General features: G+C 42.1%; 4 protein-coding genes and 2 long non-coding RNA genes across 9 annotated transcripts; 4 read left to right on the top strand and 2 right to left on the bottom strand.

Moving 5' to 3' along the window:
- The first annotated feature begins 2,336 nt into the window (after positions 1-2,336).
- LOC139835347 (uncharacterized) lies at positions 2,337-3,097 on the top strand. The gene has a single exon (XM_071825203.1). The coding sequence runs from the start codon at positions 2,536-2,538 to the stop codon at positions 2,806-2,808; it is 273 nt and encodes a 90-aa protein (XP_071681304.1). The 5' UTR covers positions 2,337-2,535; the 3' UTR covers positions 2,809-3,097.
- Positions 3,098-11,724: 8,627 nt separating this feature from the next.
- LOC127337017 (uncharacterized) lies at positions 11,725-12,430 on the top strand. The gene has a single exon (XM_051363880.2). The coding sequence runs from the start codon at positions 11,855-11,857 to the stop codon at positions 12,125-12,127; it is 273 nt and encodes a 90-aa protein (XP_051219840.1). The 5' UTR covers positions 11,725-11,854; the 3' UTR covers positions 12,128-12,430.
- An 11,521-nt stretch (positions 12,431-23,951) lies between these two features.
- LOC127337025 (uncharacterized) lies at positions 23,952-27,710 on the bottom strand. Of its 2 annotated transcripts, none has more exons than XR_007873608.2 (5): positions 26,209-27,710; positions 25,932-26,024; positions 25,384-25,565; positions 25,211-25,305; positions 23,952-24,545 (listed from the first exon to the last, which is right to left on the bottom strand). It is a non-coding gene; the product is annotated as an uncharacterized lncRNA (long non-coding RNA). The 2 variants fall into 2 exon arrangements; XR_007873606.2 differs by having other exon boundaries at positions 25,211-25,285.
- An 8,325-nt stretch (positions 27,711-36,035) lies between these two features.
- Positions 36,036-36,589, top strand: LOC127337021 (uncharacterized). Its single transcript, XM_051363884.2, has one exon. It carries the CDS (start codon positions 36,184-36,186, stop codon positions 36,454-36,456), a length of 273 nt encoding a protein of 90 aa, XP_051219844.1. The 5' UTR covers positions 36,036-36,183; the 3' UTR covers positions 36,457-36,589.
- Positions 36,590-40,786: 4,197 nt separating this feature from the next.
- Positions 40,787-44,090, bottom strand: LOC127337024 (uncharacterized). 3 transcript variants are annotated; one of them, XR_007873605.1, is made up of 5 exons: positions 43,683-44,090; positions 42,822-43,001; positions 41,494-41,605; positions 41,227-41,312; positions 40,787-41,154 (listed from the first exon to the last, which is right to left on the bottom strand). It is a non-coding gene; the product is annotated as an uncharacterized lncRNA (long non-coding RNA). The 3 variants fall into 3 exon arrangements; XR_007873604.1 differs by having other exon boundaries at positions 43,689-44,090; XR_007873603.1 differs by having other exon boundaries at positions 42,822-44,090.
- Positions 44,091-46,964: 2,874 nt separating this feature from the next.
- Positions 46,965-47,501, top strand: LOC139835346 (uncharacterized). The gene has a single exon (XM_071825202.1). The coding sequence runs from the start codon at positions 47,082-47,084 to the stop codon at positions 47,352-47,354; it is 273 nt and encodes a 90-aa protein (XP_071681303.1). The 5' UTR covers positions 46,965-47,081; the 3' UTR covers positions 47,355-47,501.
- The last annotated feature ends 24,588 nt before the right edge of the window (positions 47,502-72,089 follow it).

The following is a 72,089-nucleotide window of genomic DNA, read 5'->3' as shown; positions in this document are numbered from 1 at the left end:
ATTACCACCGGCGAGGTGATCGCCGGCGAATACGAAAGTGCCGGCGGTAAGCCTTTTCAATGTGCCCCTTTTCCTAGTAGTGTACGGTATTTCAGTAAATAGAAAATCTTTTTTTCTAAACATTTTTAATCACTAAATGAAAAACATTTTTATATCAAAATGTATCTACAAGAAATTTTACATCCGATTTCAACAGTCTACGACCGTTTAGCAAATTTTTAGAATCCTCAAAATCGAAAAGGAAAACAGGATTTTTTTAGGTTTTAGATTTTGTTGAAAAAAATCAAAACATTACCGTCGGCGCACCATCATATTTGGTGCGCCGGCGGTAACCTTTGCTATGTATGCATAACCAGCCCGTCGGCCTCTTCTTCTTTCTCAGTTTCTCCCCCCCTCCTCCTCTTCACCTTATCCCTCCTCGTCCTATTTCCTTTTTTCCTTCCTCCTCCTCATCCTCAAGCCGGGAAACACCTCCTCAACCTGGCGGGCAAGTCCGCAACCTGATGACCAACCTCCGACGAGTACCTCCACAAGCCGGCGACGTCCCTCCGATGCCCACCTCCTTAATCTTGCAGGGGCCTTCCTCTGGCGACCCTCCGGCGACCACCTCCTCAAACTCAACGGCAGCCACCTCCACAAGCTCGCCGGTGACCTCCAGTCCGGTGACCCACCTCCTCAACCCTCGGTGGCCACTGTGAAGAACATGAACAATACATCACGACGAGATCTAGATCTAGATTCATCTTTTTTTCAATTTTGAAAAATATACCACCGACGCACCAGGCTAGTGCGTCGATAATAAATCGAGTTACTGCCAGCGCACCAGGAGGTGCGCCAGCGATAACGCGTTACCACTGGCATATTCCCACCGGCACGCGCTGGGGCGCCGGCAGTAGCCTATTTCCTAGTAGTGCACGCGGACTCCTCGACCTTCGCCGTCCCAAGGAGGAAGCCGTCCACCTATCGCCGTCGCCGCCACCGGTATAACAGTGGTGGGAGATGGAGCTCGTGGCGCAAGCGGCTTACCGTGGCCTCGACAACCCTGAGGACGCGCCGGGGCAGCACCAGCAGGTGGCCTACAATGCGCGGGAGGCAAAGCGGTGGCCCGCAAGGATTCCGGCAACTTCCTCGACCTGGCCGCCACTCCTTCTCCACCGCCGACGCCAAAAGAGGAGGAGGAGGATGGAGACTTCTCCGACGATGGTGACATCGGCGACGGCGCAGAAGCGGCGACTACAACGCCTTCAACCGCTGCTAGTTTACTTATTGTATCCGCCTTATTTTTTTAGAAACGTGTCGTCTTTTGTAGAAATCGAATGAAATTAACCGTCTTTTGTGTTTTCAAAATTTTCACTTTTATTGGGCCACCGGTGTGGGAAACCCTTCCCCAAATGGCGGAAGGCGTGCCGGCGTCCCCCATACGCGAGTACCAGCTGCCGGCGCCTATTTGGGGGCCGCCGGTGGAGATGCTTATAATTGGTTGTGCCTAGTAATTGTCTTGTTAAAGGGCATTGTTTTGATAGGGTATACTTGCTTTAGGATGAAAAGATAAGGTCAAAGCTTAATTGGTTGTGCCTCGTAATAACCTTGTTGAAGATATTATTTTTAGAGCGTTGATTTCGGGTGGTGTTTTTAGGGAACTTTAGGTGGTGTTTTGATAGTGGTTTGTGTTGCACCTACAAGGTTTTGATCGCCGTAGCCGGTCCTCTTCTCCTTCTCCCTCTCCCTCCTTCTCCTCCTCCTCCTCCTCCTCCTTTTCTTCTTTTAGTAGGATTGCGTGCATATGTAATGTCTTTAGGACATTTCATTATTACATAGACCGGGTGTAATTGATATATATATATATTTGTGATATTAATCTATTATTTTTTTATTGAAAAAATAAAAATTTAGGTGTATCAAAGCATGTATAAAAACCCCGTTGAGTTAAAATCCTACTACCGTCCCAATCCATAAGAAGTGTCGCTGATTTAGTACAACTTTATGCTAAATCATCATTACTTACTAAATCACCGATATTTAATATAGATTGGAGTACTTTTTCACGCTTAGAACAAAATAAGTTATGAATGGGTTTAGAGTTGTATAACCATCATGGCATCATATTTTTTCGCAAAACATAATTTAGTTACTATGATGATTGAATCTTGGAACGCGTTCTCTACACGTCACTCCCATCTTATCGCTGCCGGCATGGTCTGGCCGCAACGGACAAAACCGCCCCTCCCGCTACAAATAAACAAGGCGAGACGAGGTAGGCGCCACCCACTGCACCGGGACGATAGCCAAGGAGCGGCATAAACAAGCAAAGTGCCTCCGAAAGCATCCTGTTTCCTGGGAAACCAGTGCCTGCGGCCACCGGTTTCGCTCACTCCACCGCTTTATAACCCAACCTACTCCAACCCCTCATTCCAACATCACAAGCATCGACTCAGTTCTTTCACTACACTCCAAGTCCAACACTACACAGATACCAAGCGACCACAAATCAGTTTCCATTCCCGAACAACTCAGCAAGAAGAAGAAGGAGAAGAGATGGCCGGTGCAGCGAAGGCATCGTGGATGGTGGCGATGAGCGTGGGCGCCGTGGAGGCGCTCAAGGACCAGGCCGGCCTCTGCCGTTGGAACTACGCGCTCAGGTCCATCCACCGGGCCGCCAAGGCCAAGTCCAGCGCCCGCGGCGCCGCCTCGCAGGGCAAGAAGCAGCTTCCCGTCTCGGTGGCGGCGGTGGCAGAGAAGCGGCGAGCGGAGAAGGCGGAAGAAGGGTTGAGGACCGTCATGTACCTCAGCTGCTGCGGACCCAATTAGTAGTTGCTACGACTGCTAGGTAGTAGGTACCGGTGTTTTGCTGCAGCAATGGCCTGCCTTGACTTGACAGGTTTTGCCCCCCATTGTAATATACCACCACCATGATGATGATGATAGCTGGGGCAAAGCTTTTGCCTCCATTTCAAAAGAAAAAAAAAAGATGATGATAGCTGAGTTTGCCATTCCCTTCCTTGTCCATTTGCTTTGAACTGGTTCCAAGTGCGTCGTTAGCGTGTCTCGATCTGCCCGACAGGTTGTTGGTGATTAATTTCTGAAAACTGCATTTCCTTACCCTGTACTTTTGCAGCAAAATCTTTTTGTTTGCAATCATTCACACTATGAACTCTTACAGCATTGCTAAAGGGGTCATTGGTCCATTTTCAGTCATGTCCGGGGATCAAGCCTCCTTTGTTAGACCACTTTAATTACTCATCTAACCCTATTTAACCTGTCTCCATGTTCTTTGATGAGAGCAAAGTTTGTTTTCCCCCTATTTTTCAGTTTCCTTTCCTATTTTTTAGTTTCATCTAAGCCACGAGCTGAATCGCAACTTAATTTGGCCTAAGATCGTGGAAGCAAAAACAAAGCAGTATTTATCCGAACTGAAAAATCTGAGTTCGGTCTCCTGAATTGTTCAGTTTAGAAGTTTTTAATCACCGCGCAAAATAGAAACCGAAAACGCGAATTGAAAAACGGAAATCAAACGTCGCAGTAAAATTTGCTGCGATGATCTTGCGAAATGAAACCAAATCTTGATCCGATCGAGCTACATTCGAAGATAATTTGCAAATACTACCCAAAACACTTCACTAACCTTACTCCGATCCTTAATTTGACTAGTTAAACTACGAAATTAGCCCTGGAATTGTCACCGGGGCTGTTCTAGCGGCGGAGGAGGGTTTTTCCGCGCCGGCGACACCTATGCGACCACGAGCGCGGCCACCTCGAACGGCGCCGCCTCCGCCGAGATCCCGCATGTGAGAGGCGGCCCATCTGTGTCGTCGTTGTCGTTGCCGTCGCGGTGCGGCGGAAGCATCGACAGCGGCGGGCTGCACGAGCCGGTGGGGGGTGCCTCGGCTTCCCCTTCGCGCGCCGGCCGGCACGCGAACCTACGCGGGCACTTGCGTGCCGCCCGCTTCCAAGCTCCGTCGCAGCGCGCCCGCCTCGCACGGTCCGCCTCCGACCGCACACACGGCGGACGCGGTGGCAACTTCCCACCGCCGATTTTGCCCCCTCCCCTACCGGCCCGTCTTGCGCGCGCCATTGCGGGGGGAGGGGTGGTGGCGGCGGACCGAAAGAGCCCAAGATGGCGACGAAATTGCTCGCCGGAGGTGGAGCGAAGATGCGGCGGAGCGGCGGCATCGGCGGAGGGGGAGTAGGGTTTTGGAACCCAACTTGCCCCGGTGCCCTGTATAAATACGGGGCGGCCGTCGATTTTCTTGGGCCCCCGAACTCTGTTTACAGGCTGGACCGCGAGTTCGGGCTCTCTTCCGGGTCTATTTCGGCCTTCGGCCTGAAACCATAAACTCACCGGAATTTTTTGGTTCCGATCACTTTTTAAGTTTTTTTTTTTGACATCATCATCCCTTTATAAACTTACATGGCATAGTTTACAGGGATGTTTAAATCAGCCGGTGGCTGAACGAACCAAACATACCTACCAGCTGGCGTGGTCGAAGCAAACCTCGCCAGTCGATGGGCTTCTCCATTCGATTCCCTTCGTTCGTGGACGAAGGTAGTACCAGACCGCTGTTGGGCTCGGTCCCTCGTCTCCATGAGAATGCAACCGAACCTGTAATTGGGGGGTGTAAGAGCCAAGCCCAAATCTGTTTTGGTCCATTTAAGTTGGGCCGCGATCATAAAAACAAGCAAATCTAAGTGTTTGTCTGTTTGAATCAGGCTACTCTAGCGAACGGGGGCAAGTATTATTTCTAAAAGCAAAATTTATTAATAAAAAACTTAATTTACAAAGGGGTTAATCTGTGAAAACTGAATTTCCTTACCATGAACTTTGTTGGCTGCTGCATTGGCATGATAAAATCTTTTATGTCTAAATCGTTGACACTATAAATTCTGACATCGTAACTATATAAAGGGATCATCGGTCGATTTAGTTTCTTTCTTGCCGGGGATCAATCGTTCAATTCCTTTGATAGACCACTTTGATAAGTCAACTAACCCTAATAATCCATCTCGAAGTTCTTTGATGAGAGTGACCGGATGAGCCACATGACAGTTTCCTTCTCTATTTTTAAGTTTTCTATAAACCACTGAATCACAACTTAATTTAGCCGAAGATCGTGGAAGCAAAAAAAAGGTAAAAAGGTACTTCCTCAGATCCATAGTAGGTGTTAGAGATTTGGTATTAAGTTAGTGGTTAGTACAACTTTTATACTCCCTTGGATCCATATATTATTTAATGTTAAAATGGACGTATCTACAACTAAAATATGTCTAGATACATTTATATTAGCATCAAGTAATATGAATCGAAGGAAGTACTAAATTTATGAGATTTAATCAACTTAATGCTAAATCTCGAACACTTATTATCGTTTGGAGTGTAATTTAGGTGTTTACAAACTCAAGGACAACAATCACAAACATATTATCGGTGGGACAAGCTCCAACCAGAAATTATTTTGACCTGATCTCCTAGCTAAAGCTGCCCGCTTTGTTATACACACACACACTCGAAAATGCACTTTTGGACCCACCGCAAAAACAATTCAAAATGTTAAAAGGGTTCTGAAAAAAAATTGCGCGCACATATTGGCATTCTATCTGTACACGCAAAACTGTTTCGCGAGCAGTCGATTTTTTTTATCATGTTCAAAAAAGTTAACGAAATGTCTCATGAAGAGCGTTTTTAGCAACAAATTTTATCTTTTTAGTATGACACAAAAAAATATAGGGTTTTTGAGAAACTACTTTGCTAGCACATAGAATGCTGATATGTTCATGCTATATTTTTGTTGAATTTTTTAATATTTAAATATGTCAAAAATACATTTTGAAAATCAGAAGCATATGCACCTGATTGCAAAACCGCCTTGTCCCATACGCACACGCACACTCTCTCTCTTTTCCATTTTAAGATATCTTTAAAATGAAATTATGGGTTAAGAATTTTAATTGAGATTACGCTGAACTCTGTGTTGGATATAAGAATCGTGAAGATTACATATAGTATGAGTTATGTGAATATTTTGGTTATGTTGGTGTTTTATATACCAACTCAAAATAGTCCTCTACATGTTTAAAAGTGGCTCCAATGACTATTCCTTTTCTAAATTTGATGTACATCCCAAATGATTTAAAATAGACTCGAATATGTATGGTAACCAGATCCAAACATCTCTCGTACAAGCCGATCTACCTCAATATTCCAAGTTGGTCCAACAGTGTAACTTTTCATATAAATATAAGTACTCTTATTTTTTCTGCTATAATATAGAGGCTATGCGAAAATCTCATGGTGGTCCATGGACCACCTTGGCCACCATTTGGATCTGTCAATGCGTACAATGGCCTTTTGGGAATATGTTCCCCTTCTAGCAGATGACATAACCGTTTCGGCTCCATTGAGTGAGACTTTGTAGTTGTACATTTATGACAGATATTGCACATTTAGTAAATCATTTACCAAAATATTCCATTTAGGAGTCTTTAAACATGGTTTAGCCCCCAACTTAGCATTTTACTTGTTATTGTTACATATGATAGTTATGATACATTGATGTGGAGCAACAAAATATGTAAATATCGGAGGGACTCTTTGACGATTATGTTCAACCTTCGTTAATCCATATGTATCATTCCACACTATCGTCTTGATAGTTTTAGACCTTGATCATGACCTAGCACGGTTGAAACCTTTTAAAATGGTAATCTCCACGAATTTTAACTTGGCGGGGTAATTACTATCACAAATGCATAACTAGAGGGTATAAAGTGGAATTCACTCTTTTATTGTTTGTAATAACTATTTTTGTACTAGTAAAAGCTATGTTGTAGCGGCGGCGGTAGAGAAGCAGCGAGCTAATAAAGCCTAGAAAGGGATTATGACATTTTATTAATAGCTAAAGATTCTTTAATACTCACAACATGCCATGCGAGTTAGCTGCTGCAAGTTGCCTTCTAATTATAAATATGTCTAGATACATCCATATTAGCATCAAGTAATATGGATGGAATGAAGTACTAAATTTCTGAGATTTAATCAACTTAATGCTAAATCTGGAACACTTATTATCGATTGGAGTGTAATTTAGGTGTTTACAAACTCAAGGACAACAATCACAAACATATTGAAGATTGCCGAGGTCACTCCTCTACAATAACGCTGCTGGTCCACTCCATCCTCGGTAGCTTTGGGTGTTTGGAGGTGTAGTGGACCACATAGGGTTTTCATTCTTTGTCAACATTGTTTTTCAGTGTGTTTTTCATAATGGTGAACGACCGCTACATCCTGAAATCAGAATAAGGTCTTCCCCTCTCTAGCTTCGATTTGTATATGTGTGCGCCACAGAGGGCGCATGGGACATGTGCGCGGCGGATCTCGTGAGATCCGGTTGGTTTACGTGTTTGTCGGTGTGGTTTTAAGTTAGCCTCTTCTGATCTACGGTTGTCATCATTCGCTGTCGTTGTTGCTCTGTTGGGCTGGACCTTTGGGGCTTAGCATGACGACTTCAACCACATGGGGAAGGAGCTAGCCAAGTGGATACCAAGCCAAGTAGTAGAGACCGATCGACCAAGCGGAAACCAGATCCTAGAAACCAAAGCGAGATAAGTTCAATTTCCTACTCTCCTGCACTTGGAGATAACGAGGCAGCGATAGACTATTTCTTTTTTTTCACCGTTCATAGCTTATTCTTATCCATCAGGGAAGAACAAGCACTAGTCGGCTTCCCATCGGAACCCGACACCCCCTCACAACACACCATCACCTCACACACATTAACTCCATTGACTCCATCATGAAGTAGGGATGTTACCGGCGATCTATTCCCGGGACTTGAACATGCATATTCATTGTGTTCCCGAGGTTGTTACGTGGTCATAAATTCCCCACCTACATATAACTTTTTTACTAGGAATCAAAACCTAGACATTAACCTTGTCATTTCTACATCATTTTTTCATGAACTTGATGAAACTATGGGTTAAGAAGTTACATAAATTTCTTGTGGTTGATGTAGGAATCCTGGAGTTTACATATAGTTTGAATGATGTGAATATTTTGGTTATGTAGGTATTTTCTAGATAATATAGTAGAAGCGGGACTTGGCGTGACAATTCCGAAATTCGTCCCTGACAGGAATCGAACTCCGGTCGTTGGGGTGCGCCACTGCAACCCCAACCACTGGGCTAAGCCCACGTCGTCGATAATTTAGAATTTGCATGTACATGTTTTTTAAATATTAGAAATGGCCCTAATAACCAAGTCCTTGATAAATTTGTATGCAACCAAAATGATCTAGTAAACCTAGTCATTTGGGTACGGTATCCACGTTTAAATATCTTTCGGAGACGGTGTGCCTCCCTCTCCTCGTCCCTACCGGTAGATCCTTGAAGATGACAAAAGCATTGGAATGCTTTTTTAGTTCTATGGTTTGGAATGGTTGTTTTTGTACTAGTATGGGATACCTCTTCTGTGGGGGCGGCAATCAAGTATACGTAGTAATCAACCCGAGAAAAGGATGAGGATATTCATGAAACTCTAATGAGGTCCTAGCCAAGTTGTTAGAAATAGGTAATCCTAATACTAACACCATGGCATGTGACTTAGTGATGGAAGTTACCTCCTAATTATAAATACTAGCGAGGACCTGCTAACATCTCAAGCACCCTAGAAATGTCACATTTCTTATAACTAAGTTAAAAATGATACTCCAGAAATCTCTGATAAATATTTGTTAAGACTCGCGTGTTCAATAATGCACCGACATGTTTATAGATACTAAAATAGACACACACACAAAAAAGCATTTGATTCTCCATTTTATTAGTGCTAAAAACAATGTAGCTCATTGATATATCTAGTAGAAAACTAGAAAACATAACTATTATGACAAAAGGGAGTTACTTTGCCACCATTACATATTAATAATCAGAAATCAAATAGTATTGTATAACCATGAACTTTAATTTTACACACATGCGGTTAATAATTTTTAGATGTAGTAAAAACTAGTTAAAATTATCTATTATCCATGGAAAATCATTTTATAACTATTGAAGAATAATCTATAAATAAGTCAAAATGTCCAGCATAAATGTACAACGACCACTAGTATTTGCTCTCCATGAGACCACAAGCAGACACAACTTCATTGTTGCCCGAGCGTTTGCACTCAGGCTTGGCTACCGTACAATTACTGCATGAGAACGATTCAACTACGAAAATCCTAATACGCGAGAGACAAATCCATTCCTCTTCTTTTTTGAGAATCTGAAAATTGGTTCGGCTGTGCACAAGCTGGTGTTGTGGTGAACTACTCCTCTTCTTAGGGCCCATTTCATTTGCATGGTCGGAAAACATAGGAGCAGACAAATCAATAGTAATAGGGAAAGTTTGGGGTTGTGGTTCGGAGGAATACAAAACGAAGGAATGGCTAGAGACATGGACATACGATTGTACCTCCATATACAGATTAAATTTTTTATTGTGTTGAAATTTGTACTCCTCACAAACTGATGTTATAAATTCAACAACTACTCTAGATTAGTTATTATGTATAAATTGCACTCATGAGTACAAGGAATTGTTTTATTTTAAAAAAAGACAATAAACCCTTATCAATGCATCTAATTATTATTAATTAATTTCGAAAATTATAGCAAGACCATAAGATGCGCGGAGACGATCTGGGACCAAATCACGCCTTGGCCTGACGCCCCGAACTCATGGGAGTCGCTAGGATCCCGCCACCACCTTCATCTCTGCGGCCACCACCTTCACTTTTATTGGGGCCGCCGTATTGGGGTCACCGGTGTGGGAAACCCTTTCCCAAATGGAGGAAGGCGTGCCGGAGTCCCCCATACGCGAGTACCGGCGCACCTGTTGGCGCCTATTTGGGGCTGCCGATGGAGATGCTTATAATTGGTTGTGCCTAGTAATGGTCTTGTTAAAGGGCATCGTTTGGAGAGGGTATACTTGCTTTAGGATGAAAAGCTAAGGTCAAAATAGTCTTGTTGAAGACGGACGGAGATTTGGTGCACATGAGCACCAGTGATCTCACTTTAAAAAATAAATTAAAAATCATATTTCTAAACTTCATAAAAATCTGAAATAAATCATGATGTAGCCGGTATTGTATCCCACAATCGTGTAAATTTTCAACTGAAAATAATGTGTATTTTAGGCTGTACAAAAATAACAAATGCATAGATCTGAGTATAGTGATTCAAATCTACAAAAAGAAAATAGATTTTTCATTTTTGTATAGGTCAGAAAACAAAACATTTAAAATTGAGATTTTGTAGGTTAGTGGGGTACATCATTAGGTACTTTTAGAATTTTGTTACACAATTTTTTAAAACATATAAATATAATTTTCGAATTTTTTAATCTGGCAAGAGCACTGATGCCCAGGATCCAATATGAATTTTCATGTTGAAGACATTGTTTTTAGAGCCTTGACTTCGGGTTGTGTTTTTTTAGGGAACTTTGGGTGGTGTTTTGATACTGGTTTGTGTTGCACCTACAAGGTTTTAATCGCAGTAGCGGGTTCTCTTCTCCTTCTCCCTCTCCCTCCTCCTCCTCCTCCTCCTCCTCCTCCTCCTCCTCCTCCTCTTCTTCTTTTAGTAGGATTGCATGCATCTGTAATGTCTTTAGGACATTTTGTTATTGCACAGACTGCGTGTAATTGGTATATATATTCGCAATAAGAAGTCTTGCTGATTTAGTACAACTTTATGCTAAATCATCGATACTTACTAAATCATTGATATTTATTATAAATTGGAGTACCTTTTTCACGCTCAGAACAAAATAAGTTATGAATGGATTTAGAGTTGTATAACCATCATACTTTTTCGAAAAACAGAATTTAGTTACTATGTTTATTGAATCTTGGAAGGCGTTCTCTACACGTCACTCCCATCTTATCGCTGCCGGCATGCTGTGGCCGCAACGGACAAAACCGTCCCTCCCGCTACAAATAAACAAGGCGAGACGAGGTAGGTGCCACCTACTGCACCGAGACGATAGCGAGAGGTGCGGCGTAAACAAGCAAAGTGCCTCCGAAAGCACCCTGTTTCCTGGGAAACCAGTGCCTGCGGCCACCTGTTTTGCTCACTCCACCGTTATATAAGGGTGTGTTCGGTTCTGGAATGGCGTGGGATGGAATGGAATGGTTCCGTTTCAGAGGAATGGAATGGTTCCATCCCCGTGTTCGGTTTGGACAAAAAAGAGGAACGGAATGATACCGTTTTTTGTTCGGTTGGAGGAATTGGAGAGCAGAACGAAATGTGGTTAAATTAAACTTTTGTCTCAAAATCGTAATTAACAATGGCAAATAGTAATTTAAATCTCAAAATTGTAATTAACAATGCCTAATGACCTTTTTAATCTCAAAATCATAATTAATATTTTTTTTTCGGTTGGGGGAATTTGGAGAGTAGAACTAAATGAGGTTAAAGTTTAATCTTTTATCTCAAAATGGTAATTAATAGTGGTAAATGGCCTTGTTAATCTCAAAATCGTAATTAACAATGGCTAATTATTTTTCGGCCGGATTTGGTGGAATGGGTGCATTCCGCATATGGAGAGAATATTCCCTTTCGAGGAACCACTCGGTTCCGTTCCATTCCACAACCGAACACAAGAATTGGCTTTAGGTGCGGAATGGTTCCGTTCCATTCCACTCGGTTCTAGAACCGAACACACCCTAACCCAACCTACTCCAACCCCTCATTCCAACATCACAAGCATCGACTCAGTTCTTTCACTACACTCCAAGTCCAACACTACACAGATACCAAGCGACCACAAATCAGTTTCCATTCCCGAACAACTCAGCAAGAAGAAGAAGGAGAAGAGATGGCCGGTGCAGCGAAGGCATCGTGGATGGTGGCGATGAGCGTGGGCGCCGTGGAGGCGCTCAAGGACCAGGCCGGCCTCTGCCGCTGGAACTACGCGCTCAGGTCCATCCACCGGGCCGCCAAGGCCAAGGCCAGCGCCCGCGGCGCCGTCTCCCAGGGCAAGAAGCAGCTTCCCATCTCGGCGGCGGCGGTGGCAGAGAAGCGGCGAGCGGAGAAGGCCGAAGAAGGGCTGAGGACGGTGATGTACCTCAGCTGCTGGGGACTCAATTAGTAGTAGCTACGACTGCTAGGTAGTAGGTACCGGTGTTTTGCTCCAGCAATGGCCTGGCCTGTGACTTGCCTGGTTGTTCCCATTGTAATATACCACCACGACGATGATGATGAAACTTTCAGTCACTTAGCTGAGTTTGCCAATTCCTTATCTATTTGCTTTGAACTGGTTCCAAGTTCGTAGTTCGCGTGTCTCAATCTGCGCGACAGGTTGTTGGTGATTAATTTCTGAAAACTGCATTTCTTTACCCTGTACTTTTGCTTCATTGGCATGATAAAATCTTTTGTTGTTTGCAATCATTCACACTATGAATTCTTACAGCATTGCTAAAGGGATCATTGGTCCATTGAGTTTCAGTCATGTCCGGGGATCAAGCCTCCTTTGTTAGACCACTTTAATTACTCATCTAAGCCCTAATTAACCCGTCTCCCTGTTCTTTGATGAGAGCAAAGTTTGTTCCCCTATTTTTCAGTTTCCTTTCCTATTTTTCAGTTTCCTCTAAGCCACGAGCTGAATCGCAACTTAATTTGGCCTAAGATCGTGGAAGCACTGGTAGAAAAACAGGCTTCCGGTGAGCCCCATAAGTCGCGAAGCTGTAGGAACCGCGACTAATGGGACCTTTAGTCACGGTTCGGGAGGCGAACCGCGACCAAAGGCCTGGGCCCACGGCGCTCGGTGGCCAGCCGCTGCACGTGGGGGGCTTTAGTCGCGGTTGGCCTGGCCAACCGCGACTAAAGGTGCCCGAAGGCCTTTAGTCGCGGTTGGCCAGGCCAACCGGGACTAAAGCCCCTCCCCTATATATACCCATCCAGCAGCCAACACTTAGCCATTTGGAGCCATTCTCTTCACAAACTTCACAAGTGGGTGTTAGGTTTGCTTTTGGTTCCTCTTATGCACATAAGGTGTTTGATGAAATGCCCCAAGAGCATGAAACAAACATGATATGAAGTGTTGGAGCCACACTTGAGCTTTCTCATTTATTTTTTCCTCCTCGATCGCGGTTAGCAACTTGAACCTTTGGTGTGTCGTTGATAAAATATGCATGTGTGTGTAGTTCATTGTTTAATTTATATTGTTTGTAGCTAGTTAGTTTAATAAATGCATGATGGTTAATTATATATTTTATATTATAATAATGCAGATGAATCGACAATGGATGTACGGTAACCGACTCTCCGGCGAGTTCAGTACGGGTTTGAAAGATTTCCTCGTAGTGGCTAATGCGAACAAGCTGGGGGGTTTTGTTATCTCTGTCCATGTGTTAACCGTAAGAATCGAAGGGTTACTCTTCCTCAAGAGATGTTCACATGCACCTGCTTCGGCACGGTTTCATGCCAAGCTATAATTGTTGGACCAAGCATGGAGAAAGAGGGGTTATAATGGAAGAAGATGAAGAAGGGGATGATTTCATCGATGAAAGCTATCTTGCTCATTTCGGTGATACTTTCATGGAGGATGCTGAAGGTGAAGGGGAAGGTGAAGGGGAAGGTGAAGAAGAGGCACGTGATGATCCCGTTGATGATCTTGGTCGGACCATTGCTGATGCACGGAGACGCTACGAAACTGAAAAAGAGAGGGAGAATTTGGATCGCATGTTAGAGGATCACAGGAAGGCGCTGTACCCCGGATGCGATGATGGTCTGAAAAAGCTGGGCTGCACACTGGATTTGCTGAAATGGAAGGCACAGGCAGGTGTAGCTGACTCGGCATTTGAAAACTTGCTGAAAATGTTGAAGAATATGTTTCCAAAGAATAACGAGTTGCCCGCCACTACGTACGAAGCAAAGAAGGTTGTCTGCCCTCTAGGTTTAGAGGTTACGAAGATACATGCATGCATCAACGATCGCATCCTCTACCGCGGTGAATACGAGAATTTGAATGAATGCCCGGTATGCACCGCATTGCGTTATAAGATCGAGGCGATGACCCGGTGACGACGATGTTGAGGGCCGTAAACCCAGGAAGAGGGTTCCCGCCAAGGTGATGTGGTATGCTCCTATAATACCACGGTTGAAACGTCTGCTCAGAACAAAGAGCATGCCAAGTTGTTGCGATGGCACAAAGAGGACCGTAAGTCGGACGGGAGTTGAGACACCCCGCAGATGGAACGCAATGGAGAAAGATCGACAGAGAGTTCAAAGATTTTGCAGTGACGCAAGGAACATAAGATTTGGTCTAAGTAAGGTTGGCTTGTATCCTTTTGGCGAGCTTAGCTCCAGCCATAGTTCGTGGACCGTGACTCTATGCATCTACAACCTTCCTCCTTGGTTGTGCATGAAGCGGAAGTTCATTATGATGCCAGTGCTCATCCAAGGTCCGAAGCAACCCGGCAACGACATCGATGTGTACCTAAGGCCATTAGTTGATGAACTTTTACAGCTGTGGGGCAGACATGGTGTCCGTGTGTGGGATGAGCACAAAGAAGACGAATTTGACCTACGAGCGTTGCTTTTCGTAACGATCAACGATTGGCATGCTCTTAGTAACCTTTCGGGACACAAATAAGGGATACAATGCATGCACGCACCGCTTACATGAGACCGAAAGTGTACATTTGCCAAATTGTAAGAAGAACGTGTACCTTGGGCATCGTCGATTTCTTCCGAAAGGTCATCCAAGAAGAAAGAAAGGCAAGCATTACAACGGCAAGGCAGATCACCGGCCGAAGCCTGCGAACACACCTGTGCTGAGGTATTTGATATGGTCAAGGATTTGAAAGTCATCTTTGGAAAGGGTCCGCGGACAATCGGTTCGAAGGGAGCTGACGGGCACGTAGCCATGTGGAAGAAGAAATCTATATTCTGGGAGCTAGAATATTGGAAAGTCCTAGAAGTCCGCTCTGCAATCGACGTGATGCACGTTACGAAGAATATTTGCGTGAACATCCTAAGCTTCTTGGGCGTGTATGGGAAGTCAAATGATACAAAGGAAGCACGTCAGGACCAGCAAAGTTTGAAAGACCCTGATGACCGGCATCCGGAACGGTTTCAAGGTCGTGCCAGCTACGCTACGACCAAAGAAGAGAAGGTCATCTTTTTTGAATGCCCGAGCAGTATGAAGGTCCCGTCGGGATTCTCGACCAATATAAAGCGAATAAAAAACATGGCGGAGAAAAAGTACCAAAACCTGAAGTATCACGACTGCCACGGGAATATGACGGAATTGCTTCCGATTGCTTTGAGGGGCTCCTGCCGGAAAATGTTCGAGTAGCCATTGTGAAGCTATGTGCATTCCTCAATGCAATCTCTCAGAAGGTAATCAATCCAGAAGTTCTACCACGGTTACAGAACGATGTGATCCAATGTCTTGTCAGTTTCGAGTTGGTGTTCCTGCCATCCTTCTTCAATATTATGACGCACCTCCTGGTTCACCTAGTCGATGAGATTTCTATTCTCGGTCCTGTATTTCTACACAATATGTTACCCTTCGAGAGGTTCATGGGAATATTAAAGAAATATGTTCGTAACCGTGCTAGGCCAGAAGGAAGCATCGCCAAGGGCTATGGAAATGAGGAGGTAATTGAGTTCTGTGTTGACTTTGTTCCTGACCTTAAGCCGATTGGTCTTCCTCAATCGCGGCACGAGGGGAGACTAAGTGGAAAAGGCACGATCGGAAGGAAATCAACGATATGTATGGATGGCCATTCTCTGAAGCACACCACACGATTCGACCAATTCCAGCTTGGTGGCTCCGTACTTTGAGAAACACAAGAATATTTTACGCTCGGACAACCCCGAGAAGCCCGAATCCCTGGATTAGGAAGGCCCACATGGAGACTTTCGGCAGTTGGTTGAGAAAACATTTAATGAGTGACGATCATGTTGTAGATCAGCTGTACATGTTGGCCAAGACACCATCTTCGACTATAACGACTTTCCAAGGGTACGAGATAAATGGGAATACATTTTACACGATCGCCCAAGATAAAAAGAGCACCAACCAAAACAGTGGTGTCCGCTTTGATGCAGCAACCGAGAATGGGCAAAAGGTCACATATTATGGTTACATAGAGGAGATATGGGAACTTGACTATGGACCCTCCTTTAGGGTCCCTTTGTTCCAGTGCAAATGGTTCAAGCTAACAGGAGGTGGGGTAAAGGTGGACCAGCAATACGGAATGACAATGGTGGATTTCAACAATCTTGGTTACCTTGACGAACCATTCGTCCTAGCGAAAGATGTCGCTCAGGTTTTCTATGTGAAGGACATGAGTAGCAAACCGAGGAAACGGAAAGATAAGAAAACGATCAGTACATCATGCGATGATCCAAAGCGCCACATTGTTCTTTCAGGGAAAAGAAACATCGTGGGAGTGGAGGACAAGACAGACATGTCAGAAGATTATAATATGTTTGCTGAAATTCCGCCCTTCAAAGTGAACACCGACCCAAGCATTAAGTTAAATGATGAGGATGCTCCATGGATACGGCACAATCGTAAGCAAGCGGGGACACAAGGGAAGAAATGATGTGTAATAATTTATTGTACCAAACTTTGTTGAATGAATCATGTGAATTATATTACCCGTGATGTGTTTGGTGTCCATTTTCGAATGATTCAATTGACTCGAGATAGCACTGATGATACATGAAATTTGGAGTGACTAAGTCATACTCATGCATACATGAAATTTGGAGTGACTAAGTCATACTCCTGCATACATGAAATTTGGAGTGACTAAGTCATACTCCTGCATACAGGAAATTTGGAGTGACTAAGTCATACTCCTGCATACATGAAATTTGGAGTGATTTAGTCATACTCCTGCCTAGGCGTATAATATGAATACTCGTAGTCTTCATAGCCGCCGTCGTTGTACTGGTAGTCGTCGCCTTCTAAGTTGCCGGCGTCGTAAGTCGCTGCTTGTCGTCGGCTCGTCGGGCGGCGCTCGTGGCTCGAATCGAGGGTAGCGCAGCGGGGATATCGCCGGCCGTGATGTAGTCCATGACGCTCTGCGAGTCCGGCCGTACCACCATAGCCGACGGCCGGCCTCGTGGAAGTTTCCGGAGGCGGACCGTCCTCCTCATACAGCGAGCGCCCTCTCACGCCGATTGATGAAGAAGGCGTCCCAAGTATGCTGGTTATCGGGATGCCGGCGGGGATTCATCCGCTGCTCGGCGTGAGGTCGAGGTAGTAGTGGTTCGTGATGGCCGCCCGACGCGCAGTACACTGAGGGACGGGAGTGACCGTAACGCCGCCGGCGATTAGGCTCCGGCCGCGAGACGCGGTAGCCCGGAGGGCAAGGGTAGTTCGAGGCACAAAGCTCCTCCACCTGCTGGTAGGTTAGAGTGGGTGCGGTGGAAGCCATGAGAGAGTGATGAGAGATTGTAGAGATGTGATAATGCTGGCCAAGCCGGGCTACCTATATGTAGTGACAAATGGCAGGAAAAATGGGAGCGGGAAGACAGGAGGCGGGAAGAAAGAGGCGGGGAGAAAGTGGCGGGAAGAAATTGGCGGGAAAAAATTGGCGGGAAGAAAGAGGCCGGAAGAAATTGGCGGGAAACAATTGGCGGGAAGAAAGAGGCGGGAAGACAGGGAAGAAATGGCGGGAAGACGAGGAGGGAAGAGGGGGCCAACGGCCTTTTGAATTGAATTAGTTTTATTTTTATGAATTTTTGATAATTTGTATTTTTAAATTTTTGAATTGAATTAGTTTTATTTTTCTGAATTTTTTGATATATTATTTGTATTTTTAAGATTTTGAATTGAATTAGTTTTATTTTTATGAATTTTTTGATATATTATATGTATTTTAAACATTTTGAATTGAATTAGTTTTATTTTTCTTAATTTTTTGATATATTATTTGTATTTTTAAGATTTTGAATTGAATTAGTTTTATTTTTATGAATTTTTTGATATATTATATGTATTTTAAACATTTTGAATTGAATTAGTTTTATTTTTCTGATTTTTTTGATATATAATTTGTAATTTTCACATTTAGACATGAATTAGTGTTATTTTTCACATTTAGAAAATGAAATAATTTTGAAAAAGGCCTTTAGTCGCGGTTGGCCTGGCCAACCGCGACTAAAGCCTTTTTCCGCGGGAACCGCAAATGGGGAGAAAAAAGGCTTTAGTCGCGGTTGAGGTCACCAACCGCGACTAAAGGGCACCCTTTAGTCGCGGTTGGTGACCCCAACCGCGACTAAAGCCCCACGCCTATAAAAACTCGCGCGCCCGCGCGGTTCAGTTCCATCTTCTTCCTCGAACACGCCGACAGGCTGCGCGCCGATCTCGCCTCCTCCGTCGACTCCTCCGCTGCCCGACTGCTGCGCCGCCACCGTCGACTCCTCCGCTGCCGCCCTCCTGCGCCGCCGAGCTGCTCCTCTGCGGCGGACGCCGCCCCGTACGTCTCTGCCGCGCGCCGCTCTGCTCCTCCGCCGCCGCCCCCGGCCGCCTGCTCCTCGCCACGCCGGCGCCGCTCGCGCGTCGTCACGGCCATCGCCGTGTGTACGCCGCCGCCATCGTTGTCGCGCGCGCCGCCGCCGCCGTTCGGCCCGTGGGCGCCGGCGGCGCGCGCCTCACAGCACGCGTGTTACGAGAGATCGAGAGAGGAGCGCCCCGCGCCGGCGCTTCCTCTCTCTATTTTTTAATTTTTTTACTTAAAAATTGTTCTATGCATATGTAACTTAAAACTATAGTTCTAAACTAATTAAACTTAAATAAAAATAGTTTTTAGTAATTTAATTAAACTTAAATTAAAAATAGTTCTAAATAATTCGACGCCTAGCCGATCGACGCCGCCGCCCCGCCCGCGCCGCCAACGACGACGCGCCGCGCCGCCCGCCGCCCTCTTCTCGCGCCGTCGACGCTCTTCTCGCGCCGACGACGCCATCTCCCGTATGTCGCCGCGCCCCGCCCCTACCGTATACTATCGCGCGCGCGCAGCCGCCGGCGCCGTGTTCTTCCCCACCGCCGCCAGACGCCGCCCTACGCGCCTCCCGCCAGACGCCGCCAGACGCGCCGCCGCCGCCAGACGCCGCCAGACTTTGTATACTAACTAAATTTTGTATACTTAACAAAATCTCGACTTAACAAAATTTTGACATAACAAAAATTTAACTTAACAAAAATTTTACTTAACAAAATTTTGACTTAAGAAAAAATTTACTTAACAAAATTTAGACTTAACAAAATTTTAACTTAACAAAAAATTTAACTTAATTAACAAGAATTATTTTATTTTGGGATCGAGAGGGGGCGGCGAGGGTTATGTGTCCTCGGCACCGCCACCGCCCTCTCGGTCACCGCCACCGGTCTCTCGGTCACGCGCGCGGTCACTGCGTCCCCCCTTTCGCCACCGCCACCGGTCTCTCGGTCACGCGGTCACTGCGTCCCCCCTTTCACCACCGCCACCGGTGATAATGCATATACACAATTAATTTGTTTTGACTACATGTTTTCAGGACTGACATATGGCGGACGATAGAGCTGACCCGATTCTGGACAACTATGATCCGGACGCTGAAGACCATATGTTCGGCATCATAAAAGGCGATATTCTATATGTGCCGACCGGAGAAGAAGAAGATGATATATCTTCTTATCTGAACCTTGAGGGTGAAGATGAAGGGCGCCGTCAGCAAGATGATGCCGAAGAAACATCGATAAACGACGATCTTCAATTGGAAGTAGCAACCACCTCCGGCGCCGAGGTATATATATATACATATTGAGCGTCTGGTGATACAAACTAACTGATTTGAATAAATGTGTGTGTACTAACGCGCGCGACTCTCTTTCTTATTTTAGCCCTCGGCCGGATCGTCGAAAAAATCGAGTACGTCGTCAAAGCGTGGCGCAACCAAGACGATGAAACCAAACGAAACATGCACCATCGAGGTTGTCGATGAAGAAACCGGCAGGCCGCTGGAGCCCAGCAAGAACGCCACCAAGTTTATCAGCCAATGCGGAGCCGTTGTTAGAGACAACGTCTCGATCACCGTCCAGGAGTGGAATGAGCCAAAGAAGGCACGTCTTGGTTTTACTTTTGTCGCTAAGAGAACAAAAAAAGATTGCTTCAACAAGCTTATGGAACATTTCGTTCTACCTCCGGAATACCGCAAATACGATGAGGCGGGTAACAAGATTCAGGAAAACAAGGAGAGGTGCAAGCTAGTCAAACAGTTCGCTCTTTCTAAGATGTCCAACGCATTCCGGAAATACAAGCAAAATCTAGCCCATGACTTTGTCAAGCAGGGCAAGACTCCGGATTTCAAAGGACAATATGAGAAACTGCAACATGATTGGCCAGAATTTGTGAAGCAAAAGAAATCGGAGCAGTTCCTTGAAATGTCGAAAAAAAATAAGGAGAATGCGGCCAAGAAGGAGTACAATCATATTATGGGGCCAGGAGGGTATCGCTTTTGGCAGCCTAGGTGGGAGAAGATGGAGAGCGAGCTGAGGGCGCGAGGAATCCGTCCAGGTACGGAGGGATGGGACCCAAGGGCCAAAAGCTGGTGGTACGGGCATGGGGGATTGCTGAACCCGGAGACATGGGAGTGTGTTTATCAGGGCAAAATAATTACACCCACCCAAAAGCTTATTGAGGCAATGAAGGATGCTCAAGAGGGGAGGATCAAGTTCAACAGAGAGAACGACGCCCTGACAAAAGCCCTCGGGAATCCTGAACACGGAGGACGTGTACGAGGCATGGGGCCCATTTCGTGGAAAGTAGGGTTCCCCCAGAACGATGACCCGTATGGTTACAGAAGCCGTAAGAGAAAGATGGATCGGGATGCGAGATGTTGTGGCGAAGTTGGTAACGGAAATGGATGTGATGAAGAAAACCGTGAGTGTACTAGTCGCCGAAAGAGATGCAGCTCGGGCGCAGCATGAAGATCATCCAATGGATCTCGGAAGCCAGCAGCGGAGAAGAAGCAGCGTGGCTTCCACGGAGGCCTCACCGGCTGGTGCACCGACGATCGAAATTACTGCACCGGAGCCTCTGGTGGTCGAAATTACTGCACCGGAGCCTCCTCGCTACCCCGTGGACGATATAAAGGAGATGAAAGCATGTCATCTGTATTATCCTATCGGGAACATGTCCATGAAGGTAGCCATCGGCAGTGCTTTACCACCTGGAGCACTCCACCACAACAACCCCATTCAAGATGGCTATGCTCGTGTCACGGTGGAGGAGATAGTCCAAGGGTTTGAGGACCTGGACATTGACATTGCTACACCTGAAGGGGTGAAAAGACTTGGAGATGTCAAGCGCCAGTTCATTCTATGGCAGAAGAAATTTATCAAGTTTCCAGGCGAGGCGCCAACAAGTCCACCCCCCTACGGTGGTGGTGGTGGCGGTGGCGGTGGCGGTGGCGGTGACGGTGGCGGTGGCGGTGGTGGTGGTGGTGCTTCACCTACACCTCCTTCACGTCAGCCGACGCCGTCCCCCAATTCACCTCCGGCGGGTAAGCAGACGCCGCCCCCCAGTCCTCGTCCGGCGGGTGATCAGAAGACACCGCCCCCCAATCCACCTCCGGCGAAGAAGCGAGAACGATCCTGGGTTATTAACCCGGACCCTTATGTACCTAGAACCACAAAGATACCAGAGCCATCACTGAAGCCTCTCATCCCGAGGCCTTGGGAACTTAGTGTCGAGGAAAATACAGCAGCCGTGGCTGCTCAGCATGAGAAATGGAAGGAGGACTGCAAGAAGAAAAGAGAGGGCGAGCCCAAGCCAGTATATTCTGACAAGCAAAAGCAGTGGGCTAAGTCATTTTTGAACACACCGTCCCAAGCCGCGAAGAATCGCTCGACGACTATTTACGTGAACTTCGTAGGCAAGCACTCGCGTTCAAGAGGAACCAAGAGTTGGCGGAGAAGAAAGCCTTGGAGGAGGAGGCCGAGAAAAAATTAGAAAGGGGGAAAGAAGTTGCCCAGCTCGGGGAACAAAGTAAACAATCGATCGCCCCGCTCATAGTGCAAGCCGCCGGTCCGGATGCCCCCGATATCATAGCAGCCTGCGGCACATGGATTGACCGTAACGAGTGCCGAGAGAACAAGCGGCCGACTTAGGTATCACTCTTCGTGCAATCGTTAGGCCTTGATGAGGCGCCAATGAAGGACGTAGTATTTACATATGTGAAGAATGGCCCTCTCGTCGAGCCTGCGCGAGAAGAGGATCTACCTCGACAAATGAAAGGTCGCTAAATTGGTACAAGGGTTACATAAAACTTAAAAACGCCAAAGACTATATTTATGCGGAAGTTAGATATGAGCATCACTTCAAACATTACTATATACAAATTCATCGGAGTGAATTGTTCCAATTTGTTCAATCTGCGCGACCTCGACAAATCTATCATCGGTTGCTACGTTCGTAAGTGATTTATTAATTTCTACCCCATCTCGTTCATTGCCTCGCACTATATATATATATATATATATATATATATATATATATATATATATATATATATATATATATATATAGGTCTGCTATTCTCGAACCGGTTCGAGAATAACTATTCTCGAACCACTTGTGAACTTCCCGGTGTTTCCTAGTGAACTTCTTGACGGAACACCAGAATTGCATGTTCGTGCGGACAGTATTTTTATGTTAATTTTTGAACCGCTTAACGAAATGATACATATAATATACCGTTGGATTCATATGGAAATTTCGCAACTTTTTCGTGTTCATTGTTTTCCCAAATTCTATATTATTTAAAACTAATTTTTAATATACAAAACAACGTTTTCGCGGATTTCCCTTTTTTCGTGCAGTTTTGGGGGTTTAATTTTCAAACGGTTTATCAAATTTATGCTTATGATATGGCGTTGGAAAGCTGTTGACTAGGCGCAAATTATTCATGTAGGACGTTTTTCCAAATTCTTTACGGTTTAGGAGCAGATTTGAAAATACGTGATTCCGCTTTCCGATTTTCTCTGTTTTTCGTACTGTTTTTTGGAGCTTATTTTTGATCCACTTGTCGGAATGTTTCAAATGATATTGTGCTGAAAAGATATTGATTAGGCGCAACTTTTTCATGTTGAACTTTTTTCAAAATTCTAAACGGTTTAAGTTTAATTTTAGAAATACACACAAGCGGACATAACACCGACACAAGAACATTTTGAAATAGGCTCATCCAGATTGATTAGATGCGGCATTGCGGTGTGTTGGAGTATTAGTAGAGTTATATTAGTGCTAATTGTACGTAGCTCCGGTCGATTTGCGCAATGAGAGGTCGTACGAAGGATTTCTATGTGTATCATTTCCGCCCAGAAAAATATAGTACATGAGCTACTCGATTATGGAAGTGAACTTCCCGATATCCCGATTGTGAACTTCCGGTCGGGTTATAGAAATTACAAGCATGTTCAAAATGAACTTCCTACATGTTCAAAGTGAACTTCCATAAACTTCACTAGTGGTTTTAGGTGAACTTCACTAGTGTGTATAGTATGATTGAGATGAATTTTCATAGCATTTAAATTGAAGTTCCATTTTTTCTAGAGAAGTGTCATACCAAAATAACATGGGGCAAACTGACATCCCCAAAACATTGTTTGTGAACCTCCCTCTTAAAACGTAGTGAACTAACATGATAAAACAGTGATTTGCACATTTACATGTGTGTACTGAACTCCCCGTATAGAGGAAGAGACAATAGAGCTTCCGGACAAATAGAGGAGTATTGCTCGTAAATGCTGATAATGAAGGAAAACATGAACTCCTTGAAAAAAGGGTTACAAATTTTTTTCTCAAGATACACCTGCACTTCTCGAATGCAAGAAACGAGCTTCTCGAAGTCAAAAAATGAACTTGCAAAGTGTGCTGCACTCGACCAAACTTTGTCAAAACAAAACATTAACACATAGCATGTGTATTAAATTAAAGAATTAAACTCGCACATACACATGGCCTGCTGCACTTTGGAAGTCATATAGCGGGCAGTTCACAAATCATCAGGTCGAAATACACAAGCAGCCACCTTTTGCAGTTCAGAAGTTGGTGTAGTTCAATCTCATGTGCACAGTTTTCACATTACAGGGGATGGAGCTGCACATGCTTGCAGCAGATAGCGATGTGAATTCCCTCGGTGGTGGACACTGAACTCCCTCTGTGGGCGACAGTGACTATCAAACAAGCTAGCTAAGCATGGGTTTATCGAGCTGGATGGCTTCGACGATGCAGCGGGCTAGGAGCTTCAGTGTGTGTACCGGGGCAAACTGCTACTCTGTGGGAAGCAAGCTGTTGTTGCTTGGGAAGTGAACTGTTGCTCCGTATAGCCGCCACAATGCTGGACTCAAGTAGAATCCTCCTGGATTTTTTTAACCCTGTGCTATCCAACTTCCACTAAGGCGTCGTTGAGAAATAATCCACCAACAATCTCCAGCACGTGTGTTGTTGAGTTTTCCTGATTGGTCTAGAGCAAGCAATTATTTACAACTTCCTCACAGCCTGTGAATTTAAAAACAAAGAGTGATTAGTAAGATTTGTTTAGTATTCATGTGCAATAAAATACCTACCAAAATTTCAAGCGAACACTGACGGGAAACAAGCTAGAATAGGCATCAAATTGACAGTAAAAACAAGCAAGAATAAGCATGTGTTTTCTTAATGTGTTCCCCTGTTTCAATTAATATTCCATTAATCTCGCATCTCTCTTCTTCTCAATAATTGCACAGAACAAAAATTACATGTAAGTAGTTGATTACACATTAAAGCTTTGGATTTGAAGTGAACCTCACCGTTAGTGAACTGCTTTAAATAATCATGCAAACTGCTATTTTTAAGTATTTTCAATCAGAGTTAATACAAGTACTGGTGGTCAATAAACCTTCAACTTATACGCGGATAAACTGAACTTCACGGCAATATAAAACCTTACTTCAATAGAGAGAGAAAGTGAACTTCAGCAATAAAATGAACTTGCCCAGAAAATGAACTCACACACATGAGTAAACGAACCTGAGACGGCAATGTTTGCAGGCTAACACGAAGCTATTATGTGCACCGTACAAATGAACTTGCCAGGTTTCGTTTTTTCCATAAGAAACAGAGAACACAAACAGAAAAAAGAGACAGAACAATGTTTCAGAAGTAGAAATCAACAGTTGACAAACCTAAAGATGGAGCTGTAGAGAGCGATGTGAAGCCCGCTGGACTCTCGAGGATACGCGAGTGAACCCCCAGTGTAGCTACATTTATGCACATGAAACTTTACACTATCAAAAATTAATAAAATAATAGTCCATCTAGCAAGAATATCTAAAGTAAAGTAGCAGGAGATGTGAACCTCACGAATTAGGAGAAATGAACTCCACGGATTAGGAAAAGTGAGCTCTTCATCTCCGCACCTTTATTCTTTTTGTGCACTTGTGCTCGGCTGCTTCACGCAATGAAGAGCATGACTTGCAGTGACAATCGTAGGAGCCAGCCGCAAGAACTCATAGCTTGTTGCAATGCTGCTTGTGGGTACTATGATGATAGTTAATTAAGTCATATAAAAAAGCAAACTTCACATATGGAAAAAGGTGCACTACGCCAATCAAGTAATGTGAACTTCAAAAAAGAAATTTCACAGATCTTATTAGCATAAAAATCACAAACTCAAGTGCAGGCTTGTGAAGCTTTGTAGGTTTCAGCTACTTTTGAGATTAGTACTGCTCAATTAGTTGCAAAAAAATGTCAAATTGTTCTGCTTTTTTTCTCTGATATTAATTTGTACAGACTGCTCTGGGCAAAATATAGATCTTTCTTAGTGTTAAGAATGAGTATAACAGCATAGAATAGGGAACAGGAATGGAATCTTGAATGGATATGCATAGTTCACTAGATAATCACCTTAAGTTTTAGCGTTGAAATCCCCATGGAGTATTACCGGATGATCATGACACGTCTTAGATATAGCATAGTAGGCTCAGTCAAGTAGTGGTCCTTACATATAACAAAAAAGGCAGCATAAGGATACTAGTAGACAGTGGTAGATGGTTAAGATCAAACGAAATACTATACAATGCTTTTATACATCAAAACAAGATTGCAGCAATATGCATTTTTTGTTTAAATGAACTTCATTTTATTTGCGGAGTGAACTTCACTTTTACAAAAGTGAACTCACCATTACCATTTTAGCGCCGTAATGGTTGGATCGACATGACATTGCTGCTGGTGTATGTGATGGTGGCCGAGGGTTCTTCGAGGCCTTCCTTAATGGCTGGTAGCCTGGTACTAGGATGAGACCAACAAAAGACTAGTAATAATCAAGAAACTAACATTTGATTGCCTTCAGGTTCGAGCACAGAAACTCGGTAGCAACTTCTTAGAAACTCTGTCACAACTATACCTATTTGTGTCCAGACTACAGGTATGTGCAAGTGCAATGATTTACTTTAACATTCTAAAATTTTACAACACAGAGTGAACTGCCCGGGATGTATGGAGTGCACTTCCCTGATGTATATGATGCACATGAAATGGACTCCCGCAAAATAAAAAGAGTGAACTTGCCATTTTGAACAAAGTGAACTGTGAGTAGATCTGGAGCGAAACCAACTTACGAATTTAAAAAGAAATTTCACAATAAGGTGAATTGGACCAACAGAACTTCCCAAAAATTAAATGCGAACTTCGCAATGGGTTTAACCCAACTCGTTAACCAAATGTAAATATTTTTACTACCTCACATGAAATACTAAACTTGGCGGGAGCAGAAGTAGACTTTCTATGCGGAATAATTATGAACCGAACTTTCTAACAAAATAAATATGAACTTCCAAAAGAAAAACCAACCAGTCTTTTGAAATACACTCCCAAATAAATCAAGTTTTGTTTTACTGAAAGTGGACTGCCCAGAATCAAGTTTATTTTGTCTTGGAAAAGTTCTACCTTTTTGCTCTAGAATTAAATTGTACAGAGAGCTCTGGGCAGCATATAGACCTTTCTTAACGTTAAGAATGAGTATAAACACATAAGAATAGGTACCTCGAATGTAATCCTGAATGCAAGTATAAATTGTTCACTAGTTAATTACCTTAAGTGTAGTGTTGAAATACCCGGAGAGTATTACTAGCACGCTGGAGGTATGGGGGCACAGAGGTAGATCACAGAATGAACTTTTTTATGTCTTATAGAAATGAGTTGGTTTTATTATTTACAAATCCAACTAGAGTTATTTTGTACCGATTGAACTTCAGTTTATTTGCGGAGTGAACTTCAATCTACACTCGTTCAAATTGAATTTTCTGGGGAGTCCACGCCGGCGCTAGTTCACACTAGCGCTCACGGGAGTTTACAGCAGTGGAGGTCTCCCACCGGTGCGGCGATAGAAGGAGAGGCCGGACAGGAAACAAAATGGGGTCTGCCTTCTCCCTCAAATAAAACAACGCCAAAAGCAGTCATGGTTATGCAAAGAAATATATACTCAACTCCAAGAATAACCTAGAGGCAGACTATAACTACAGAAGGAAATCCACAGAAGGAAATGGAAGCTAAATAACTACAGAAAACACATACCTAATAACTTAAACTTGAGCTTGATGGTTAGAACAGCCAAAACGACAAAGCCGTCCATCCAATTTTCGCACCCAGAGTCATGCTCTTTCTTCCAGAACCGGTGCAGCATATCTGAAATGACACTTTCTTTAAGCTTATGCCAAACTCAGCCAAAACAACCAGCCAAACAAGAATAGCAGTATGTATATAACAAACTCTGTAGTGAACCTTGCAGACAAACTCTGTATGAACCTTGCAGACAAGAAAACTTGCATTTTAAATAAAAGCGAACTTCACATTTTGGTGTTTATGTGGACAAGCGAACTTGCATTTTAAATAAAAGCGAACTTCATCTTTTTGTGCATATGTGGACAAGCGAACTTGCATTTTAAATAAAAGCGAACTTCACATTTTTGTGAAGCGAGCGTGCATTTTAAATAAAAACGAACTTGCATTTTAAATAAAAGAGAACTTCACATTTTTGTGCTTATGTGGACAAGCAAGCTTGCATTTTAAATAAAAGCGAACTTGCATTTTTAATGAAAGTGAACTTCACTTTATTGTGCTTATGTGGACAAGCGAGCTTGCATTTTAAATAAAAGCGGACTTGCATTTTAAATAAAAGTGAACTTCACATTTTTCTGCTTATGTGGCGAGCTTGCATTTTAAATAAAAGCTAACTTGCATTTTTTATAAAAGTGAACTTCACTTTTTTACATGTCAACAGCAACGACTTGCAGTACCTGGGCGTCCAGCAGCTTGTCCAACAGCATGGCGTGCTCACGGGACTGTAGCCAAGCAGCGAAACTTTGGAGCCTCATCATTGGAAATATTGACATTTTGATGGGGCCTATGCAAAGAAGATAAAAGAGAACCATCATTTGCTTGTGGAGTGAACTACGACCATTTTAAATCTTATTTTGCTAATTGAACTGCCTCTGCGAATTTAGTGCACTGCTTGAAATAATCAAGCGAACTCATATTTTTAATTAGTCATGAGTGAGTTAGTAATTGTGGGATAGGCAAACTGCCCCAAATCAAATTGGTGAACTACCGATATGAATTTATAAACTGTCCAGAGCATACTCTCCAGAATGAACCAACTTAACTGACCTTTTCTCATGTTTTTATCGACACAAAAATGAACCAACTTTTAATTGTTTTTAGCTGAAACTATAAGACAACCTAAACAAACTCCAAAAACTGGAAATTGAACTAATCTGAGCGATGCGAATTTCTTTTCGTATCGCACTGAACTTCTGTACTGTTTTTTTTTGCTTTCATGAATAAAGATATCCGATTCTCACAGGCATATCAACAAGCAGATAATGAGCAAATGATATACCATTGCACAGGCGATTATGAGCTTGGAGGAGAAGGGCCAGATGTGTATATTTTAACTACCTCTTCCATGAATAAAGTTCTGCTATTTGTGTTCCTAGTATTCAGCAAAGCCAGTAAAACCAGACAAGCACTAGCAGTTCACTGTGGAACGAACTTCGTGAAATCAAAAGACTGAGCTTCTGAAATTATTTATGTGCAGTCTGATCATTCAAACTTTAATCAATCAAAATAATCAATCTAATACACAAGCCATCGACAGTTAAAAATCAGTACACCCCCAACAAAAAATTGTAAAATTAACAAGCATCAAATCCTTTGCCAAGAAAATACTAGTCCAGTGAACTAGCACAAGTAAATCACACAGAGCGTACAGCCCCATCCTAAATGAGAGGCGTGCACCCAACAGAGAAAAACTCTACACCCTACAGAGGAACACGTCTTGCTGCTACTAGCCCTGCAGCACCTCCTCCGGAGACGAACTCCATTAGCAGAGCAGCAGATCACCGTAAATCAGCGGGGTAAAACGAAGAAGGCACGTTCCTCCAATCCATTTCGCACAGACACAACCCAGAGACTAGTAACCAATGGGACAAAAACAACACAAAAAACTATGGGTGCAGCAAAAGAGCAGGTGCGAGGCACGGCAGAGGGAGACGGGACCTTGGGAGAGGAGTCGGATGACGGCCTCGTCGGGGTCCATGCTGCAGTCCCGCAGCGCCGCGTAGATCTCCGCGTCGGGGCGGCTGACGATCTCCTTGAGCCCCTGCACTAGCTACCGCGCGGACGCCGGAACCGGCCCCGCCGCCGCGGACGAGCCCCGCCCTCCCCCTCCGCCCCCGCCGCTCATCCTCGGCGCCCGCGGAACCGCCGCCAAATTAAGCAGTAGCTCCCTCCCACGAGGCGCGTGCGCAAGAGCTGTCGTGGGCCGCCTGGAATCTGGTCTTCCGTCGTGGGCGAGGGAAGCGGGGCACCGACGGTCGCCGGAATCGGTTGGAGAGGGCAGCGGGGCGCCGCCGGTCTACGGGATTGGAGTCGAGGGCAACAGAGTGAGGGATCTGGATGTGGGTTGACCGGTTCAGGGCGGGGGCGTGGACTGGCCAGGTGGAGTGGCCGGTTCGAGAGTAGAAAGCAAAGCGGGAATAGGGTCCGGTTCGGGAGTAGAAGCTAAGCGGGAATAGGGGGTTCGAGAATAGCTATTCTAGAACCCCTCTTAAGGGGGGTTCGAGAATAGTTGGGCTCTATATATATATATATATATATATATATATATATATATATATATATATATATATATATATATTGTCCTAACTATCTTGTTGTGTACGCTATTATGCAGAATGAAGAAGCGGGAAATGCGAATAAGGAACATCCATGATGTTGGGTTCATTGACCCACAAATCGTTAATTCATATGTGTTAGAAAACCACCCCGACGACGTGGAGGAAGACCTGTGGCGGTTTCTTTCAAATCAGGAACTCAAAAGTGATATTCTATTTCCTTACCATTTTGGGTGAGTGTTTCTGTCTTGAGCACAATCTCTTTTGTTTACTCCATGCATGGTATGTGGCTAATCGATGAGTTATGCATGACTGTGCATGTATCGTGTCCGCAGGTTCCACTGGATTCTTATGGTAATTCAATTTCACACCTCCTCAGTTCTCGTCCACGACTCTCTGAATATGGATCCGGCGCTTTGGGCCGACATGGGAAAAATGATGCAAAAGTAATTATTTTCATTCATTTGCGCTCTATCTCGATCGGCCTATTTCGTTCATCATTTCCTAATATCAAGTAACTAATTAATAACTCTCTTGTTCATTTAATTTTCTTTGCCTCGTAGGGTTTGGAGACGGTTCGTAGATACCAAGGTCGGTGAATTAAAAAAAGAGCTACAATTTAAAATGGCAGTGCGGACGACTGGGGATATTCAGCCACCGGGGACCAATCTATGTGGATACTATGTTTATGAGAGGATCCGGAGATACTGCAATGAGCGGGACCAGAAGTGTGAGAACAACATCATGAGGAATAACCTCCGGAAGACGCTTAGTCCAGAAGCTCGCTTCCGACCACTTCAAGAGGAACTAGCTGGATGGTTGGCGAGGGAAGTCATCGATCCTAGAGGAGAACACCATTACGATGACGTAGAACTTCATATGCACTAAATTATGGATGGAAACTTGTTCAAAATTGTATATGGTCATCCGATATTGAATATATATTGTATATTCCTCTTGAATTCTTTTTGGTTCTAATTTCAAATTTGTTTGAAATTGTACATTCATATGCATGTATGTAGTGCCGTAGAATATGTGAAACTCCTTCAAAATTAAAACCCAAAAGAAATAAAACAATACAAATTAAAAAGAAACCAGATTTAGGGGGAGGGGGGCTAAACCCTAAACCCTGCGGAGGCCTTTAGTCGCGGTTGGCCAGAAGAACCGCGACTAAAGGTCCTCCGCCCTGGCGCTCGCCTGCGGCCCACGTGGATGGGCCTTTAGTCGCGGTTCGTAAGGAACCGCGACTAAAGGGGGGGGCCTTTAGTCGCGCTACTTTGGTCGCGGTTGCGCAACCGCGACTAATGGCAGTTGCGAACCGCGACCAAAGCCCCTTTTTCCACCAGTGAAGCAAAAACAAGGGTGTAAAATAAATCTACAGAGGCCAGCCCAAATCTGTTTTGGTCCATTTAAGTTGGGCCGCGATAATAAAAACAAGCAAATCAAAGTGCTTGTCTGTTTGAATCAGGCTGCTATAGCGAACCGGAGCAAATATTATTTCAAAAATAAAATTTACTAAAAAAAGCTTAATTTATCGAGGGCAAAACATGAAATAAAACATAGATAAAATCCTAGGGGGTGGCATGCACGTAGGGGTGACTGGAGTGGAGGTGTTACTTTGTGAAAAGTGAATTTCCTCACCATGAACTTTGTTGGTTGCTGCATTGGCATGATAACATCTTCTGTGTTTGAACGTCGACACTATAAATTCTGACATCATAACTAAAGGGATCATCGGTCGATTTAGTTTCTCTCTTGTCAGGGATCAAGCGTTCAAATCCTTTGATATGCCACTTTTATTAGTCAACTGACCCTAATAAATCCATCTCGAAGTTCCTTCATGAGAGTGGCCGGATGAGTCACATATTAGTTTCCTTTCCTATTTTAAGTTTTCTATAAACCACTGAATCACAACTTAATTTGGCCTAAGATAGTGGAAGCAAAAAACTAAAAAAGTACTTCCTCTGATCCATAATAGGTGTTAAGGATTTAGTATTAAGTTAGTAGTTACTACAACTTTTATACTAAATTTGTGAGACTTATTAACTTAATGCTAAATATCGAACACTTATTATTGATTTGAGTGAGAAGTAATTTAGGTGTTCACAAAATCAAGGACAACAATCACAAACATATTGACGGTGGGACAAGCCCCAACTAGAAATTATTTTGACTCAATCTCCTAGCTAAAGTTGCACTTTGTTATACACACACACACACATACATTCTCCAAATGCACTTTTGGACCCACCACAAAAAATTCAAAATATTAAAAAGGTTCTGAACAAAAATTTGCACGCACATATTGACATTCTATTTGCACACGCAAAACTATTTCGCGAGCAATGGATTTTTTTATTCTGGTCAAAAAAGTTAAAGAAATGTCTCATGAAGAGAGTTTTTAGCACCAAATTTTATCTATTTAGTATGACACAAAAATATAGGTTTTTTGAGAAACGACTTTGCGAGCACATAGAGTGTTGATATGTTCATGCTATATTTTTTTGTTGAATTTTTTAACATTTCAAAATATGTCTACAATTTATTTAAAAAATCAGAAGCATATACACCTGAGTGCAAAACCGCCTTGTCCCAAACACGCACTCTCTTTCCCGTTTTACAATATGTTTAAAATGAAATTATGTGTTAAGAGTTTAAATTGAAATTACACTGAAATCTATGTTGGGTCTAAGAATCGTGAAGATTACAAATAGTATGAGTTATGTGAATATGTTGGTTATGTTGGCGTTTTATATCCCAACTCAAAAGTGTCCTCTACATGTTTACAAGTGGCTCCACTGACTATTCCATTTCTGAATTTGATGTACATCCCAAATGATTTAAAATAGAGTTGAATATGTATGATAACCATATCCAAACATCTCTCGTACAAATCAGTAGCGGATCTAGCTCAACATTCTAAGTTGGCGAGATAGTGTAATTTTTCATATAAATATAATTTTTTTCTGCTATAATATACAGGCTATGTGAAAATCCCATGGTGGTCCATGGACCACCTTGGCCACCCTTTGGATGTGTCAATGCGTACAATGGTCTTTTGGGAATAGGTGCCCCTCCTTGCAGATGTCATAACCGTTTCGGCTCCTTTGAGTGAGACTCATATTACCCATTTAGTGAATCTTTTACTAATATCCTATTTAGGAGTCTTTAAACATGGTTTAGCCCCAATTTAGCATTTTGCTTCTTACGGTTACATAGGATAGTTATGTGGAGCAACACAATATGTTAATATCGGAGGGACTCTTGAACGATTATGTTCATACTTCATTAATCCATATGTACCATTCCTCACTATCATCTTGATAGTTTTAGACCTTGATTATCACCTAACACCATGCCTAATGGACACGTATCAGAAAACAACGGTTGAAACATTTTAAAATGGGTAATCTCCACGAATTTTAACTTGGAGGGGTAATTACTGACAGAAATGCATAACTAGAGAGTAAAAAGGGGGACTTCACTCTTTTATTTTTTGGAATAACTATTTTTGTACTAGTAAAAGCTATGTTGTAGCGGCGGCGGTAGAGAAGCAGCGAGCTAATAAAGCCTAGAAAGGGATTAGGGCATTTTATTAATAGCTAAAGATTCTTTAATACTTATAACATGCTGTGCGAGTTAGCTGCTGCAACTTGCATCCTAATTGTAAAGAGTAGCCAAGGCAAGATTATACAGTTGTTGATATTTCAAACATCGTAGAATGGTGAAGTGCTTGTAACTAAGTTGGTTAATCATAGTGTACAAATCTGCACTTAACATATGTTGGATGCAGATATCATATAGCCATCTCCAAGGTATCGATATATTTAAAGGTACTGAAATAGACACCAATATATTATAGTGTCTATTTATACTTGGTGAGTACTAGAAATAATTTAGTTCATTGAAATGTCCCCACCAAACATTGACAATAACAAACTATTGTGAGCAATATAATTATTTTGTTGTTATTTTATTTTGATTATAAGAGATAAAAATGTTTTGTATCATATGAAATTGAAGTTATTGCATGTGGTTAGCGTTGTTACATATAGTAAATCTTTTATCAATGAAATTAATTTTATATATAGTAAAAGTAATAAAAATAAATAAAAATGTTTAGTATAATTAGACAACAAAAATTAGTATTGACTCCACATCCACATGAGTTCAGGAAACCAAAGGATTGACTTTGTCAGAGTTCAAACTCAAAGATTATGTCAACAAGCAGGCTATTTTTCACATCATCAACAACCTCAAAAAATATTTTCCTACTGGTGTTTGTTCTTTGAGATAGTAAAGTTAATAAATTTAAATAATTAATTGGTAACCACTTATTCTTAATTTATTATCTTTATCTATTGTATATATGACATGCGTCACGATTATGATGAAAAGATATGTCTGCAAAGCTATTTCATTTGTTTTATATATTTTTACATGATTGTTTTTGCATAGTTTATTACAAACTTGGACTCTTTCCCGATGTGATGGATAAAACAAGGACATGGTCCACTTAAATTAATCATTGTCTCCAAGTTTTAAATTGAATTGGTAAACTTAATCTGGTTAAGTTTATTTTGCGGGGATGTTGGAGGATAATGATGACGGCAACATAAGTGGTCGACAAAGAATAATATTTAGGCCTACAGTATATACACAATTTGATGTTCCAATAATCAAGCACATGCAAGTTGATTTTCATTAACACAACAAAATGAATATTTTAGATGTTTTCATGATTCGTGAACAACACAAGTATCTTTAATTATGTTTTTGCTTGTACATGCGTGCAAAACACTAAAATGATAAGATCATGTATTTGAACATTTGTATTTATACCATCGCAAAAATTAAGGTCTCACTAGCACCCGAAGAATTGAACATGCGGTTAACATCTCAAGTTAAATCGGTATGAGAAAGCTAAAGTTAGCACAAGAGAGTCCTTGTGTTAATAATATTATATATTTACTTGAATGTTCCCGTAGTATTGTCGGAATTCAATCATTATGCTTTTAGTACGTAGCAGCCAATTCACCATTGATTGAAGAGGCAAAACTAATGCGGTAATGCCAACTGCTCGAAAGAAATATACCAACAAGTATATTGTTCATTTTATTTTTCATGTCACCAATAGTTACAATTTTCATAATACTTTGCATGCTCAAGTGTTATATGATGCACTAAATTCATATTCTTCTTTGTAGTTTCTTAATAGTTCCAGGATGCAATTTCAAATGGAAGTTTCTATTGAATCCAACGGCATGAGTACTTTTCTTCGGTACTACCTGTCATCTAAACCTGTTTTTCTTTTGGTGCAACAACTCCATTACAGTTACAAATACACGTACTATCAATTGATTAGGATTACATCTAAAAAAATGCTCGTTAAAAAAAATTCATCTAGAAAAATGACGTAGGATTAAGTATTGCACCACGTATTAACTCAATATTTCGAGAGCGGCTGTTAGATGAGCCTGGAATCTGAGCCTTTTTTAGGTTTGGGGTGCCCTCCGGAGCCGCCCACAAGTGGGGGAGCGATTTTTTAGCAAGAGACATGGACACCTCAGCAAAGTTCATCGAAGTTAGATATTCATTTTGCTAAATTGCCTATGTTCATCGAATCTTCACGCACGTTCTCGTCGCGTCACTCCTATCTTATCGCTGCCGGCTTGGTATGGCTGAAAGGGACAAAACTGACCACATCTGCCGCAAATAAACAAAGGCGAGACGATAGCGAAGAGGTGCGGCGTAAACAAGCTAAACAGTTGTGTCTCTGAAGCACCCGGTATCCTGGAAAACCAGCGCCTGCAGCCTCCTGTTTTGCTGCAGGTCTCCAGTATATATAACCCACTCTACTCGCACTCATCGCTCCAAACACAACAAGCATCGAATCACTACTCGCTCCAATACTTGATACAAGCACATAGCGATCAGAAATCAGTTTCCACTCTCGACCAACCAAGCAAGAAGGAGAAGAGATGGCTGCTGGAGCTAAGGCATCCTGGATGGTGGCGATGAGCGTGGGCGCCGTGGAGGCGCTCAAGGATCAGGCCGGACTCTGCCGCTGGAACTACGCGCTGCGGTCCATCCACCGGGCCGCCAAGGCCAAGGCCAGCGCCCGCAGCGCCGTCTCCCAGGGCAAGAAGCAGCTTCCCGCCTCTGCGGCGGCGGTGGCAGAGCAGCGGCGAGCGCAGAAGGCGGAAGAAGGGTTGAGGACGGTGATGTACCTCAGCTGCTGGGGACCCAATTAGTAGCGACAACTGCTAGGTACAGGCGTTTTGCTGCAGCAATGGCCTGGCCTGAGACTTGGCTGGTTGCCCCCCATTGTGATATACCACCACGATGATGATGATGAAAATTTCAGTCACTTAGCTGAGTTTACCATCTCCTTGCTTGTCCATTTGCTTTGATCTGGTTCCGAGTATTCAGAGCATCTCAAGCCGGGTCTTCTAAAGCGTTTTCTGAAAGGATTTGGAATTCGTTGGACTAGTTGGACGTTTGACTGTTTCAAGCCGCGCTTCCAAAACCCTTTTTATATCCGGCGTGGCCCAATACAATATCCGGCGCACTGAGCTCATCCTCGAGATATTGAAGATATTGGGGGCCAGCGCCGGACACAACGAAAAACCGTGTCGCGCGTGGCGGGCCAGTCTCATCAGTGACACAAACTGAAGTGTTGTAGCTTTGTCTTAATGGTGATGATGGTTTCTAGAACGGTGCAGGCGAGACCTCCCGTCGGCGCTACGTCTCCTCCACGTCGTTATCGTCCGCATTTTTGCGCATCTTCGCGCGGCTTCTCCACTGCTTCCCACATTTTCCCCTGCCGCTTCCCGCGTTTTTTCCCACCTCTTCTTCCCGCGTCACCACCGGCTATAAAAGGCCGCCTCCGCTCGCTATCGCCACCATAGCTGCCGGCAATCCTTCTCTCCACCTCCACCAAAACATGCCTCGTCACCTAGCCACCCCCTTCGCCATGCTGAGCTGCGCCGGCGGCGGTCAGACTCCTCCGCCACCGCCTCCACCTCTGTCTCCACCTCCGTGTCCTGACATCCCGACACCAACAATTTCGAGGAATTCTACGAGAACGATGCCACCAACGAGGATGTCATCGACGCAGCGATGAACACATAGTTCATGGTTGACGCGGAGCGGGAGGCCCACACGGCCTTTGACACGGAACAACAACAACAGTGATAAACTTGTTTTGAGAAGTTTTTTCGTTTCCAACGGAGTATTAATGGGATGTGTTGTATCATTTAAATGATAGGACATGATGCCCATATGAATGCATATCAACTACTCAATTTATTTTGCTATCACTTATTTCTTTTAATTTTAAGTCATATTCATGCATCGCTCTTTGCTTGGAGTGCCAGCGAGTTAGTGAACACGTGTTATTCTGCATCAGTCTCACTATGTGCTTGGGGGTCCTAAATTGTAACACGGTACTGAATTTGAATTCTTTTAATAAATAGCCGTGTGCATCATCATGATGCAGAAGCAGGGTTTTATCCCCATTTCGAAAAAAAATGTGCTTGGGGGGTCCTAAGGAGATTGTAATTTACTGGCTCCTTATTGTCACTACCCGCGAGGGCTAGAGTAAACTGTTATTGACCTCTCAAACATTCTAGAATGTCGAATTTCTTACAACCAAGTAACATAATCATATTGTACACTCAAAATTTGTTAGACTCATGTACCGTATAGTCATCTCCCATGTATCAAGATATTTAAAGCCACTTAAATAGAAACAAACAAATTATAATGTATGATTTTACATCTTTTCTCAGTAATAGAAATAATTTTGTTCATTGAGATGTATCAAAGAAACACTAAGAATAACATAACTATTATGAAAAGTACAACTACTTTGCTGTTTTGCTTAATTTTTTATGATAAGAGATCCGATCGATGGTTGTGTGTATCATTCAATCCTAAGGCTAGGGGCAATCCTCCTTTTAGAGAAAAAATAACTAACTGTATTGTATCAAAATGAACTTTATGTTATTACATGTGGTTAATGTTGTTAGATATAGGAAAAACTAATTAAAATTATTTTAAACCAGTGAAACAATTTATATATAGCGAATAATAGTAGGTAAATAAGCAAAAATGTTTAGAATAAAAAAAAAATAAGAACCGTTAGTATTGATCCCCGCAAGTACAAGCAAAAAGAAACTTACCTAATCTTCATAAGTCGTGGAGTTCATATAGATCAGTCAGTAGTATCCACTAACACAACAAGAACATTCAGCTATTCGATATGTCGTAAACTAGGACACACAGCCGGCCACTGGTTTTCTAGATAGTTTAAAATAGGGCACCACAAAGCAAGTACATAGTTAGAAAAACATAGAAGCACATTCAGAAACATATTCAACTCTAGTTCATCGACACTAGTTTGACAAATTTAGAAATATATTTACCGGCTACTAGATAACATGAACAAATCAATACTCTAGATAGACAAACTAGATAAAACGACCGGTGTTCATCAACACAAGCCAACAATAATCTATTCACATTCATCTATCACTAGTTCACTACCCTCACCGCTATCGATGTCCTCGTCGGTAGTGAGGAGGATGTCCAGCCACTTATCACTGTTTTCGTCGATCGTCGACGGAACACGTACTACGCGTCCTCACGCGATAGACGCAACGCCTGCGGAGCGACCATCTCGGCTTTATTCCGAGACTCGATATCGGGGAAGTTCATATCGTGGCGGGGGTGGCCAGAACTCCACGTCGGCTCTATTTTGGCCACGAATTTTCCTGATGAATGCGCCCGCACGCCGTGAAATTAGGTCAATCGCTTGGGGGGTGGGGGGCACGGCAACGAGGAGACATTACGGCGGCGAGGGCTAGGGTTCAGATGTTTTGGTCACAATTGAGGCAAAGCGACGTGATGGGACTCCGTGGCAGAGGGTATAGGCCGGATCTACGCATGTGGCGGCGGGGAGGGGCTTTGGCGACGGGAATCGACGTCGGCGCTGCGCGGTCGCAGTTGGCAGGGAAATTTCATGGACGGTTGGTTGTGTGCGTGAGCGACTAGATCTTATGGCACACGCCACGGGATAGGATTTTTTGGGTCACGTCCAAAAAAAAAAAATTGCACGGTTTCTAGGATTAGGCATCTGGTAGCCGTATTTCATAGCATCTATTGGAGATGCTCTAAAGCAATTTCACATAAGAAGAAATCGTATTTCCCTTGTTCCAAATTAAGTATGATAACTTTATCTAAATGTAAATGTATGTCTATATCAATGTTTCAATGTGCAGATACATTTGTAACAACACAATCTGCATGAAATCAAAATTAGATAGTGTTTTCTTGAAACATAACTTGTGCCGACTGTTGAACTCGTTTTTTTTTTCTTTTAAAATGGAGGTACTATCCTCAGACTCTGCATTAAAAATATGCATACAACATCTTTTTATTTGTCAAAGATCTGATAAAAGTCTTGAACTCTTGATCAAAGGAGAAATTATTTGCGCTCATTGCATCCTGACAAACGTTCTCCGTCGGGTCACCATTCCTATCTTGACGACTCTGCCGGTTTGGAACGGTCGCAACGGACAAAACCGTGCCATGCGCGACCCGGCCGATTGGGACCTGGCAACGCGCGAGGTCAAAATCTGCGTCGTCTATTGGTGCCGCGAGATTAGTAGCTAATATAGCGTCAGCTCAATACGCAATGGAATTTCATATCCGCACCAGGCATACGCAGCTGTATACAAGGGCCGCCGTCGTACGATACTGAGCGAGGAGTTACTGCCATGCTGCAGGATAGTTACGCGTCTGCTCTACCCTGTTACTTAAATGCAAGCGGTGGTCGGCACTCTGGTCTCGTCGCGTGACTTGACAGCTTCTTTACCTTTCCCACTCTGTTTCTTCTCCGCTCCTGTCACTGCATGCGCATGGCTGCACCATGCAATGCAATTAAACTATCAAATCGATCAGCCAATTCATGATAATCATGGATAGTTATCAACGAGAAAATGCTTATTAAACCTTGATGTAACACAAAGTTAATCGTGTTGCACGTGTTATAATGAAGGATGTTTAGAAAAAAATATTTAAGTTGAGTTAATACAAAATCACATTTGTTAACCATCCGAACATTTTATATTAGCACAAACTCGCATTTTTGTACTACTAGTTGAATGCCCGTGCGTTGCTACGGTTTTCTTAAAAAAAAATTAGTTCTATGCAAATGTCCTATATGTAAACATAATGAAAGAATAAAAAACATGTATAAAAAGAGATAGATACATAGTAATCTAAAAGAAATATCACTTTGCTTGAAGTATCTTGATAATCAATGTCAAATGCATAAGAATCAAGTACATAACTAAATATTTTCTACAATATTGATTAAGATTTAGTCACTGATATTCTCAAAATTATTCTTGTACAACAGCCAGTGTGTTGTCTTCAACTCTATTGCATGATAGATGAGTTTGTGTACCAAAAAAATATTCTTCAGTTTCTAACCATCATCCAAGAGCAATAATGTTGTTACGATTAAAAGTACACATGGAAGATGTTTAAAAGATCAATATACAAAGATTCTGAGTAGTTTCACAATCAAGCGCGTTGCTTGGAGCATCACAAAGCAGCTAAGAGATGGCTTGGATTATATTGTTCCTAGCTCTATCAATCTTTTTTTACAAAAATATCTCTCTCTGAGAAGAAAGCAACATGTTAATCCCTTATATTCGGTGAGCAGATCTTGCTCTGTATTCCCATTTGTCGTTGCCAGGAACAATTACATCTTGTTGATTAATATTTCACTTGGAAACTGTCTCATGTAATAGTTTTCATATATATTGCCCATTTGATGTAGTAGTACAAGCTTGTGTGACGATGGTAGGATGAGAGTCCGTCCGTTACGCTTCGCCTAAATCATGTGGCTTCCTCATGCCATTGTCCACCGGATTGTCCAACTGAACAGGAACAACCAGCTCAATACCATTTGTACACACATTCTCTGTAGATCCAAAAATATTAACACTGACCTCAAATGTGCTCTAGCTTGGTATACAAGTATATATGCCATTATTGAGCTTCTTTAGAACATGAAAAGTCCATTGGATGCTTGACGCTATCATGTAATCGAGAAAGTGACAATAAATACACATTCACAAACATATAAATATACTTACTCAAAGCAAAATGAAGGTGCACCTGCATGATTTTATCTTAATTGCAATCAAGCTAGTCCTAGAAATTCAGCTCATATAATTACTGGTGCTACGAATTCAGGTTGATGTCTTAACTCTTACCTTGTTAGCTTGGAGGATGTCATTGCTCCTCCTATCCCGTCTTCATTATATATTATACTGAGGTTTGTTCCTTGTGCTCCTCAGCCCTTTCCTTATTCACTTCATTATCTTTCTATAAAGCAACTGAGTATTAGGTGCAACGGACATATTGATAAAATAGGTACGAAACTTCACACTGTATTTTTCAAAAATCTTTTAAACTTGATAGCAAGTCAAATATTATTGATCTGCAGGCTACAAAATTTGGATAAAATGCGAGGGATGTATCTCGAAATTAATTATTTGAGTTAGAACATGCATTTGGAAAATAAATAAATATTACACTCAAACATGTATTTGGATAATGAGAAATACAATGATGCACTTGAAGATCAGAAATACTCTATAGGAACATGCATTTGGAAATAATTGTGTCGCTTGATTGTCACGTCATGGGGCTGGTGTAGATGATGTGGACTTCAAAAAGAATATGAACAAAAACCAAACCCCCATCTTGGCGAGTTAGGAAAAAAGCCATGGGCACACTTCTTCATCGGTGTCTCACTGTCGCAAGCCTCCTTTAAACAGCGGCCTCGATTCTGCTGCAACCCCAGCACGATCCACACATAAAATCCATTAAGCCATTCACACAGGGAACCTCTAAGACTATCCAGAATGGAAACTCTGAACTTTACTAATACTACACTCAAGCAAGCATGGCGCAATGGTGGTATGGGTCACTTCTCATTCTTATGTACTTGGATACTGAAGGAACTGTTGCGTTGGTATTTGGTAATAATAAAAGTAGCTCAACAAAGATAAGAAAAAGGTATTGATCAATTCACTATCAGATCCTTGGCAACCATGTGATTGTTTTCAGTTGTATTATAAAACGGATTTAGTCCTCAGTTTGTGCAAAAAAAAATCAAAATATATTGCTACAAATCAATAAAGAAGAAGATAAGAGAATAAACATAGGGGGCTCAAGAAGGTTTGGGAAGCAAGATCCCCTAAGAGAGAATATGTTATCAAAAACAAAGGTAGTTCTATATCCTGCACAAAATGACACACACCCTAGCACAGTTTTGTGCAAGGGGAAGTTATGCTCGGGGCATTAACCACCTACAAAGCACACAATACGCAGTTTTCGCACGTGGAAGTTAAATTTGTTTGTGAAGGCACAAAAAGAATGTCACTCTAAAAACTGATTAGAGCTATAGATGGATCCCTCTATAATATTATGAAGGTACTACCTCCGGTCTGCAATAATTGACGCGCACAGACGCTAATTGCATGCATGCCAGCGAACACCTCCGTGTCAATTAAAAAGGACCGGAGTGAGTACATACTTGCTCGCAAATCACCTGCTTCCTTGCAAATAGAAAGAAGCTCATCGAGTGGCCCGACAACGGATAGCATGTAGAAGGGCATCTATGCCCATAGTTCAGAAAGTTTGTTCTGGATAGGAATGCCTTCTAGTGGTAGACACCTTGTCATCGTAAAATGGCCTTTAAGACACTATACAGTACCTGAAGAAAATGCAGAATAAGTGTTGTAATCAGAGTCATGCAAGTCCCCGGTTAAGAAGTGATTCATTTTAGAAACAAAGCAGCAGTTTCACATAGAATTGATGGATTTTTAAGACCCTTGGCCTCATCAATCACCATAGAGCCAGGGAATTTCTGAAAGGAAAGTCTTAATTTATTAAGGCTATGTCATAACTTGTCAGCATCACATCAAATGGTAATTCATAGCTGCATTGATGAAAAAAATAAAGGAAGTTATAGACCCTGCACCAAAATAACTATAGAAGTACTATAATAAATAATGATCTAAGGCAAGTAAAACAAAGCAATTCCAAGAAATGTAAGAACAACAGATGTAATAGCTAACATGCGCTACCCGATTGAGTGAGTTTCAAAAATAAAGTATGCAAACTTAAACAAACATAAATTTGAATCAGATGATGCATGAAGATTTTTAGATATCTTCATGCACCATTCTCCGGAGAGGATGACGACGCACGTTATCACCGACATACAGGATAAACTTCAAGGTAGGGCAAAATTTACATTATTCCGGTAGCCAGCCATCTGGCACACTTAAGAGGGCGTGATATGGCTGAAAGAACCCCACCCATGTGATATAAAATGGAAATTCTAGTACAGTACAGTCTATTGTAACAAATGAAATTAGGCAAGGTAAAGTACATATACGAAACGTTCCATGTGTAATTGCTTTGGTCTTCAAGTAGCTCAGCAGGCAAAATTCTTTTAGGGTCTTCACAGTCCCATATGGTCAGACATAAATATCTTGAAAATTATTGTATATTGAATTGGATCTACGTTATCCCATCTCAATTATTTGTGTATGGAAGGGAAGCAGGAAGCAAATGGCAGGCTCACCTCATCGCCTGCAAACGAACAGAACAAGACATGATTGAATTGAATTAACGCATGAATCAATCTAAACAATATATGTAGGATATATTAGAGAGAATGCGGCTGAAAATCGCGGCCATTGGAAGGAGTAGGTATCGATGCCGATGTGGTAGCAGCGGATGAGCCAGCCAACGTCATCTTGATGGTGCAGCTTTGAGCCTTGGGGTGGCGGCGCGGCGGTCCCGGAATGGGAGACATGACAGTGACCCGTATATCACACTTAATTCAGGTTAGAATCGGAGAAGGCAAGACATGATTCACCTAAAGTAATAACTACTAATTCATGATAATATATGTACATCTCTCATGTATAAGTTATGCAATTATCTCACCTTGATACATTGGCCCATAGGCTATATGTGCTCTTCTCTAATCATATTGAATAAACAGCAGATCCCCTGGTCAAAATCGGAGTAAACAGGAGCATATGCAACACAGTTCATCTCACCTTGCAAAATTGGAGATAAATGAGGCCAAATCGGATGGGGAAGGAGGCCAATTCGGAGTGGACATGGACCGGCTACCTGATTTCCGCCGCCGAGATAAATGAGGCCAAATCGGATGGGGAAGGAGGCCAATTCGGAGTGGACATGGACCGGCTACCTGATTTCCGCCTCCGCCCTTCCTGATTCTCGCCGCCACGCCGGCCTACGAGCCGTCACCGCAGCACTTGCCCCGGTTTCCCACCGCCGCCGCGCCTGCGAGCCGCCACACTCGCCCCGACTCTGCGAGCCGCCGCACCCGCTCGGCCGCCCCCGGTTCCCTCCGCCCGGACTTGCTTATTCGCCGGAGAGCCGCCGCCGCCGGCCCTCGTTCTCGCCAACGAGGCATCCAAGCCTAGTACACTGCCGCCGCGCCGACGATTGGAGAAACAAGGGAGAAGATGACCAGAGAAATTACTGTAGAGAGAGCAGGGAGGGAGGGTGACATGCAATGCGTGGCATGTGGAGAGTATTTTTGGAAAGATAATTAATTTGCCATCAACTACTCCTCAAATATTCCGTTTGTGCCGTGGTTCTCAGATCTGGTCGTTTTGCTTTCACGTGATTCCAGCAATCCTACCGTAACACGGCAAGGAGTGGATCTGACGGATGGATATTGAGCGGAGGAGTTGATATTATGTTGAACGGTCCAGATGATCCTAATCTCCTTCACCAAACGCGTTGTATGACGTACGACCAACTCCAATATAATAGTAAAGATTTGTACCATTAGTACAAAAAAGTATAATAAATGTTGAAGTTAAATTAGTACAAAAATCACATTTTTTTACCACCCGGACATTTTCATTTTATATTACTACTTGCATCATTAGCAAAAAGTCGGCAGTTAACTTAAGCAGGACGAAAGAGAGTGGGAGAGTGAGGTGCGGATGGGTTGGACTTAATGTGGAGTGTCTGCTGTTAAACATCTGGCCCACCTCATTCGACCATTACTAGTCTATCAGAAAATAAACTAAAAGACATTGTGGTAGAATCCACCACTTAGAGCATATTCACTAATCCTGAAATCAAAAGAGAAATTGAGAGAATCTTAAATCACGAAGAAATAAAGAAAAGAAAGAACATGCATGAGGCATGCCTTGTGACAACCTAGCAATTACCAAATAATTGGCTCTAAAACCAATACTAATCTATCAGGAAATAAACTAGAAATAGTTGTGGTAGAATCCATCAAGAAGTAAAAGTGAGTCAAATAGAGCTTCCAGAGAAGAACATACATATGAATCTCTTTCCTGATTCGAGAAAAATCAGCACAAGCTCGCGGAGGAGAAGTACGGCTGTAGAGGAGCTCGTGGCCTTGGAGCTCGGCAGCTCGGCCCGGAGGTGCAGGTGGGACAGAGAAGCTCCGCGAATAAACACACCGGGTGAAGAAGCTTCGTGCATTGGAGCTCTCTGCCGGAGGAGCCGCTGGAGAAACTCGAGTGGGGGAGAGCTCGCGGCTTTAGAGCTCAGGCGTAGGAGCACGGCGGCCGGAGCAGCTCACAGCCTTGGAGCTTGGACGGAGGACGAACGCCAGCGGCCAAAGGTCGTCGAGCCAATGACCGCGACCGGTCGCCCGGCGTTCCAGCGGCCGCGCCCAGTGTTCCCACTGCCGGCGCGTCCTTGAGCCAATCCAAGGCGTTCCCGTGGTCGTGCCTGCGAGGCTGCGACCGATGGTTCTCGAACCAATCACCGCGACTGATCGCCCGGCCTTCCTGCGGCCGCGCCCAGTGTTCCTGCTGCAGCTGGTCCTTGAGCCACTCGACGACGTTCCGTGGCCGCGCCCCGCGCGGGATAGAAGGTTGCATGAGCAAGCGGCCTGTCGCCTCGCGTGCCGCGGTCACGTCGGCGGTAGGTGGCGACGATGCGGCCATCGGTCGGCGGCGAGCACGCGACGCCGGGCCAAGAGCACGGCGCTGTGGAGTTGGCGTTGGCGCCGGACGCCCATCTCGTGACAGCACCGCGCGGATCGTCCGCCACAGACGCGCGCCGGAATCCGAGCAACGCTGCCGCTTCACCGACGCGCCCGCACCTAGAGCAGCAAGAGCAAGAAGAAGACGCGCGCTAGCACCTGGAGCAACACGAGCAAGAAGTACGGTAGCCAGTGGAGCTTGGGCGAAGGAGATCGCTGCCGGCAGGAATCTATCTAGTCAGCTCGGCCATGGCTGAAATGGTGAGTACTAATTGGGGATTTGGGGGAGACGAAGATGACAAGAAATCTGCTGCCTCTGGAAGTTAATGCGGCCGGTGAATACGCTTCATTACTTGGTAGACAATGTTAGATACCTTACAAATACATAACCTATACAGCCACGTGTTCCTCTCTTATTGGCTTCGTTTTCGTCCTCGCGCGTTGCCAGGTTCCGTTTGCACTTTCCGGTGCCATGCGCCGCTAATAAACACGACAAGCTGACGTGCCACTGCCCACTGCACCGGGCCGATAGAGATAGATGCGGCGTAGTCAAGCAAAAGAGTGTTTCTGAAAGCACCCGGTTTCCTGGAAAACCAGCGCCCGCGGCCAGCTGTTTTGCTGGTGTCCGCCCGTATATAACCTCGTCCCAATTCCCATCTCCTCTCATCAACACAAGCAAAGCATCAGGAAGAAGCATCACGAAGAAGCATTAGCTCCGATTGTTTCAGTACTCCAAGTCCATTAGTCCACTAGGCAGCAAGAAGGAGAAGAGATATGGCCGGCGCAGCAAAGGCGTCTTGGATGGTGGCGATGAGCGTCGGCGCCGTGGAGACGCTCAAGGACCAGGTCGGACTCTGTCGCTGGAACTACGCGCTCAGGTCCATCCACAGGGCCGCCAAGGCCAAGGCCAGCGCCCGCGCCGCCGTCTCGCAGGGCAAGAAGCAGCTTCCTTCCTCCGCGGCGGCGGTTGCGGAGAAACGGCGAGTGCAGAAGGCCGAGGAGGGGCTGAGGACCGTCATGTACCTCAGCTGCTGGGGTCCCAATTAGTTCCTGCAACTATTAGCTAGCTAGGCGTGTGTTTGTGCTTGCTGCAACAATCATGGCCTGAAACCCAGCTGGTTGCTCCCCCATTGACCACTGTAATATACCACCATGATGATGATGATGAAAACTTCGGTCACTAAGTTTATATTACCCTCCTTCCCCATTTGCCTTCTGAGTATGGATTGTTTTGAATTGGTTGCAAGTACTTGGTGTGGTTCGATCTGCTGTGCAACCATACCGTGGAGAGTATGTTATGAAATCCCAACCTTCTCACTTGGTGTATGAATATACCACCATGATGATGATGATGATGAAAACCTCGGCCACTAAGTTTATATTACCCTCCTTCCCCATTTGCCTTCTGAGTGTGGATTGTTTTGAATTGGTTGAAGTACCTGATGTGGTTCGATCTGCTGCGCAACGATACCGTGGAGTGTATGTTATGAGATCCCAACCTTCTCACTTGGTGTATTGAATATAAAAGTCCATGTTATGCATCTCTGGACAGAAAAACTTGGTGCCGAAAAAATTGTGTTTGCAGAGTATCAGATCTTTTTCTCTTATGCCTAGGACACGACATCTTTAATTCCTGAATTTTGCTGGCCACATGAGAAACAAAAACAGCCGTCCTATAAATTTTGTCTTAACTTTATCTAAATTTGGATGTATTCAGATGCTAAATAATGATACATCTAAATTTAAAGATGGAGACCTACCAGATGTTGATCTTTTTTTATCTAACCGGAGTGTTAAGTTTTGGAAGGCTCCGCCGGCGAATGGAACGGTACATCTTTTACCTGGAGTTTGCTGAATCGGGTTGTATTCGGTCGCGTGCACCTATGATTATATTCCGACCGTTTGGTTCTGAAGGCAGCGACACATAGCTTTTTTTCTATGTTGACATCAAGTGACTATAGATCCATGATGAAAGTCAGAAGAAAAGAATATCATGAAGGCCGGATGGAGGACTAGCTAAGGGAGGTTCAAATCTCCGTGTTGTTGAGGGATTTGCTTGGTGTTCCGAGCTTCACAACAGCGGTATAAAAGTGGGGGCGACATCATAGGTGAAGTTCATAGTCCTACCTTTCAGGGTGAAAACCCAAGGTCTGGCCTTAACTGGTTGTGTCTGCCAATGACGTCGTTGGAGGCATTCTTTTGAGAGCGGGGACTATCTTCAGGGTGAAAACCTAACATCTTTGATCGGGCGACGACAGTGTTGGAGCACTGTTCCTTTCTTAGAGGCGTCACTTTTGAAGAGTCTGTATTTTAGGTGTTGTCTTGGTGGTGGATGTATTGCTGTTGTTAAGCCTGGGATACTGTAGTGCGACTTTTATTTGTTAGTTTTCTTTTCTATTTTTGGCTGTGTGCATACGTGCGGCCATTAGGGTTGTGCGTTGTTGCAGAGGCTGGATGTAATTAATATCTTTTAATATTAAAATATTCTCTTTATCGAAAAAATATAAATTTTAAAAAGGTTAAAACATGTTTGTTATCGCAGGGAGTATATTATAAAAACATTTGTTCCTTAAAAAACAAGGTGTTTTACCAATTTTGCTCTTTACCCCGAAAACAGATGCTCCCTGAAGCTAAAATGGGTTTGCTTTCCTTTTCTACAGTTTCACAAATGGTTTGGGTTTTTGACATATGCAGTTTCACTCATTACAACACATAACATCCTTCCATATTTTCTTTTTCTTTTTTAAAGATAGTATTGGTTCGGTCCACGATCAATCGACTAGTCGGTCATTGTCAACCTTTTAATCATAAATGAAATATTTTTAGGAATACTAAGAGAACATGTTCAATACTAAGATAACTTAAAAAATATATGTTTTAGGAATATGAAAAAATATTTAAATACTATTTCTAAAAGAACAATTACAAGAGAAAAATAACATAAGATGATGAGAAGAAAATGTATGCTAGTCGGAAATATTCTTACGTAAATTTTGACACGTATGTGAAATCTAAAATTGGTAATATTAATATTCTAGGGCACCTTTTTAATTTATACCAAATTCAACGATATATTCGGACATTTTCTGATTGATATGCTTTTTAAATTCAAAAAAATCATTGGTAAAAGTACAAGAGTATTATACTCTTCCCTAGTTTTAAATTTTCCATCTACTTTTTGGATTTATATTTGATTTGCTGCATCATCATAAAAATTGTATGATCGCAACAACGGACCAAATCTTATCATTTTCATATTTTAAGACCAAACATTCAATGTTGGTGGTTTAGGGCATCTCCAACCGAGCGACCCATCCCGCGCCCGCGCGTCCGGATGGGTCGAAACGGACAAAACCGCGTCCCAGCGCGCGGACCCATCCCTAAAACGGATGGCCGAGCGCGTCCGGGACGATCCAAACCCGGCCCAAATCTTGGACGGGTTTGCGTGGCCGCGGACGCGAAAGGCTGGTCGCTCGCGTCCTCCCCTTGTCCGCCCTGGCCCGCCTGTCTGCCACCCAAAACACAAGGCCGTCGCACACATCTCCCCACCGCTCCGCCGCCACCCACGGACCGGCGATTTGGGAGCGCGTCGACGCCGGCCATCGTCGTCGAGACGCCGGCAAGCGGGGCGGAAGCATAGGTCGAGGTCCCGCGCTGCTATCGCCGACTCGTAGCAGAGTCGGAGGAGGCCGCCGCCGGCGCTGTTGTCCTCTCACCGTCGCGACACCTCCCGCCGTTCGCAGCTGCGCCGTTTCCGCCGGAGGTGAGCTCTCCTGCACCGTCTTTCCAGACCGCAAGTCGGCTGAGACGGCCATGGCTGCAGGTCCCTAGAGAAGCATTTGGATCGCCTCCGCCTGCGAGATGTTCGTTCAAATGCTCGAACTAAAATGTGTCCTTTTCAGATCATGGTGGACAGCGACGACGAATACTACTTCAAGAACTTCATCGACACGTCGTCAGAAGAGGAGTCCGACGACGATTTTTTCACGGATGCTGCGCTGCTCATCCACGAGCACACTGTCTCGCAAATCCCCGTGTTCCGGGGGTCCTTGCCGGGGCGCGCGGCCGCCTTGGACCGCAAAAGAGAACGCGGCCACGACCAGCTCTACAACGACTACTTCCAACCCACTCCGTTGTTCGTGCCGCGCTTGTTTCGCCGTCGTTTTCGGATGACCAGGCCGCTGTTCCGCCGGATAATGGATGGCGTCAAGATCTACGACGACTACTTCTGTGCGAAAGTGGATGCAATTGGCAAGGTAGGCCTCTCTTCGTACCAGAAATGCACGGCAGCGATTAGGATGCTCGCATATGGCGTTGCCGGTGATTTCGTAGATGAGTACACGCGCATGAGTGAGTCAACCGGCTTGGAATCGATGTACAGGTTCTGCAGAGCAGTGATCGGTTCGTTCGGAGAACAGTACCTCCGTCAACCTAATGCAGAGGACACAGCTCGTCTGTTGTCGATCAACGCCTGTGGGTTTTCCTGGGATGCTTGGCAGCATAGATCGCATGCACGGGAGTGGAAGAACTGCCCCTTTGGTTGGCAGGGGGCATACAGCGGCCATTCTGAGGGGTGCACAGTCATTCTTGAAGCTGTTGCTTCCCATGACACATGGATTTGGCACTCATTCTTCGGAATGGCTGGCTCGCACAATGACATCAATGTGCTGCAGCGCTCTCCGGTGTTTGATAGGCTAGCGTACGGTCAGTCCCCTGATGTGGATTTTGAGATCAATGGCCACCACTACACCAAGGGGTACTACCTTGCTGATGGTATCTATCCACCTTGGGCTACACTCGTGAAGACAATCCGAAACCCCAACTCAGAGCAGGAGGCAAGGTTTGCCAAAGAGCAGGAGGCAGCCCGGAAAGATGTCGAGCGGGCGTTTGGCATCCTCCAAGCTCGTTGGGCTATCGTCAGACACCCCCGCGCAGCCTGGGATGTGCAAACTCTGTGGGAGGTGATGACCGCTTGTGTAATCATGCATAACATGATTGTTGAGGTAGAGCGGGATGATTCACTCTTTGATAATGACTGGGAAGGCCAAGGAGAGTTGGTTACTCCTCAACGTGCTCCGGCATCATTCCAGGACATTCTTCATGCGCACCATGAAATTCGAGATCTAGCTGTGCACAACCAGCTTCAGGCTGATTTGGTCGAGCACATGTGGCAGCATGTAGGCAACAATGCTGCAAACAACAATGATTAAGCCTAGAGCATTTTGTATCGTTTTTTCATTTTATTTGAATAATACTTTATCCTTCATTACATGGACTATGTAATGTGTAATACATTTTGAGCATTTGAACTACTTTATATATTTTTTCTATAATTTATTTTGCATTTTTCTAGTGAATTTACAAGAAAAACATACCATGGGGCACCGCGACCCAAATCTGGCGCGTTGGGCGCAGCGCGCGACCCAAACGGACGCGCGGACGCGGGGCTCCGTCCGCGCGTCCGCTCGGGTACGCAAACGGCCCAAAACGGACGGCCCAGCGCGTCCGTTTGGGTCGCGCGGTTGGAGATGCCCTTATAGTATGCCTCAAAATGATAAGAGAGCACACTTCGTGTCTTCTAGAGGTTTTGAAATTGTGGAACATTGTATCAAGGTATTTAAAGATATAATAATATGGACATAAACACATCATAGTACATCTAACTACCATAAAAAACATACATGAATGCAATATGTTGTTTGCTCAGATCTAGGCGGAATATATTTCAATGAAATATCTCACAAGAAGTTTTAAAATAGCATAAATTTTATAAAATAGAGTTATGTACCCAAGTTGAAAGGAAAATGGATAAAATATTTTTTTAATATTAATTAAATTGGTTATTAAATTTTGTATCAATGAAAAAATATTAGTATGCTTTGTCGTGTGTATAATGGAGTAAAAATGTCTAGTATAAGTAAATAACCACAATTAGTATATACACCCTGTTGACGAACAAAATAGATTGACCAAGCATTACTATTATTATGTCGGGTATCAAAGTACATCGTTTTTGAAACTTGCAAGACAAGACTTGTACCACTCTAGCCCTGGTGTCCAGATCTAAGTTAATTAGAATATGTAACTTGATTACGAATTGCAAGTTTGCTTTACTCGTTTCAACATAAATGTTCTATATATATCATATCGATGTATCACGGTGATGATGAAAGTCTAGTCACTAAGGTTTCTCTAGATGATTGCTTGTTTTAATAGAAAAATAGGTGGATGCAGCCACTTAAATAATATTTTTTTAAAAATTAATCATTAGAAAAAGGAACATAAGCAAATGAGAAATGTAATGTGTGACAGTCTAAGATTTTTTTTACAAATATGTAAATTAAAAAAATGGGAAAGATTAAAATTTTAAGGCAATACTACTTTTGTATTTATACCAAATTCAATGATATATTTAAGGACATTTTTTGATTGATATGTTTTTTTAATTCTTGATAAAATTACGAGAGTATTATAGTTTTCATATTTACATTCAATTTATCAAAGCATCAACTGGCCAAATCATATCCTTTTCATATTTAAGGACCAAAGAATACAATGTTGGCACTTGGCAGTAGATAGTGCGTCTTAAAATGATAAGAGAGCACGCTTGGTGTCTTGTAGAGGTTTAGAAATGCATGGAAGACACATGCTAAATTTCTTTCTTCGCGCCTAACTGCTTGGCAAAACTACAAATAGAGTGTAGTAAAGCAATTTAAAAGTTTCTCTGTTGTTCCTTCGTTATAAATAAACTACATAAATATTTCTCATAATTCCAGAAATCACAAAAAATTAAATATGAGAACAAAAGAAGCAATGATATGAAGGAAATAAAAGTACGGAGTACTTGGCTCAAAAAAAAAAAGTACGGAGTACTATCGTAAATAACAGTGGGGTCACTTTTGCAAGAAAGTCTATCTTATCTCTGCCGGGTGCCGGCTTCCTCCGGGCGGCCCTAGCTGGCGCTCGCGCGCCAGGATTAAATCAAGCGATCGGTTTCGGACAACCCAATTTGGGAATAAAACCATAAAAACGCGTTTTCCCTTTCGTGGTAATTGTGGACCACAGAGGTTACGTGCCTTAATTGATTTGCCTTCCGCTCGTGACAATTCCCTTTCCGCTCGTGGCAATTCTCTTTCGTGGCAATTCCCTTTCCGCTCGTGACACAAGTTGGGTTGTCGTACGTTAATTTGCTTGCTGCACGTGGGCAATTCCCTTTACATGTTCACGTAGTAAAATATTAACTATTCCCTTATTCTCTTTTTGGGCTAGTGAAATTTTAGGGTTAAAAAAAAGGGAGGGGAGCAGCATAATCCACTTGCAAATGAAATGAACTACGACTTGCAACATGACAATTCCCTTCTTCCGCAATTCCCTTCTTGGTAACATAATAATGTAGGTGTTGGTTAAGCTTCCATATACATGTTGATAAAGACTGAATGAGAGTGTTGGTAACATATGGACTAAGGTGTTGATGAAGAGTTAATGGGAGGGTTGATAAGTAGAGTTGATAAACAAAAAGGACCACCTTTGTGTACAGGAAAAGAAAAAAAAGAAGGAGGTAACAAGAGAGTAGATGGGTTGGTAAAACATTGAGCCACCTATTGATGAAGATTGCATGGGAGGGTTGATAAGTAGGTTCCCTTGTTCCCTTAAAAAACAAAAAGGACCACCTTTGTGTACAGAAAAAGAAAAAAAAAAGGAGGTAACAAGAGAGTAGATGGGTTGGTAAAACATTGAGCCACCTATTGATGAAGAGTGCATCGGAGGGTTGATAAGTAGGTTCCCTTGTTCCTTAAAAAACAAAAAGGACCACCTTTGTGTACAGAAAAAGAAAAAAAAAAAAGGAGGTAACAAGAGAGTAGATGGGTTGGTAAAACATTGAGCCACCTATTGATGAAGAGTGCATCGGATGGTTGATAAGTAGGTTCCCTTGTTCCCTTAAAAAACAAAAAGGACCACCTTCGTGTACAGGAAAAGAAAAAAAAGAAGGAGGTAACAAGAGAGTAGATGGGTTGGTAAAACATTGAGCCACCTATTGATGAAGATTGCATGGGAGGGTTGATAAGTAAGTTCCCTTGTTCCCTTAAAAAACAAAAAGGACCACCTTTGTGTACAGGAAAAGAAAAAAAAGAAGGAGGTAACAAGAGAGTAGATGGGTTGGTAAAACATTGAGCCACCTATTGATGAAGAGTGCATCGGATGGTTGATAAGTAGGTTCCCTTGTTCCCTTAAAAACAAAAAGGACCACCTTTGTGTACAGGAAAAGAAAAAAAAGAAGGAGGTAACAAGAGAGTAGATGGGTTGGTAAAACATTGAGCCACCTAGTGATGAAGATTGCATGGGAGGGTTGATAAGTAGGTTCCCTTGATCCCTTAAAAAACAAAAAGGACCACCTTTGTGTACAGGAAAAGAAAAAAAGAAGGAGGTAACAAGAGAGTAGATGGGTTGGTAAAACATTGAGCCACCTATTGATGAAGATTGCATGGGAGGGTTGATAAGTAGGTTCCCTTGTTCCCTTAAAAAACAAAAAGGACCACCTTTGTGTACAGGAAAAGAAAAAAAAGAAGGAGGTAACAAGAGAGTAGATGGGTTGGTAAAACATTGAGCCACCTATTGATGAAGAGTGCATCGGATGGTTGATAAGTAGGTTCCCTTGTTCCCTTAAAAACAAAAAGGACCACCTTTGTGTACAGGAAAAAGAAAAAAAAGAAGGAGGTAACAAGAGAGTAGATGGGTTGGTAAAACATTGAGCCACCTAGTGATGAAGATTGCATGGGAGGGTTGATAAGTAGGTTCCCTTGATCCCTTAAAAAACAAAAAGGACCACCTTTGTGTACAGGAAAAGAAAAAAAAGAAGGAGGTAACAAGAGAGTAGATGGGTTGGTAAAACATTGAGCCACCTATTGATGAAGATTGCATCGGAGGGTTGATAAGTAGGTTCCCTTGTTCCCTTAAAAAACAAAAAGGACCACCTTTGTGTACAGGAAAAGAAAAAAAAAGAAGGAGGTAACAAGAGAGTAGATGGGTTGGTAAAACATTGAGCCACCTATTGATGAAGATTGCATGGGAGGCTTGATAAGTAGGTTCCCTTATTCCCTTAAAAAACCAAAAAGGACCACCTTTGTCTACAGGAAAAGAAAGAAAGAAGATGGTAACAAGAGAGTAGATGGGTTGATAAAAACATTGAGCCACCTATTGATGAAGATTGCATGGGAGGGTTGATAAGTAGGTTCCCTTGTTCCCTTAAAAAATCAAAAAGGACCACCTTTGTCTACAGAAAAAGAAAGAAAGAAGATGGTAACAAGAGAGTAGATATGTTGATAAAACATTGAGCCACATATTGATGAAGAGTGCATGGGAGGGTTGATAAGTAGGTTCCCTTGTTCCCTTAAAAAACCAAAAAAAGGACCACCTTTGTGTACAGGAAAAGAAAAAAATAAGATGGTAACAAGAGAGTAGATGGGTTGGTAAAACATTGAGCCACCTATTGATGAAGATTGCATGGGAGGCTTGATAAGTAGGCTTGATAAGTAGTTTCCCTTATTCCCTTAAAAAACCAAAAAGGACCACCTTTGTCTACAGAAAAAGAAAGAAAGAAGATGGTAACAAGAGAGTAGATAGGTTGATAAAAACATTGAGCCACATATTGATGAAGAGTGCATGGGAGGGTTGATAAGTAGGTTCCCTTGTTCCCTTAAAAAACCAAAAAAAGGACCACCTTTGTGTACATGAAAAGAAAAAAATAAGATGGTAACAAGAGAGTAGATGGGTTGGTAAAACATTGAGCCACCTATTGATGAAGATTGCATGGGAGGCTTGATAAGTAGGTTCCCTTATTCCCTTAAAAAACCAAAAAGGACCACCTTTGTCTACAGAAAAAGAAAGAAAGGAGATGGTAACAAGAGAGTAGATGGGTTGATAAAACATTGAGCCAGATATTGATCAAGAGTGCATGGGAGGGTTGATAATTAGGTTCCCTTATTCCCTTAAAAAACCAAAAAGGACCACCTTTGTCTACAGAAAAAGAAAAGAAATAAGATGGTAACAAGAGAGTAGATGGGTTGATAAAAACATTGAGCCACCTATTGATCAAGAGAGCATGGGAGGGTTGATAAGTAGGTTCCCTTATTCCCTTAAAAAACCAAAAAGGACCACCTTTGTCTACAGAAAAAGAAAGAAATAAGATGGTAACAAGAGAGTAGATGGGTTGGTAAAACATTGAGCCACCTAGTGATGAAGATTGCATGGGAGGGTTGATAAGTAGGTTCCCTTGATCCCTAAAAAAACAAAAAGGACCACCTTTGTGTACAGGAAAAGAAAAAAAAGAAGGAGGTAACAAGAGAGTAGATGGGTTGGTAAAACATTGAGCCACCTATTGATGAAGATTGCATCGGAGGGTTGATAAGTAGGTTCCCTTGTTCCCTTAAAAAACCAAAAGGACCACCTTTGTGTACAGGAAAAGAAAAAAAAGAAGGAGGTAACAAGAGAGTAGATGGGTTGGTAAAACATTGAGCCACCTATTGATGAAGATTGCATGGGAGGCTTGATAAGTAGGTTCCCTTATTCCCTTAAAAAACCAAAAAGGACCACCTTTGTCTACAGAAAAAGAAAGAAAGGAGATGGTAACAAGAGAGTAGATGGGTTGATAAAACATTGAGCCAGATATTGATCAAGAGTGCATGGGAGGGTTGATAATTAGGTTCCCTTATTCCCTTAAAAAACCAAAAAGGACCACCTTTGTCTACAGAAAAAGAAAAGAAATAAGATGGTAACAAGAGAGTAGATGGGTTGATAAAAACATTGAGCCACCTATTGATCAAGAGAGCATGGGAGGGTTGATAAGTAGGTTCCCTTATTCCCTTAAAAAACCAAAAAGGACCACCTTTGTCTACAGAAAAAGAAAGAAATAAGATGGTAACAAGAGAGTAGATGGGTTGATAAAACATTGAGCCACCTATTGATGAAGATTGCATGGGAGGGTTGATAAGTAGGTTCCCTTGATCCCTTAAAAAACAAAAAGGACCACCTTTGTGTACAGGAAAAGAAAAAAAAGAAGGAGGTAACAAGAGAGTAGATGGGTTGGTAAAACATTGAGCCAGATATTGATCAAGAGTGCATGGGAGGGTTGATAATTAGGTTCCCTTGTTCCCTTAAAAAACAAAAAGGACCACCTTTGTGTACAGGAAAAGAAAAAAAAGAAGGAGGTAACAAGAGAGTAGATGGGTTGGTAAAACATTGAGCCACCTATTGATGAAGATTGCATGGGAGGCTTGATAAGTAGGTTCCCTTATTCCCTTAAAAAACCAAAAAGGACCACCTTTGTCTACAGAAAAAGAAAGAAAGGAGATGGTAACAAGAGAGTAGATGGGTTGATAAAACATTGAGCCACCTATCGATGAAGATTACATGGGCGGGTTGATAAGTAGGTTCCCTTGTTGCCTTAAAAAACAAAAAACACCATCTTTGTGTCACAGAAAAAAAAGAAGGAGGTAACAAAAAGAGTAGATGTGTTGGTAAAAACATTGAGCCACCTATTGATGAAGATTACATGGGAGGGTTGATAAGTAGGTTCCCTTGTTGCCTTAAAAAACCAAAAAGGACCACCTTTGTCTATAGAAAAAGAAAGAAAGAAGAAGGTAACAAGAGAGTAGATGGGTTGGTAAAACATTGAGTCACCTATTGACGAAGAGTGCATGGGAGGGTTGATAAGTAGGTTCCCTTGTTCCCTTAAAAAACAAAAAGGACCAGCTTTTGTCTACAGACACAAGAAAGAAAGAAGATGGTAACAAGAGAGTAGATGGGTTGGTAAAACATTGAGCCACCTATTGATGAAGAGTGCATGGGAGGGTTGATAAGTAGGTTCCATTGTTCCCTTAAAAAACAAAAAGGACCACCTTTGTCTACAGGAAAAGAGAAATAAAAAGAATGAGGTAAAAAAATAGTAGATGTGTTGGTAAAACATTGAGCCACCTATTGATGAAGAGTGCACGGGATGGTTGATAAGTAGGTTCCCTTGTTCCCTGAAGAAACCAAAAAGGACCAGCTTTTGTCTACGGAAAAAGAAAGAAAGAAGATGGTAACAAGAGAGTAGATGGTTTGGTAAAACATTGAGCCACCTATTGATGAAGAGTGCATGGGAGGGTTGATAAGTAGGTTCACCCTATTCACGTGAGAAACAAAAAAGAAACCAAAAAGTTCATATATAAGAAAAAAAATAGATGCAGCTAAAAATAATGAAAATGGGTCGGTAACACGTGGACTCATGTGTTGATGAATACTGAATGCATGGGTAGATAATTATTTTTTCCCTTGGTCCCTTAAAAAACAAGAAGGACCACCTTTTGTCTACAACAACAAATAAAAGAAAAACTAAAAATAAAGAGGTAACAAAAAATTAAATGGGTTGGTAAAACATTAACTCAATTGTTGATAAAAAGTACATGTGAGGGTTGGTACATATTTGTTGATCATTTTTCATGATGAAGAGTAAACATCTCAGATACATACATAAAAACACAGTATGAACACGGGTATTAAAATGTTTAACATTTGTTCAGGTGTAGAGACAGGGTTTGCATTTGTAACAAAGGATCACACGCCCAAATAACATAGTAGCCCTTATTCAGCTACACACTCACACACTTGAATTTTCGACGTACACACAGCAAATTCCTTGAAGATGTTTTCAAGTGCAAAAACACACACTTTGCATTTTAGACAAGTAGTTCATCACATTTACACAAAAGCCTGGTATGAACATACACACTTCACTTAGCATAGAACAAGGGTGTGTCGGCAGGCGCATCACTCCAATCTATCTTCGGCTTCTTGTCCTCTGGCCAATCATCCCACTCGCCCTCAAGATAATGAGGAGGGCTTGTTTCATAATACATGGGAAATTTCCAGGACGCGGCACTCCAATATTCATGCCCATCAGTCATGCGAATTTGTGTCCACGCTTCATCCCCACTTGGTCGCTTCGTGCCAACCAATACTTGTTCTAGTTTGCAGATGCTCGATGAAGAAGCCTCTGCGCCACCCGTTGAACTGGGTTGCAATGCTGTTGTCGTTGCTTGCGGAGGTAGCTCAGTGCCGTCCATAGTTGCAGTGCAAGAATTGTACGATACGGTTGATACGCAACATAAGCATCTCTCGGCTGCATACTCAATATTAATATCATCAAGCGGACTCTTCTCCCGTAACTTGTGCTGAATAGATGGGAACTTCTGCTTCATTACTTTGTAGCTACTGTCTATGAGGCTGGCTGCCATGTCAGCCATACCAGTCCTGTCACGATCGAGCTTGAACAAGTCTTGAAGATCAATGTGGCACTCAGCTGGTATCTCAATATTCCAACTTCGCTCGATTGCTATTTTGTCATTCCTTATGTCAACACTACCAAAATGTACGCCGCTGCGTAAGAAATCCATAAGTTTCGGACACCACTTCAGGCTACTGCAAAAAACATAAAAACAGAAGGATATAAGATATGAAAAAATCTGCTTTCAACACTGATTAAAACACACAACAAAAAAAATAAAATGCAAGTTGAAATATCATACCTAGACCATTGGTATACCAATACATGATTGTTCATCGACAGTTGAACAACCGCAATACGATGGTCACCTTTATATTCTGGGTCACAATACTCAAAGTCAAGACCCACGAACTTGTATTTCTCCTTCATAAGCCATTGCTCGTACTTGTCGATAATCTCGGCTACTTTATGGGTGTCATCAGTATAGATAACCTCAATATCAGCCGTGTGTGCAAACATCTTACGGGTTTCAGTGATGTCAGTCCTAGCATACAACTCCTCATCCGTATCACTGTTTTGATTGCTAACCACTTCTTCCTGATCCTTGTCACTGCTGGGATTGCTAAACTTCCCTTCCTCATCCATTATGAGAGGGACACGAAGAGGTCACTGGAAAAAAGAAAAAAAGATGAGAAGGAACAGCAAAAGGGAGATAACTTGTCATGAGTGCCCCTGGAGAAAAAGAGTATATAGGATCACATTTTGTAGGCTTGCTGCTAGGCAAAAGTAATGTGTAATAAAAAACATGAACATAAAAAGATATTTAGTCTGCAAAAAAAAATGTCATACATAACCAAGTATAACTGTTGTTTATCTAAAAAATAACCCCAAATAACTGACGGGGAAGAACATCAATAAGCAGATTATTAAAGAAAAAGTACCTTGGTGACTACAATGAATGAATGTTGATAATTATCATTATATGTACTTTGCTGCTGGTAAAAATAACATGGATTTGAGACCATTAGATTAACAAAAAAAAGTATTGGATTTCATTTCTTGGCTTACCCCGTAGAAATAAGAACAATGCATACTACAAAAACATGAAGATTGCGAAAAGTTAAAATCTACATAAAAGCTAATGAAAAATACATAAAAAAGAAGGATAAGTACTCACCGCCTAGATACAGAAGCAGATGTCCCCCGACAAAAAGAAGAAGATGAACAGCAACAGATCTACAGAGCGAAAAAAAAACCCTTTCTGTTCGTACTTACTGTTCACCTGCGAAATGTAAAAATTGATGAGCAGAAGAGAATAGTCGGTTAGGATAAGATTCGAACAAACAAGAGATGAAGAAATTACTTGAGTGGCAACACAGATTCGACAGAAAAAGGAACAGAGAGAGATAGATTAGTTCCTCCAGCAAAAAGCCCTAAGAACTTGCAAAAATGCTAGGAAAATCAACTAAGACAGGAAATGCGGAAAGAGATTAAGAAGGAAATAAAGATCGAAAAGAGATTGGATGGGCAAAGATTTGAGATTTGACCTGCAACAACGTCCTATCCGCCCTGGTATCAACCGCCTCTCCCACTTCTCAAGCGACCAGAACTGTAAATGGGAGAAACTGCACGCGTCGGGTCTCCGTCGATTCGAGAAGACGCATGCTTTGTAGTGTTTTGTACTGGACTGGGCCTAGAAACAAAGGGACGGCCCAAAAAAGAGATTAAGAGACGCTAGACATAAAAAACAAAGTTGACAAAAAAACATTGAATAACGTATTGGTGAAAACTGAATAAGAGGGTTGATAAAAATAAGTGGGTTGATAAATAGTCTCACCCTTAGAAAAAACACAGAAACTTGCGTCTGCCCCGCACATCTCCCCTCGCTGCACGACTGCCCCTACCAATCTTCCATCCTGTCCTTATAACAACCGCCACCGTCTACATTCTCGCGGCCTGCAGCTCCCTTCTGTCCTCCTCGCGCTCCGGAACTCTCCCGTATCCCTTCTCTCGGGAACCACCGACTCGCCCCTACGCCCGTCGCCGCAAACCTTGCGCACACCCCCCACAACCTCCTAAGGTGGTTCCTTTCTCCCCTACACACCCCTCGTCCGGCCCAACTCTGGTGACAACCTCATAAGGCCCTGCATCAGCGAGCCCCCTCAGACGACACTGCTTCGGCGAGCACCTCAGACGACCAAAAATTATTCCCTTAAAACACTACATGGGAGGTTGATAAGTAGGTTCCATTGTTCCCTTAAAAAACCAAAAAGGACCACATTTGTCTACAGAAAAAAGAAAGAAATAAGATGGTAACAAGAGAGTAAATGGGTTGATAAAAACATTCAATCACCTGTTGATGAATAGTGCATGAGATGGTTGATAAGTAGGTTCCCTTGTTCCCTTAAAAACAAAAAAGGACCACCTTTGTCTACAGAAAAAAAGAGAAAAGAAGATGGTAACAAGGGAGTAGATGGGTTGATAAAACATTGAGTCACCTGTTGATGAAGAGTGCATGGGAGGGTTGATAAGTAGGTTCCCTTTTTCCCTTAAGAAACAAAAAGGACCACCTTTGTATACAGAAACAGAAAATAAAAAGAAGGAGGTAACAAAAGAGTAGATGGGTTGGTAAAACATTGAGCCACCTATTGATGAAGAGTGCATGGGAGGGTTGATAAGTAGGTTTCCTTGTTCCCTTAAGAAACAAAAAGGACCAGCTTTGTCTACGAAACAAGAAAAGAAAGAAGATGGTAACAATAGAGTAGATGGGTTGATAAAACATTGAGTCACTTGTTGATTAAGAGTGCATTGGAGGGTTGATAAGTAGGTTCCCTTGTTCCCTTGAAAACAAAAAAGGACCACCTTTGTCTACAGAAAAAAGAAAGAAAAGAAGATGGTAGCAAGAGAGTAGATGGGTTGATAAAACATTGAGCGACCTGTTGATGAAGACTGCATGGGAGGGTTGATAAGTAGGTTCCCTTGTTCACTTAAAAAACAAAAAAGGACCACGTTTGTCTACAGAAAAAGAGAAATAAAAAGAAGGAGGTAACAAAAGATGACATGGGTTGGTAAAAAACATTGATCTCAAAACAAAGTTGAGTTACAAAAACATAGTTCAGTTACATAGAAAATGGATAACAGAGGTGTTTCAAAACGATACATAAAGGACTTGATCGATGTTCCAACATACACAGATTCGTTACATATTCAAACAACATCGACAGTAATAACAACACCCTGCCTGCGTGTCATGATACCACCATATTGATGGAAGAGAAACATCACCACTTGACCACCGCTAACCCCTTCTTTTCAGAAACTCGCCCATGCTTGAACACTTATTATCATCCACGCCATCGGTGGAGGGATGGAACTGTCCAGGGACATCCGGTGTGTTGTCCGCCGATAGAACCACGTAACCCGATGGTTCGAGATTAAGACCCTGGACAACCATGCTTGGGATTTTCTCACAGATTACAAACAACAAAAAAGAAACAACCACGGTATATATAAACATGCATGTTCATATCATGATCTTGAGTACAAAAAAATTAAACATTTTAAAAAGTGACACATATAAAAAGAGACACAAAAATACATACATACCATCAGCGAATTGTTAATGTTTGTGGCAGTGAGTTTGTGCAGAAACAATAGTCCCAAACCAATGCCTCTCCTGTTAACAACTGCTCTCCAGCTAGCCAAGAGATTCATAGTCCAATCAAGTGGCCTTGTCATGATGACAACACTATGTCGATCATACACTGATAACAAAAAAAATCAAATAACAAAAGAAAGGAATGAATAAGTTAATGTTGTTTAAGGTCTAAGCATTTTGCATCATCTGTAAAAAGAAATGTGCAAAAAAAAGGTAAAACAAAAATCGTACAAACCTTGATCTGGTTCTCCATCACTTGAATCAGTTTGATCTGGTTCTTCATCACTTGATTCACTATCAGAATCATTCAACGTACCAGATTGCACATTACTGAACTGAGACATTGTTGCTGACTTGCAACATCCTACTTTAATTGGTATCTCAGGGTTATTGGTCATTTGAAACATAAGGAAATCACCAGGTTTGGAATTGGACGAGATCAGAAATTCCTTCCACCCCCAACCATAAAAACTTGTTACATACTCATTCATAGCTACATTGAAAGTGTGAGTGGTTTCAGACTCATCAGAGACAGAGATATCAGTTCTCCCAGCACATATCATGTTTATCTGCTTCCTAACATAGCATGGAACATTCTGCCAAAAAGTAAAAAAGTATAGTGAACAACATGCAAAACAAAAAATATGTAGAACAAAAAAAAATACATTGGTGCAGTGATAAAAAGGAAAATCAGCAAAATAAATCTCACAAAAACAAAGTATAAAAATGAAGAATAAAGTATTAAAATGTACCATCCATTCTTCAGAGGTAACCAATAACTCTGATATGAAAAAAGAGCAATCCCTCGTTTTGGCCCTGCATGGTCCATCTGGATTACCACATACATTGCAGACCATCTTGAGAAAGAGCAAAAGGAAAACCCTGTGCAATGAAAAAAAGGGACATCTGTGAGTAAAACTATAGGGAAATAGAAGACGAGCTCTCATAGATTACAAAAAAGTAAACTAGATCTACAGGAATATTGTTGTAGATCTGCTAAAAATAGAGTCAAATCTTCAGAATCTGGTTATATATTTAAAAAGTTGTTGTCCAGGTACTTTCTAGATTTAGCAAAAAAGGTCAACAGACAGAGGGGGGCGCGCGGGGGCAGAGAAAGGGAGCAAACAAAAGCCTTACCGTCCAGATGCAGCTTTGGAAAAGATCCACCCAAAAAAGGATAGATAGAAGAGGATTCCTTCCGCCTGGACTTAGGGAGAAGAAGTACTAGGAGAAATGGCTCGATGTGGATGTGTTGACCTAGAAAGAGGGAGAATGGAATAGCCAAGGGTGAGAAGAGATGCAGAAGTGATAAGGGGTCTCTATTTATTGAGGCGTAGTCGTCTCACCTTCCACCAACTGTAGCATTAAAAAATTTGCAGTGAACAAAAAAGCGTCTAACTGGCTCCTTTAGTTGAGCTGAAAAAAAAAAGAGAATAAACAACCACTATAAAAAAGGAGTGAGCTATGCATAAGTAAAGTGAAAAAATATCCAACATTTCTATTTTATAATCTAATAAAAAATAAAAGAGGACGTGCAAAAAAAGAAACGTCTGTAATGCCAACTATTGGTAAATACATTAGACCAGCGTTGGTAACTACGTACAGTCACGCTCGATAGCTATTACAAAACTAAGAGTACGAGTACTGATGCATTACAAAAAAAAGAACCATTTTATCTATCCACCTATGGGAAAAACCATTTAAAAGAAAACCACTGTAAAAAATTAAAAAGAATAAAAAATATAGACTAGATGCCGGCGTCATGAACAATTATAATATATTCATAACTGCTTGTAAAAAATGACGGCAAGCTAGACAATATTTTGGACATCCAGTAAAAAAAATAGAAGATTTGAATACAAATCAGGGGCAAAATGACATAGCATATCTTGCTACAGACTTATTACATCATAGTGTCCAAGAGAAAAAAAAAACATACTGACTGCAGATATGATAAAGCAAAAATACATCACTGAAAGAGTGAAAAAAACATGTAAAGTCCTTGCTACCTACTTATTACATGACAAATTTTTAGAAACGAAAACAAAAGGCACCAGGTGACTAAACGACACGAAAGCACGACTACACAGTCATAGATTGACTAGAAAAGCACATAGAAATCATCAGTATGATGCTTCTTGTGGAAAGACAGTTTGCCCGTGTCATCTTGTTCATCCAACTGTTCGACAGTCTTCACATAGTAAAACTTGATCATTTTGCCTCCAATGAAGTAATGCCTCCTAGCAATAGCTTCAGCTTGCTCGGGCTTTTTGAACTTCATGTAAAAAGATCCATTCTGGTCAATGGCATACTTGAATTCAAAGTCTGTAGGTATAACTTCAAGTGCAAGCCCAATGGTTGAAGGTTGAACGAAGTACTTGACAATGACATTGAGAAGACCAGACTGCACTCCTTCAGAAATACCCAGAAGACTCATGGTTGTCTCTGACATTATTGTGTTGCAAAAACCATCAATGTTATCACCTTGGCTAGAGAAACCAACAGGATAAGATAATTCAGTCATCATTTCAACTGAGAGATGATCATATGAACAAGGGAATGTCGACACTGGTTTGTTCAGAGAAAAATCCTTGCAAACTGGCTTGTAGTGAAGCTCTTCTATCTTGATGATTTTGATATGATAGTGATTCAGCATGTACTTAAATTCAGAAGCAGCTAGAAGAGTAGCTTTATCATCTGTCCCACTGGGCCTGATGAACACTTTGGTTTTGCTGCCCTGATTAACAGTGTACTGAAAATCTCTAGTGAGCAGCTTCTTTGCAAGTGCAAGACAAATGAATATACCATCAAGCCGAGTATCCATCACACGGAAAAGGTAAAGATCATGCACTTTCCCAGGATACTCTCCAAGCCTACTCATAACATGACGAGTAACTGATGGCCTCCTCATCTTAGTAATGTACGACATACCCTGGTAAAAAAAGAACAGAAAACAAAAATGATAGGTTAAAAAAAAGAGATTGTATATCAGCCAAGATATGTGTGACACTCAGATTTGTCACGCATGTGCATATAAAATGTCAGCACACAATCATCACCAGCACAGACTTACGTAAAAAAGTACAAATAAATAGCATCCATTACACACGACGAAAAAGCAGCATTAAAAAAAAGTTTCATCAAACCACCTAGACACAGAAAAGTATATAGTACACAAATCAAACATCAAGGGCTTTATGCCTTGATACAAAAGCACCACATTACATGGAGTTCATACTGTGCTTCTAAAAAACACTTAGGGAAAGGGAAAAGGCACTATATCGTCTATTAAGAAATCAAGCAGACTCGAAATGGTCTTCGAAATGGTCTTCATTCTTGAGCCTACTGTATACTGGACATTTCCTGCCAATATCTTCCATGAATGAACACTTCCTGACAGTCTTGACTAAATAGAACTTGATCATGAATCTATCAACAAAGTAGTGGCTCTTGGTCATCACCTCAGCCATCATTGGGATCTTGAACTTCATATAAAGCTTGGAGTTGTATTCAACAGCAAACTTGACAAGGTCTGGGGATTGCACAACAGAGAATGCATGGGCAATGTACTCAGGTGAAAGAAGATATTTTAGGTTCACTCTAACTAGACCCTCTTGAGAACCCTCAGAAACACCGAGAATCTTCATTGTGGTGTCCGTCATTCTGATGTTCTCCTCATAATCCATGTCAAGCCTTGCATCAGAGTGCCCAGTAGGGTAACCTAGAAGCTTCTGTTGAGTAATACTACGATTCTCCATGCTGGCTGAAAAGGTCTTGGCTGGTTCCTTGAGGAAAATGTCTTCATCTTCTGGGAGTGTTTCAAGGAAGCTAACCTTGCAAAACTTCACGCGAGCTTCATCAAACTTAAAGGTTAAAGGAAGCACATCGTGAAGCTTCGTACACGCAACAGGGGTCATGCACCTAACAAAGACTTCACACTGGCGGCTTTGATTAACTATGAAATCAAACTCTGTGCCGACCAGCTTGTTGATGACATGGAGACACTTGAAGACTCCAGCAGGCTCAAAACAGGAAAGGTTCTTGACAAGAAACAAAGTTGGTAACTGGGCCAGGAGTAAGTCCTAGTTTACTAAGAAGGAACTTAGACACCTGAACCCTCGTCTCTTCAGTCACATAAGTAGACATACTGAATTTCACTCTCCTATAAATGTACAAAAAGCACTAATCAAAACAAAAAATATCAAAAAAATGTTTAAAACTAACAGTTAAAAGGTCACCAACGAGCAGTAGATAGAAAGCACCTTGATAACTACATAATAGGAATGTTGATAACTACTATAATATCTACAGTTATGCTAACAGACTACCAGCTGTCAATGTAAAAACTGAAGGTGAAGAACATGAAACTAAAAAGCACTATAAAAAAGCACCTTGATAACTACAATGTATAACTGTTGATACCTACCATGATATCTACTTTACTACTGACACATAACCAGGATTCCAGCCGCAAAAAAGATTACAAAAAACATATATTGGATCCCAATTTCTTGACTTACTGCCAGGAAGGATAATGATTGAATGAAAACATGCAGATAAGAAAAAATAAATATAGATAAAAGGTAATACAAATACATAAAAAAAAGGTGAAAGTGCTCACCACCGACGAACAAACAAAGCAGATCTGCACCAAAAAAACTTGAACAGCAACGACCTCCAGAAAAGAAAACCACCCTTTTTGTTCGCACTTACTGTTCACCTGCGAAAATAAAAAAATCTAAGATACATCAGATAGTCGATTAAAAAGTAGAATATATTAGAAGAAAAAGACCATTAGGATGAGATCCGGAAGAAAGACAACAAAAAAAAGCTACAGAGAGAACTCAGATTCCACACAAAAGAACACCAAAAAGATACATAGATTGGTTTTTCCAGCAAGAAAAACACCATATAAACTTGAGAAAATGATACAAAGCAACTAGACAGTAATGCGAAAAAAGAAAAGTGAGAAGAAATATAGATCGAAAAGAGAAATGACGGCGGAGGATTTGAGATTGAACTTACACCACCGTTCTATCCGCTTGCTCTGAACCGCCCCTCCCACTTCTCGGGCGAGAAGAACTGTAAATGCGGAAACTGTAGATGTGGGGGCTCCGTCGGTTCCAGACCATGAATACTTATAGAAGTTGTTTACTGGACTGGACCTGAAGAGACGGCCCAGTAACAAAAAAAGACTAGATAAAAAAGGAGTTTTCTGTACTGGGCCACGATGGGCCAAACAACAGTGCGAACCCCCCAAAAAAGAATGAAATAAGAGGAATAAGTTGCGATTATTATTTTACAAACACAAGGTTCTCACTCACATTCCAACCCCGGATGGATATGTCCACATTTAAAAGTCATTACACTTCCACAAAAAACTAGAAGAATAACTAGTCAATTAATTTAAAAAAGAAGAAGAAACATAAAATGATTGACAAAAAAAAATTGTCTACACTACATCTTATCGGTCGCATCTCATCTCCTCTTCACAGCAAAATCGGACACTCATAAAACATGGAAAAGGATCAGAAAATAAGCATTTCTTCAATGGAGTCAGTATCATCTGCATTCAAAAAAAAAGACAGCCATTAACAAGCTTGTTTTGCTCGTGCAAAATGAAGATATGACAAAAAGGACTATGTGATATTCACCATTAACAAGCTTGTTTTGCTCGTGCATCCAGGGATAGTAACCTGGTGTCTGAAAAAAAAGAAGTACAGTCAGTTGTGTGCAAAAACAAACCACAAAAAAAAAATGATATGGGAAAAAAAGCCATATAAAAACTAGATTTAAGAAATACAAACCTGGTGGTCAAATGGGATTCCCTGTATCATGAAATGCATGGCAAAAAAAAAGAAAAATAAAAAACTGATCAATAAATTGATCAATAAAAAAGATTAAAAAATTCAGGAAAAAAGATAAATCAAAAATGTGAAAAAACGTACATGCTTCTTAAGGATTTCTTTTGTTTCCGGTGGCATCTTCTCATTGAAAGGATGAGCAACCATATAGTAAGTAAGACTTTCGCGCAATGGTTTTGCATGGTTCTAAAAAAGACAATAAAGAATACATATATTAAATAAACATTTTAACAAATATATTTCATTCATCGGTAACAAAAAAGAAATGAAAAAGGAAATGAAAAAACACATATGATAAGTAATTAATGAAAAAAAGAGAAAAACATACTGGTTCAAAACAGAGTTTCTTTCCTCCCTTCTGATTTCTTATTAATTCCATGACGAACACACCACTATCACAACTGAAAAAAAACATAAAAGAGAAAGGATAAAAAGTTACAGTAGAACTTGTATGGCATTAGGATACATAAAAGAAAAGGAAACAAAAGCCCTCGTAACGACACAATCAACAATGGCCTCCCCCACCCATTGGTAACTATACAATGAATGACCTGGTGACATACTATCAAAACCAATGGCCTCCCCCACCCATTGGTAACTATATAATGAATGACCTGGTAACATACTATCAAAACCAATGGTAACTACATAACAAATACTCCTGATAACTTTTAATCAAAAAGGACATGTGAAAACAGATATAGGAAACTTGTGACATACTCTTTGTCAGAAGAACATACACTCCTGTAAATTGTACGCATGCCATCAACTTTGATCAATGAGTGCTTGTACGATAAATTGAATCCCATTTTAAAATTCTTAATTGCAACCTCGACGTGCTCAGACACAAGATTGAATTTTGTGTTAGGGTATAACACTTCAAACAACTTTAACCTAAAGTTGATAAGAAGAAGGTAGTAGAACCCAGATGTCATCAACGGAACATGCACCTACGATAAAAAAAAGGCATAACAAGGAAAGGACAATAATAAGTGTGAGAAGATAAAATACAACATCTGATAGATAAAAAGTTTCAAAAGCTGCTGAAAAACAATAAGGCAAAAATAAAAAGAGGGTTATAAAGCCATTATTTCAGAACACATATAAAAGTTTATTAAAAACATACCAGATCCATTGAATCGAGCTTAAAACCAATCATTTCATGTGATATGAGTCTAGACAGGGTTCCAGGGTTCTCATAAGGTTTTGCAAACAGAGCCTACATATTGATAATGAAAACATCAATACAGGTTTATAAAACAAAAAGTCCAACCTATATGTATCACAAGCATATATATATAGAGAGAGGGAGAGAGAGAGATGAAAAAGAAAAGAAGCTTACAGATTCATCAAAAGGGATGAAATATCGTTTCCAATGGTCTTCAGGTAAAAGTTTCAGTGAACGCTTCTCAGTATCCTCAACAATGACAGCTTTCCCCAACATGTTGATAACGTATTTGTTCACATTACCATACACTTGCATACTAAGAGCAAAAACACGGTGCTCGGCCCAAGTACTACCCATTCGCACAACATTGACACTGCCAAAAAAGAAACAACGAAACACAAAAACAAAAAATAAAGACAGTGAACACAAACACATAAAAAAAGGATGGACAGTATAAGAAACAAGTACTACCGATAAAAAATTGATCAATGGGAGATCAACTTACGTCTTTGCTTTTGCAGTTTTGGGGACTCTATGCACAATGTCCTTGAAAACATCTTGTTCAACCAGTGTAGAATTGAACTCTGATATGACCTTGTTTGGGCTGATCTCTGTAACATTGAATGCTTGATTTTCATAACTTTGAAACTGCGTCGAACGTAGCTTCGATTCGTGCTCAGCCTCTGCTTGAAGTGTTGTTCTTAATAACTCCCTGTCAAACTCACTTTCATCCCATGAATACGATGTCTCAGGAGCTTGAACATGTCTGTGCGACATGGTACAGTTGATGGGAGATATAGAGGGTGTCTCTCCATCATTAAAACGAGTTTCCTTTGTATTATCTATACCAGCAGGATCAATGCTCTGAACTGCAGCTTCTTCTTTAATTCCAAACATCCTTGGCCTCTTTATCAAGCAAGCAGATTCAGGACCAAAATCATTGCTTGAAATCATTGCATTTCTTTTGTTCGAGGATAATATTTCATTGCAAGAGTACCCTGCGCCATTGGGTCTCCTGAAACTGCTGACACTGTCCAAATCGACAGAGAAGTGAACTTTTTCAGACAACAAATGTGGATCGCAATTCCCTTGCATCCATAAGTTTCCTCTCTTCTGCAGCTTGATCTATAACATACTGAAGCATGTCAACTCCTGGTGATGCAGAACCATAAAACTGAGACCAGTCAGGCTTGGGCGGGATCATCTGCTCCAACAACTCAAAGTTATAGGTGAGTTCACCTAGATCGCTTGGGTATTGAAGAGATTCCATAGCAGAAATAACGGACAAGATATCAGGAACCTGACCATCCTTCATAGCTTCTTTATTCAATCTCTCAAGCGTATCATCGTCAGGAACTAGTAACAAGCAACCATCATTGCAGACATGGTCTATTTCACAGTCCACATCAGATATAGTCAGAGGATCGGAAAATTTTAATGCTGCTGCATGCCCAGGAATACACACAGTGTCCGACTGAACTAATGGACTTTGGCAAACAGTAGAACCATGCGAAGGTACTTTGAAACACACAGGTCCACTCTGACATTTATGCTTCTCGTCAGTATTCAACAAGCACGAACTAACTGAAGTCATCCTAAGAAAGCTCATGACATTCTTGACAATTACTGGTTGTATGGAGTCCATTATGTCTTTCTGCATTTTGCTTATTAACAAAGCGACTTGTGCCTTAACCTTTATGAACAAAACAAAAATAAAAAACAAAAAGACACGTTAATAAAAAAGAACTATTGAACAACAGACTTAGAAAAAGTGTATTTATCAACCCTTTGAACAGTTATGTATGAACCCATCGATCAGCTATTTATCAAA

The sequence above is a fragment of the Lolium perenne genome, chromosome 2, assembly GCF_019359855.2.
Source record: "Lolium perenne isolate Kyuss_39 chromosome 2, Kyuss_2.0, whole genome shotgun sequence".
NCBI classification, from domain to species: domain Eukaryota; kingdom Viridiplantae; phylum Streptophyta; class Magnoliopsida; order Poales; family Poaceae; genus Lolium; species Lolium perenne.
This window is presented reverse-complemented; position numbering and strand designations above follow the sequence as displayed.

Bases quoted from the DNA above. Each gene is read 5' to 3' on its own strand.
- LOC139835347 (XM_071825203.1), top strand. From the start codon at position 2,536: ATGGCCGGTGCAGCGAAGGCATCGTGGATGGTGGCGATGAGCGTGGGC.
- LOC127337017 (XM_051363880.2), top strand. From the start codon at position 11,855: ATGGCCGGTGCAGCGAAGGCATCGTGGATGGTGGCGATGAGCGTGGGC.
- LOC127337021 (XM_051363884.2), top strand. From the start codon at position 36,184: ATGGCTGCTGGAGCTAAGGCATCCTGGATGGTGGCGATGAGCGTGGGC.
- LOC139835346 (XM_071825202.1), top strand. From the start codon at position 47,082: ATGGCCGGCGCAGCAAAGGCGTCTTGGATGGTGGCGATGAGCGTCGGC.